A 64,149-nucleotide genomic window follows, 5' to 3' on the forward strand; every position below is an offset into this window, starting at 1 on the left:
TTGATCTTCTCATAAGGTGTAAGCCTCTTAAAGGATAACCTGCTCTAATACCAATTGATGTTTAGTACTTCAATACCACATAAGAGAGAGTGATTTGTGTGGTATCCAATTTTTCGCGTGCATATTTTATAGAAGGACCTGGTTCTTCTATGTGTTCCTTATACTACTGTTGTAGAATATTAAATGCGGAAAGTAAAGAACACAAGTATTTTTACGTGAAAACACATGGCTCAAAAGGTGAAAAAACTACAACCTACTACCTAGTAGGTTTTTTCCCAACACTTCACTAAATCACTAAGCCAAAAATAGCATTTACAAAACTCTTTGTAAATATAAGAATTACCTCTAACCCTTTGTGGCAACCAGCCTCTAGCTGTTGCGACAACTTGAAGTTAACTCTCACTTGAATACAACACTAAGATTACCTAATACAATTGCTGTTAGATAAAGCCAAAAGGTACAATTTGAAACACCTGCTACAATGAAACTAGAGTAAATGACAGACACTTGGAACTGGTTCTTCTCTCTGGTTCATGTAGCTTCAGGTTAGCACACTTGAATCACACAAGAATTGCTTGCAAAATGCCTTGCTATTTTTCTCTCAACTCACGTTTAACTTCAGCATTTGTGTGTTACTCTAAAATTAGAATATCCTGCAATATATACAGTTAGTAGAATAGGAAATAACTAGAGTTCTAATGCTATACTCTTCCATGGTAGAAGAGTTCAAGTTATCTTCAACTTCTAACTCCTCCCTTATCTAGGATAGAGTTCTCTCGAGTAAGGAGTCCCTCTCATTATCACTTATGCAACATTTATGTTCAGGAGATATCAGATATGACTACTTAAGCTTATCTCCTTCATGTGCACGCCTTGCGCTTGAATCTTGATGTGTCTGTATACACTGTGTATGGACCTGGTTCATGCTTGAGTTCCTTTGTCAATCATCAAAACAAACTTCACTTGGGCCAACACTTCCAAATAAAATTAGTTGGGGTCGGTAGTATGATTCATTTTTTACTATTCAGGTCATATCTGAATCCATTACATTTTAATATTAAGTACTCATAATTTGTTTCCTGTTAAGTGATCAATATACCAGGTACTCCCTCTATTTCAATTTAGATAATGATAATAGCTATCTAAGAAGCATTACCAAACAATTAGAGCATCAAAATAGTTGTTTAACATTGATACTAGTCATCCACAAAGCATAGAGAAAAATAAAGATACTGGATCATGAGCAAAAAGAAACTAAATGAAACCCTATCCAGGTCACTAGTTTGTCTAACTAGGCTAGGAAGGTTTCAAGGCTGGGAAGGACCAGGTTATTGGTTTCTGGCCTAAAGTAGCTTTAACATATCATGAAAAATGCCTTCATTCTTCTTCTTCTCCTTTGCAAGCTCAACCCTGAGATCATCCCTCTCAGTTTCTACTTCTGCCAGCCTCTTCTTCAACCTCTCAACCTCATCATCCTTAGCCCCACTCTCTTGTACTAAAGCTCGCACTTCATAGTCACATGCAGTCAAAGTGTCCTTCTTGGATGAACCAGGTTCTTTGTGAGTAGTGTGGACTTCATAGTCACATGCAGTCAAAGTGTTTTCCCCAAAGTGATCCTTGTTATTACCAACTTCCCATTTCTTGAGAGGTACCTTGAAATGAGCAAGTACAGCCGTGAAAATGAAACCATAGAGTATGTCATGAGTTTTGGTGCCAGTTAGAATATAATCTTGTCCAAGACACACCTCTATTTAGGGTTGTGAAACGGTCGGAGCAATAATAGTACCCAACAAAGAGTCAGTGTCGATTTTCCAGTGGGAGCTATGAATGGGGCTTAGGAGTATATATTCGAAAGAATGAGCTTGAACTATCTCGAATTACACTTCCGCAAAAGTTGGTTTGTTTTTAAATCTATTTTAAACTAAGAATTAAAACTAAAAAATTATAGTTGTTTGTTTTTCAAATGGTAAAAAGGCCTAGGGATATGACCTTCACCTAGGTGTTCGCTTAATGGGTTGTAAGCCTTAAATCTTGTTTTCTTGGTCGGGGTGTATTATAGATATTAACACTCAAGTACCTACTCAATACCTCTTGTTCAGAGAGTGACTTTGCCCAATTTGGCTTTCTCAAGTCCAAATGGGTATTGAATAAAGCAGTTGATAATAAGCTCAAGTCGGGTTGTACTATCTCTAGGTTCAACCCTTTAATTAGGTTTATCAATCTCTCGATTAACCTAATTTCTTGCTAGCCAAGTTTTCCTAGACTAAGTATCTCTTTCTCAAGTAGAGACCAAGTCAATTAGGCATGAGATAATGTTTGCAACCATTAAATCTTCAAATAAAAGCAAGAACTAGGCTAGATAATCAACACCCAACCATAAACAAGTAATAAATCAAATACCCATTAAGTTCACACCCTAGGGTTGGATCACAATCCTAGTGAAAATCTAGCTACTCATGCTTAAATTAGGAGATGAAGAAGAAGAAGTGATAATTAAACCCATATTAAAGATTGAAATGATAAAACTAATATTCAAAAAGCTCAAAATGGCAAAAATAACTAAAAGAAGCAAAGTAAACGGTTGCTGATGTCAAAGGGTACATAAATTAACCTAAAAATGAAATAATTCTATTTATACAGTGCTGGAATTTTCGGACAATTAAACGTTTTCAGACTAAAACGAAAGTAAAGGTGCTAATAAGTAGTCAAAATCTAGCTACTCATGCTTAAATTAGGAGATGAAGAAGAAAAAGTGATAATTAAACCCATATTAAAGATTGAAATGATAAAACTAATATTCAAAAAGCTCAAAATGACAAAAATAACTAAAAGAAGCAAAGTAAATGGCTGCTGATGTCAAAAGGTACATAAGTTAACCTAAAAAAATGAAACTATTCTATTTATATAGTGATGGAATTTTTGGACAAAATTGCCCTTCTCGGAGGTTCTGCGGATGCACAATTTCATGTGCGGTATGTGCTCTGCTTCAGTCTTGACAGGATTTAAATCTGCGGCCACACAATTCTGAATCGTGGTCGCATCTCTCATATTCTGTGGTCCGCACTTTTCTGGGTGCGGCCGTACAGGGTTCTTCTGCGGACCGCACATTTCTGAGTACGATCGCGTAGCTGACTTCTGCGGCCGCACAATAATTGTGCGGTCTGCACTTCCTTTGAGATTGGAATGAGAACTCTATGAACTTCTGATCTTGCTTAACTTCTGCGACCGCACATTTCATGTGTGGATCACACTTTGCAGTTGGACTCTGATAAACTTTCCTTCGCAATCTGAGGCCGCAGATGAAAATCTGCGGTCCGCACTTTGAGCTTTTGTGCCTGCTTTTATCCTTGAGTTTAGATCACTCCTTCTTGAGTTGGATTTCATCTTAGTGGCTCATTTTTCAATTACTCCTGCAATTAAGCATATTTCATCAGTTTTTGGGAATACAATTAAACGCTTTCGAATTAAAACGAAAGTAAAAGAGTGCTAATAAGTAGTCAAAATTCCCACTCATCAACTCTCCCAAATACTTGGTGACAAAGAAGAGATCGATGAATTTTGAAACTATCAAAGTCACTCACCAAGTGAGTGCAATTGTGCATTCAATGGCTCCAAAGTTGGAATATCCCGGTGCTTTCACAATTCCTTGTACCATTGGAAGTGCCGAATTTGCAAAAGCTCCCTGTGACCTTGGGTCGAGTATCAACTTGATGCCCCATTCAGTTTTCAAAATATTGGGAATTAGGCAACCAAGACCTACATCTATGAGATTACAAATGGCCGACCGTATAATGAAGAGACAGTTTGGGGTGATTGAGGATGTATTGATTCAGGTTGACAAGTTCATTCTCCTAGCAGATTTTGTGATTCTCGATTGTGAAGTGGACTATAAGGTGCCGATTATTCTTGGTAGACCTTTCCTTGCTACGGGAAAGGCTCTTGTTGATGTGGAAGTCATTGAACTCACTTTTTGGGTGGGTGATGAAAAGGCGATGTTCCACGTGTGCAAATCTATGAGGCAACCGAGTAGTAATGAAGTGTGTTCGTTCGTGGAGTTGGTGACCGATGTGATTATTGATGATACAAGTGCCACAATTAATGTGGGTGACATGTTGGAGGCCGTTTTGCTAAATTTTGATGATAATGAAATGGATGGCTTCATGGAATGTGTAAATTCTTTGCAAGGGATGGGGTCATACAATTATGCACCTCGAAAATATTCCTTGGATCTCGAAAATAGGAAAACTCCTCCTACAAAGCCTTCAATTGAAGAGCCTACTATCTTGGAGTTGAAGCCATTGCCTCTACATCTTAGGTATGAATTCCTTGGCCCTTGTTCTACTTTACCGGTTATTCTTTCCTCTTGTTTGACTAACGTTCAGGTTGACTCTACATTGGCGGTGCTCCACAAGAGGAAGAAAGATATTGGGTGGATTTTGGCGGATATTCGGGGAATAAGCCCCGCATTTTGCATGCATAAGATTAATTTGGAGAAAGATGTCAAACCCTCCATTGAACATCAAAGAAGACTCAATGAAGCAATGCAATAGGTGGTCAAAAAGGAGATCATAAAGTGGTTGGATGTCGGGGTTGTCTAGCCCATTTATCAATGCGTTCCAAAGAATGGGGGCATAACTGTGGTCACCAATTATAAGAATGAGTTGATTCTAACAAGAACGGTGACCGGGTGGAGAGTGTGTATGGACTATCGGAAGCTAAACAAAGTCATAAGGAAAGACCATTTCCCATTACCCTTTCTTGACCAAATGCTTGATAGATTGGCCGGTCGGGCATTCTATTGCTTTCTAGATGGATATTCAGGCTACAATCAAATCCTTATTTCCCCGGAAGATCAAGAGAAAATAACCTTCACTTGTCCCTATGGCACTTTCACTTTCAAGCAGATGCCATTTGGCTTATGCAATGCAGCGGCAACTTTTCAACGGTGTATGATGGCGATCTTTACGGATATGGTATAGGACTACTTTGAAGTCTTCATGGATGACTTTTAAGTAGTCGGGGATTCCTTTGATGATTTCTTAGCAAATTTGGATAAGGTTTTGGCAAGGTGTGAAGAAATGAACTTGGTGTTGAATTGGGAGAAATGCCATTTCATGGTCAAGGAGGGTCCTTGGCCACAAAATTTCAAATAAGGGAATAGAGGTCTACAAGGAGAAAATAGAGGTAATTTCTAAACTTCCACCTCCAACATCCGTGAAGGGCGTGAGAAGTTTCTTCGGTCACGCTGGGTTCTACCGGTGTTTCATAAAGGATTTTTCCAAGGCGGTGAACCCCTTGTGCTAGCTTTTGGAGAAAGATGCTAAATTTCACTTCAATGATGATTGCATGAGAGCATTCGAATTGCTCAAGTTCAAGTTGACAACTACTCCCATTATCATCACCCCGAATTGGATCATTCCTTTAGAGCTCATGTGTGATGTTAGTGATATGGCGGTTGGAGAAACTTTGGGGCAACGTATCAACAAGATCTTTCATCCGGTCTACTATGCTAGTAAGACCATGAATGATGCCCAAGTCAACTACACTGTAACCGAAACATGGCTCCTTGCTATTGTGTTTGTTATTGAGAAGTTCCGCCCGTACTTGATGGGTGCAAAAGTGATTGTCCACACGGATCATGCGACACTTCATTACCTTATGAGCAAGAACGATTCCAAAGCCCGATTGATGAGATGGGTGCTTTTGTTGCAAGAGTTTGACATAGACATCCAAGACCGAAAAGAAAGTAAAAACCAAGTGGCGAACCACTTGTCTCTTTTGGAGGAGGAGGGGAGGACGCATGATGGCATTGAAATCAATAACTCCTTCCACTATAAGTAACTCTTATCCATTTTAATGAAAGAGGTGCAATGGTTCGCGGATCTAGCAAATTTTCTTGTGAGTGATATTATCCCGGATGAGTTCTCTTCAAACCAAAGGAAGAATCTCAAACGGGATTGTCAAGACTATTATTGGGATGAACCGTACCGTTTTCGGATTTGTACGGATGGAGTGATTAGAAGATGTGTACCGGAGGAGGAACAATGTGAAATTCTTGGGGCTTGTCATTCTTCGCCATATGGTGGTCACCATGGTGGAGCAAGAACGACGGCCAAAGTGTTAAGTTTCGGTTTCTATTGGCCCACTCTTTATAAGGATGCAAGTGATCTCGTCAAGCGTTATGATGAATGTCAAAGGGCCGGTGGAATCTCAAAGAAAAATGAAATGCCCCTCACCACAATTTTGGAGATTGATATTTTCAATGTGTGGGGTATTGACTTCATGGATCCCTTTGTGAGTTCTTGTGGAAACACCTACATCTTGGTAGCTATTTATTATGTGTCAAAATAGGTTGAGGCCGTTGCTCTACCCAACAATAAATCAAGAAGTGTGGTGGCATTTTTGAAGAAGAACATTTTCTTAAGGTTTGGTACTCCACGGGCTATCATAAGCGATGAAGGGTCGTATTTTTGTAACAAAGCTTTTGACACCTTGCTTAGAAAATATGGTGTCACTCAAAAAGTTACGACTCCCTATCACCCTCAAGAAAGTGGTCAAGTGGAAGTCTCCAACCGTAGATAAAGAATAATTTGTCCAAAACAGTGAATGCTAATCGGACGGATTGGTCAAAGAAGCTTAATGATGCACTATGGGCTTATTAGACTGCTTTTAAAACTACTATTGGGATGTCTCCATACCGGTTGGTGTTTGGCAAAGCTTGTCATCCTCTGGTGGAACTTGAGCACAAGTCTATGTGGGTTTTAAAGAAATTAAATCTTGATTGGCATGCAGCTGCCACCTTGCGGGTTGCACATTTGAATGAATTAGATGAATTCCGGTACCATGCATATGCAAGTTCGTCCTTGTACAAAGAAAGAATGAAGTACCTTCATGACAAATACATCCGAAATAGGGAATTCAAGGTGGGTGATCTTGTTTTGCTGTTCAACTCACGATTGAAGATGTTTCCCGGAAAGCTGAAATCCAAATGGAGTGGTCCCTTTGAAATTGTGGGTGTGACACCTTTTGGTGCATTGGACTTGAAGAACAAAAGTGATGAGGTATTCCGAGTCAATGGTCACCGGGTGAAGCATTATCTAGAAAAAGTTGGTGATGGCCACGTTGTGGCGGTAATTCATTTCAAATGATAGTAATCAGGGTCGTGTCGCGACGTTAAATCAGGCGCTTTCTTAGGAGGCAACCCTTGTTTCTTTTTCTTGTTCTTTTTCTTCTTCTTTAGATAGGTCTTCTTTTGTGCTAACTGGTTTTGCAGTATGTTGCAGGAATGATTGTGCTTCACAGGGACTGTGCTCAGAAAAATTGACTAAGCATAGAAAAAGTGTGAACCGCACAATTTTGAACGTTATAGCAAAAAAGGGATCTGCGGCCGCAAAAGTCTTGTGCGGACCGCACAACTTGAGATGAAAAATTGCACACTCTCTAAAGTTTGTTTGCCAAAGAAATGGCCATTGTGCGTCCGCACAAGGAAATCTGCGGTCCGCACCAGAATCTGCGGTCGCACAAGGAATTCTGCGGACCGCAGATCAATAAAGGGTAAATGCATATCAGGTAAACACTTGTCCCTTGAACTTTTGGCCAACCCGTTAAGTATAAATAGTAGCCTTTACTTTACTGTTACAACTTTACACTCTCGGAGAATTAAAACAAAGGCACAAATATTGCACTCAACTGAAGCACTCATTCGCCTCCTAAATCATCATCTTTGATCACTCCTTAACACCACTTCATCACTGGTATGTTCAAATCATCCTTAGAATTTTTCAATTTTCTTAATTTAGTTGATAATTTGTTTAGTTATTTCCAATTGTCAAATTCATAACCATGTGGACTGTAATTTGTGTTGGGTAAACTCCTAGTTGCTATATGCGGAATGGGTATTTGGTTGATATAGTTTAATTGCTACTACCATGTCCAAATTGTGCGTAAGAGTAAAAACCCGAGAATCTGCCCGATAAACTTTTGAATTGTGCGGCTACACAAGGAATTATGCGGTCCGCAGATCAGTAGGCTAGGGCATTTGGTGTAGAATGATTGTGCAGACCGCACTTGAAATTGTGCCGTCCACAGAAATTCAACCGCGGCCGCAAAATATTGTGTATGGCCACAGATCAAGCAATTCTCTATCTTCAGAGAGTTATTACTTTTGAAGTTTCAATGTGTGGTCGCACCCAAAATTGTGCGGAGCGCACTTCAGATGTGCGGCCACACTTATAATTATGCGAACTCACTCTTACTACTATTTTGTACAGAATATGGTTAGACCACGTGGTAGTGGTGATACATCAAAGGGGAGGGGTGAACCTTCCAGAGGCAGAGTCAAAAATACCTTACCCTCGCCCTCCAAAAAGCGACCAGTAAGAAGGCAACAGCAGGCCGAGATAGACAACCGGAGCCCTCCGAATCAAGTTCATATTCCCCGTATAGGGAAGCATCGAAGGGCGACTCAGTGCAAAGGTAGTCTATTATGCAATCATAGCCACAACTACCCCATGACAGATACCGACTGAGAAATGAGCCTACCTCTTCTGAGAGTACTTCTGAGGGTTCGGAAGGGAATAGTCAGGCTTCGGTGCCTTCATCTACACATGCTCCCGACACACCAACTACTACAGTGGAGGTATTTTGAGATCCCAGATGATGTCCGAGGAAGGGGGGTGATACCAGAGTTGCAGGCCTGGAGAGGTCAAATAAGAAGGAAGTTCGGGAAGATAGGTTTCTGAGCCTGACTGCATTCAACAGGTTTCGAGAGTGGTGGCCGCAGAGATCGCTCACTCTTGAGCGGCAATTTGTGTTGAAAGATCTTGATAGATACAACCCAAATGTGTTAAGACAATTTCGGGAAAGAAAAAGGGTGGACATGGTTCACTCAAAGTGTAGTGGATGCCAAAGAGCACTTGATCCAGGAATTTTATGCCAATGTGGCACACATCAAGAAGGGGACCAAAGTGACGAAAGTGAGGAACTTAAAAGTGAGGTTTGACCAAACCACCCTGAACACATACCTAAGGTTGGAGGATGTGGAGCCAGTGCAATACTTGGAAAAGCTGGCTATGGGCGATGCATCTCACACATGGCTAGCTGAGCTTCTGGCAGCTCCGGGACCACCACCACCATGGATCACAACAGGGATTCCAATTCAACGGAACACCCTGAATTTTGAGGTAAAGGGATGGCAGACGTTTGTGTGTAGAAGAATAGACCCATGCCGAAATGAAACAAATCTACCAATCCCTTGAGCAGTGCTAGTCACCTCGATCATGGCCGGGTACCTAATCAATATGGGTGACGTGATGTCAGTCAACATATCCTTGGTTCCCAGGCAAGGTGACACCACCTACCCATATCCAAACACTATCACTGAGTACCTCATATATGCAGGGGTGGAACCAAGGGATTTTGACACCAAAGTGAGGGTGAATAAGCTTTTCTCGTGGTATTCGTTGATGGATGGTGGAAACCCAAAGAAGAAGGGTCAGCCCTCTACTACTGCAGGCCAGTCTGATGAGCCTGCCGAGGTAGCTGCTAGGATAGTTGACTTGCCATCTACTTCAGCAGATCCTTTTGATAGTGAAACAACTTTGCCTCCACCTCTTTCTTGAGGTCATTCAGCATTAGTGCCTTTCACATCGGTTTTGAAGCCGGTGCCCATGCCCGTTCATCCACTTTATGTGCTGTGAGTCTCCCAAACACTGGCGAGCCTCAACAACTGGATGTAAACATCCACTATAAAACTGACTGACATATCCAGTGTTATTGCAGCATATTCATCCATCTCGACACCTCAGATTCCTTCTACAGTGGAGGACACATTAAAGAAGATCTTGGAGAACTAGACCACCATCATGAACACCCTGGTAGCACATGGCACAGTGATTGAGGAGCTTGGGAAGTAGGTAAAGAAAATGAAGAAATCACAGGCGTCCAAGAAATCAATTGATAGACTGATGATAGAGGTGACTAAGATAGCAGCAGTTGGTGACCTTCCATTTGATAAGCTGATGGGGACAGACCCAGCATCACCAGTAGATCCAACCACACCATCAGCACCAGTTGGCCAGTTTGAGGCGGTGCGCCAGATGTTCACCAACCCAGTTACTCCTAGAGTCATGGATGATGAGATCCAGTTAGAGGAGACTGAGGGCGGTGACGCTTCTATGGACACAGAGATGTCCAAGGCCACATAGGGAGTCCTTTTAACTCTTACCTTTCCTTATTCTTATTTTGTTAAACATTAGGGACAATGCTTATTTTTATTCAGAGGGGTGGAGTTTATTTGATAAGTGGATATTTGACATTTGTTTTGTAATATCTAATAACATTTTCCTCTTTCCTTTAATTTATGTATATATTCTTCCCTCTTTCTCTATTGATGTATATATTCTATCTTTACCCCTCTTATTATGTACATTCATTTATGTCTTTAGTAGCTTTCGTTGTAGCTTCTTTATTTTGTTTTCTTACTAGTCTATGTTTAATTTTGTAGTTTTTTTTATGTTTTAAGTAGTCAATAAGCCTTTGGTTTTCTTAATTCCATGGTTATTTCCAAAGGTAGTTTTTGTGTGAACCGGGTGATTCTTCCCAACGATGGATGGCGTGACAACCTTCTTAAGGGATTGAGTCTGTTTTTGATGTTCAGGTAAGAATAGTAGTAGTAATGAATAAAAAAGTCAAACATGCTTCACTTGATACCAACACACTTAACTACGTGCTTATAGTTAAAAAAATATTTTTTGGGAAAGAAGTAGCTCTAATTAGCAACCTTGTGACTCTTGCGTTGACTTAGGCAATCATCGAGTAATTTAGTCGAGCCATAGTGATTTTCAATCTTGAATATGGTCGTTGTGGGCCCTCGACTCTAGCCTTTTTAACATTCTAGTTGCGTGAGAGCTGAGATGATTTTGTTGTAAGTCCAAGTACCCATGCAAATGGTCTAGAACTTGACCCGAATGTGTTTCTAGGCAAAATTTTAAGTTTTGCTTGGCTTGAGAAGTGATTGTAGGCTCTCCTTGACTCGTTTGAAATTTTCCATGACCCAACAATGTTGTTATCCCTAGTCAACCCATTTGAGCCTAAAACCTTTCTCATTTGATAACTATATTACAAGCCTTTACCCGTTTTTGAAGTGACCCTCTCTTGGCACCCAAGCTTCCCTTAACACTCTGGAGAAACTATTGGCTAAAACGTAAGTTTGGGAGAGAGATGAGGAGTTTGAAAAAGGTATCAAAGAACAGAAAAAAAGAGAAAAGAAATGATGAAAAGGAAAGGCAAGAAAAAAAAAAGAAAGAGAGAGAGAAAAAATGCAAAAAGAAAGTGAATAAGTTGAAGAGTCGAAGGGATTCAAAGAAATAGTAATGATGCAAAGCATGGAGAAAGCAAAGAAGGAGAAAATGAATATCATGGCCAAGAAAGAGTGATGCTAACTCTCTCTAGTCCCCTAAAAAAAAGAAAATGCCTTAAAGAGTAGGCAAAGCATGAGCTGAAAAGAGAAAATAAGTGCTTAAGGAAAGATGAACCCGTTCTAAGGAAAGATGAGTCCAAAAGCTTTAATTACATTTCGAAAAAGTCCTACATGATTTCTAGCCGAGTGAACTCACATTAGTGGTGATCTACATGAGGGGAAAGCCTATGGTACTTAGAGTCGTACTTGCGACATTCTTTTGAGAGAGATGAGCAAGCTTTTCACAAATATTTGAATTGAGTGCTACATTCTTAAGTGAGATAGGCTAACTGAGAGTAGAGGAGGAGGAGTTTGGGATCTACAATGACCTACATAAAAGAGTGAGCTTCCTTGATGAATTAAGTTAACTCTTGATGCTCAAGTGTTACATTAGAACTATTTGTGCTTAAAACTTCAATCCATTGCCTTGTTAATAATTCATGATTGTGTGGGTAATTGTTGGTCCCAATTCAGGTGTGATTGATACATTTTTAATTGGATGGAACGGCTCTTAACTTGGGGAGGTGGGAATTACTTTATTTGCTTGAGGACAAGTAAAAGCTTTCATAACTATAACATATCCGGGCATTTGCTCTAAAGCTTCAACTAATGGCACATTTATAGAGAGACTCTTCATCATATCAATGAACTTCTTGAATTGATTCTCGCCATTTTTCTTGGCAATCCTTTGATGATAGGGAGGAGGTGGCTTAGGCAATGGTGCCTTAGTTTTTTCCACTACCATTTCCGGTATGTCAATCACATGATCCCTAGATGGGTTCACATCCTCTTAAGCCTCTTCCACCGTGTCATCAATATCAATCCGCGCTTCATCATTTGCACCATATTATTCGGGATCTCTTCTTCTTCTACCACTTGCTCATCATCCACAAGTTGCCTTTGGCTTGAGGTAGGTACATTCCTACCTTTTCCACTTCTTGTAGTAACGGCCATGGCATACCCCGTAGTGTTCCCACCCTTCGGGTTCACTACCGTATCAGTTGGTAGTGCCTCTTTAAGGACGAGAATTTAAAGCTTGAGAGATTTGACCCATTTGCACTTCTAAGTTACGGATTGATGTGTTGTGTGAAGAAAGTTGGGCATCAGAATCGGCATTCTTCTCCATCATTTGGTTGAACATGTTCTCAATACGACCCATTTCATTGTTGGAAGAACTAGGACCATGAGAAGAATAAGAAGGTGGGCTGCTTGGTTGTTGGTACATCTGGGGCCTTTGAAAACCCGACCCCTGATTTCTTTGGTTGTAGTTCCACCCGCCTTGGTTATTGCCTCCCTAACTTCCCTGATTATTATTGGTTTTCTAATTCCCTTGGTTATTGTTTTCACTCCAATTGCCTTGTTTATTTCCACTATTCCAATTGCCTTGATTGCTAGAATTCCAATTGCCTTGATTATTTGAAGGTATCCATTATTGTTGACTAGGGCCTTGGTTGTTGTTTCTTTGCCCTTGAAAGTTGCTCACATATTAGACCTCTTCATCTTGATCATTGTAAGAATCGCCTTGATCAAACCCATTATCATCTTGCACAAAATTGTCCATTATTTGTTGCACTTGTGGACTTCTTGGTCTTCTTTTGTTTACCATAATATTGACTCCCTCCATAGCATTGACTTGCCTCAGGTTTTGCACTTGTTGAAGTTGAGCCTTTTCCAATTGGTTCATGGTGGTTGTCAACTCGGCTATTGCTTTCCCATGGTCATGTAACTCTTTATGAGGAAGAATCACATTTGGATCACCTTGTGGGACATTGGCTCTAGATTGCCACGCCGATGAAGTATCCGCCATTTCATCCAAAACCTCACACACCTCCGCATAAGGCGTAGTCATGAAGTTCCCACCGGCAAGTTGATTCACTACACATTGGTTGGTGGTATTGATCCCCCGATATAAAATTTGTTGAATCATGTTTTCCGTCATATCATTGTTGGGGAACTCTTTTACCATTGTCCTATATCTTTCCCATATATCGTGTAGTGGTTCATTAGGCTCTTGCTTGAAAGCTAGAATTTTATCCCGAAGAATAGCCATGTGCCTAGGAGAAAAGTACATTGAAATAAATTTCTCCGCAAGTTCATCCCACGTACGAATGGAATGATTTGGCAAACATTCTAACCAATCTAAAACTTTCCCCCGTAGAGAGAAGGTAAAAGCCTTAGCCTTAAAGCATCTTCGGAGATATTTGTTTCTTTGCTTCCCCAACACGTATCAATGAACCCCTTCAAATGTTTATATGCATTTTGACCTGGTGCACCGATGAAGAACCCTCGTTGCTCGAGCAAAGTGAGAATCACATTGGTTATTTGAAAGTTGCCCTCCCTAATATGGGGTGGGACTATAGTACTTGCATACCCTTCATTCGGCAACACCCGGTGTGAAGCCGCTCGTGGTGGAGTTGGGGGTGGAACGGGCACATTTTCTTGAGGCAGTCGGCCTCGTCTATTGGCCTGAGGTTCAAGAGGGACCTCATCCATTGCATCATCATCAACGTCCACATCCCCCACGGCTATGTTTTCAAACTCGTTGTTTGCCATCAATGCACCTACAATACTCACACGTTAGTAACAAGGAAGAAAAATAAGACAATTCATACGCAAAACCAAATATATAGCTAAATCCGTTATTAGCTCCCCGACAATGGGGCCAAAAATTGATCTCGTCCAAGCCACACCTCTATAATAGTACCCAACAAGGAGTCGGGGTCGATTTTCCACAGGGAGCTATGAATGGGGCTTAGGAGTATATATTCGAATGAATGAGATTGAATTATCTCAGATTACACTTCCATAAAAGTTTGTTTGTTTTTAAATCTATTTTAAACTAAGAATTAAAACTAGCAAATTATAGTTGTTTGTTTTTCAAAAGGTAAAAAGGCCTAGGGCTATGACCTTCACCTAGGTTTTCGCTTAATGGGTTATAAGCCTTAAAGCTTGTTTACTTGGTCAGGGTGTATTATAGCTATCAACACTCAAATACCCACTCAATACCTCTCGGTCAGAGAGTGATTTTGCCCAATTTGACTTTCTCAAGTCCAAATGGGTATTGAACAAAGCAGTTGATAATAAGCTCAAGTAGGGTTGTACTATCTCTAGGTTCAACCCTTTAATTGTGTTTATCAATCTCTCAATTGACCCAATTTCTTGCTAGCTAAGTTTTCCTAGACTAAGTCTCTCTTTCTCAAGTAGAGACCAAGTCAATTAGGCATGAGATAATGTTTGCAATCATTAAATCTTCAAATAAAAGCAAGAACTAGGCTATATAATCAACATCCAATCATAAACAAGCAATAAATCAAACACCCATTAAGTTCACACCCTAGGGTTGGATCACAATCCTAGTAAAAATCTAGCTACTCATGCTTAAATTAGGAGATGAAGAAGAAGTAGAAGTGATAATTAAACCCATATTAAAGATTGAAATGATAAAACTAATATTCAAAAAGCTCAAAATGACAAAAATAACTAAAAGAAGCAAAGTAAACGGTTGCTGATGTCAAAGGGTACATAAATTAACCTAAAAATGAAACAATTCTATTTATATAGTGCTGGAAGTTTTGGACAATTAAACGTTTTCGGACTAAAACGAAAGAAAAAAGGTGCTAATAAGTAGTCAAAATTCCCACTCATCAAAACCCTATCAAGAAGCTGGATGATAAACCTGGGCTAATTTATTTTCCTCCCACTGTCTAAACATTCCATAAGGACCAGGTCCATGAATGTGGCAATGTGCCTTCTTTCCTTCCCGGGCAGCACAACCTTGTTAACAAATTTAAACAACACTTTATGGGGTGGCTTCATCTCGCTTTTGTATACAGCCTTGGCCTCTAGCTCTAACTCATTGTTAGCAAACTTCCTTGTAATGGGAAGGGAAGTAGGGAGGTTCTCTAGGCTTGTCAATTTGAGCCTTTTGTAATCATTATACCCTTGAGCAGGTACACCCAGAATCTCTCCCAATTCTTTGTCGTCAAAGCGCACAGTCACTCCCTTCACCACACTAGTGATTGCCATTTTTTATCTCACAATTTTCCATGAACTCTAAAATGTCAGCCCTGGAAAGGCTTCCATCCATCTGAAGGACCATGTCCTTCCAACCCTGTATTTGGAGTTTTTGCAGCAGCATGACCATGCCTTCCTCCTCCAAATCCCTAAGGAGTCTACCCTTCAAGATAGTTCTTTTTCCAAACTTCTCCTTCTTGTCTTGTTCTTCATCGGTTTCTTCTTCTACTTCTTCTTTTTCTTCTTCTTCTTCACTCTCTTCTTCCTCCACTACTTCCACTTTTCTAGATTTCACGTCAGACCTGGTTCTTTTTGCCAAGGTAGAAGGTTCTGCAGACTTTGTCTTTGAAGGGGACTTCTTTTTAAAAGTCTTTCTTTTCTTTGTTTTTGGAGTCGCAACCTCTTCCTCCTCTGCCTTGTTTTCATCACGAAGAACCAGGTCCATCTCTTCAATTTCAAATGCCTCAATAGGCTCAACCACTTTCTTTTTTCCCTTTGTAACAACTTTTCTTTTACTCTCTTCTAGGGCTTTTTCCAGTTCTGCCTCACTCTGCTTCTTCTGACTCCTTGTAGCTCTTCCTCTTGCAGGAGGAGTCTTTACAAGGATAAAAGAGGCAGCCTTTCTTTTCTTGTTTGCCCTAGCAATTCCAGGGATAACTCCTGAACTCTTCTTCCATTTAGGATTGTAACTATTAGACACTCATTTCAATAGGTTTTCGAGAGGTTCCTGTACTGATGGAACAGGTTCTTGAACATTCTTTCCCAATCTAACCAATCCCTCAGCAGCTTCTCCAGACCCACTTCCCACTTTTTCTCTCAAACTTTCTGATTCTCCAGCAGATTCCTAACTCCATACTACCATAGCTCCTATTTCTTCAGTCAAACCAACACGAGTGGGTGAAGATTCAGCCATTCCTTTTCTCATTCCCCTCACATCGCCTTGAGCACCCTCACTTTCTTTTTCTTTTCTTTTTTATTTTTACCACCCAATTTCCTAGACTCAGTTGTTTCAACCCCAACCATAGTTCATACCAAAACAAACATATTTTCCAGATTTTCAGCAACCTTAGAGATAGTCTCAGATGTAATTTTTGGATCAGATGTTACCTGCTCTGTTTTAGATGAAATAATTTCTTCCCCCACAGTTACATATTTGAAAGAATCTTCAGATTTTTGGGGTTCATCTGCCTGACTTTCCTTCAGTTGCTAATTGTTTATTTTTTATTTGTTCTCCTTCAGCGACTATTTTGCGTGCAAGCATCTTGAATCTTCCTTTCATAGAGATAGGTATGGTTGAGGGTGTGGTTGAAGGAGTGGGTGTGGATTCTTTGGGTGGTGATGAGGGAGTTTTAGAGGTGTTAGCCATTGATGGTTAGAGGATGAGAGAAGATTATTATGTATGTTTAGAAGATGAGAGAAGATAAAGAGAATTGTTTGGCGATTATAAATTAAAAGTGAAGAAACGACTAAGGCCAAATCAATTTAAAGAGGGATAATTTGATTGGGTAATAGTAGCTTTTTCAGAAGCTCAGGAGTCTAATCAAACTGGGAGTCAGTTTGAAAAGACGTTGAGGACTCTCCGTAGAATCTAGGCATTTATTGCATTTTGGGTGGGTGAAACTGGTTCATTTCATAACGGATAAGCTAAAGGAGATTATGATTAAATGGGACTCTCCTTTTTATCATGATCAAAATATAATTATTCCAAAATATGTAAAGTGGAGAGTACGTACCATGTAATCTTGATGAACCGGGTTCTTTACTGAGAAATATCTTATGTAATTCTAAATTTTCCAAGAAAATAAAGATAATATCATTAGAGATTAATGAGACATTTTAGCACATGGCACAAGAGTATATTGATGAAAGTATGAGAGTGAGCAAAATCTAATCTAATTATGTACAAAATTCACAGATTTTCTAACCATTTTTTGAGTTAGAACTGGTTCTTTTAGGTGCTCTTAATCATCCCTAATTCTAACTTGTTCCTTTCAAAGTGATCTCCACTTAGAGTTTTTGTGAAGATGTCAGCTATTTTCTTGTCAGTGGCACAAAATTCCACAGTAATCAAACCCTTTTCATAGTTGTCCCTAAAAAAGTGATGCCTAACATCTATATGCTTAGTTCTTTTATAATGAACCGGGTTCTTGGGAATACTAATTGCACTAGTGTTATCACAAAAGATAGGGACACAACCTACATCAATTCCAAAGTCCATTAATTGATATTTGATCCACAACAATTAAGCACAACTTGAGGCAGCAACAACATACTCAGCTTCAGCAGTAGATAAGGCCACAAAATTTTGCTTTTGGTGGCCCAAGACACAAGACATGATCCAAGAAAGTGTGCCATACCTGAGGTGCTCTTTCTATCCATAAGAAAACCCGCATAATCAGCATATCCCACTAAGTTGAAATTACTACCTTTTGGATACCATAGATAAAGGTTAGTGGTGCCTTTTAGGTATCTCAAGATCCTCTTGGCAACAGTCAAGTGAGACTCCTTTAGATTTGCCTGAAATCTTGCACAAAGTCCTATACTGAAAAAAATGTCAGGTCTGCTAGCAGTAAGATATAACAAAGAGCCAATCATTTCCCTATACAACTTCTAATCAATAGATGAACCAGTTTCATCTACATCCAATTTTGTGGTTGTTGCTATAGGAGTGTCAATTTCTTTGGAATCTTCCATTTAAAACCTTTTAAGCAACTCTTTTACATACTTCTGTTGATGGATCATAGTTCCATTTTAATTTTGTTTAATCTATAAGCCAAAAAGGAAATTAAGCTCACCCATCATACTCATTTCAAATTCACTCCCCATTAGTTTAGCAAATTCATTACTTAGCTTATCAATAGTTGTTCCAAAGATTATATTATCAACATATATCTTAACTACCAAGAGATCTTTACCTTTTTCTTTCAAGAATAAAGTATTGTCAATTTTACCTCTCTTGTAGCCATGCTCAAGTAAGAATTTTGATAATCTTTCATACCATGCTCTTGGAGCCTAGCCTGCTTGATCCCATAAAGTGTCTTGTCAACCTTGTACACATGATCAGGATATTCCCTGCTGTCAAATCCCGGAGGTTGCTTGAAAAATACTTCCTACTTTAGATAGCCATTGAGGAAGGCACTCTTGACATCCATCTGATGGTGAGTGAATTCCATGTAAGCAGCAAAGGCTATAAGGAGTCTAATTGCTTCCAATCTTGCAACTGGGGTAAAAGTTTCATCATAGTCTATGCCCTCCTCTTGACTATATCCTTGAACCACCAATCTTGCCTTGTTTCTTGTAACTGTTTTATCTTCGTCAAGTTTGTTTCTGAATACCCATTTTGTGCCAATTATTGATATGTCCTTGGGTCTTGGTACCATATGCCAAACTTGACTTCTTTTAAATTGGTTGAATTCATCTTGCATTGCAGTCACCCAGTCTGCATCCTACAAAGCCTCAGCAATATTTTTAGGTTAAATAAGAGATAAAAAAAAGCATTAAAAGCATAAAGATTCTTCAAGGAACATCTGGTTTTGATTCCATTGGTTGGATCAGTAATTATGTTCTTAATGGGATGAGAACTTTGATACTTATAAGGTTTCACAACCAGCTGGTTTCCCCTAGATGTTCCTTCAATATTTTGTTGTGGAGGAATAATTTCATGGACAGGTTCCCTCGAGGTTTAAGGATCAGTTCCTCTTTATTCAATTCCACCTATCAAGTTGCCTTGGGTGAAAGGACATGTTCCATAATATGTTCCTTCCTCTGGTGCAGCTTCAATCTGGGTTGTGGTTTCATTTAAGTTTCTTACCAGCCAAATTGTTTCATCATCATGTTCCTGCCTCTCAGAAAGAATGTTAGTTTCGTCAAACTTACCTAGGGAGTCTTTACCATTATTGTACACAAAGCACTTGCATCCAAATGCCCTAAGATGGGATATATTTGGCTTTCTCCCTTTAAGTAACTCATAGGGAGTCTTCTCAATAAGAGGTCTAGTCATGCACCTATTTATCATGTAACATGCAGAGTTCACAGCTTTTGCCCAGAAAGTATAGGGTAGTTTACTAGAAAGAAGCATAGTCCTAGCCATTTCTTCCAATGTCCTATTCTTTCTTTCAACTACTCCATTTTGTTGTGGGGTCCTAGGATCAGAAAAATTATGATTTATGTCATGCTCATCACAAAATTCAACAAATTTAGCATTCTCATATTCAGTACCATGATCGGACCTAATTGACGCAAGTTGATTACCTAGTTGTTTCTGAGTTTTTCTAACAAAAGAAGTGAACATGTCAAATGCTTCATCTTTAGATATTAAAAATAATGTCCAAGTAAGCCTAGAGTAATCATCAACAAGCACCATAACATATCTCTTACCACATCTGCTCAATGTTCTCATTGGTCCACAAAGATCCATATGGACCAGTTTTATCGTCCTGGTGGTGCTTACCACTTTCTTGCTTTTGAAAGAGGATCTTACGTGCTTCCCCCTTACACAAGCCTCACTAACTTTATCTTCATTGAACTTAATGTTAGGTAGTCCTATCACCAAGTCCTTGGGGACTAGTTTGTTGAGTTGACTTAGACTGGCATGTCCAAGTCTCTTGTGCCAAATGAGGGGATCATTATCCAACACACTTAAGCAAGTGAGTTCATTATTTGAAAGTGTGGACAGATTCACAACATATATGTTGTTCACTTTTTTTCCTAGCAAAACTATCTTGTCAGTGGTAAGATTAATCACAAAGCATTTTGTAGAGGTGAATGCTACCATGTTACCTCTATCACACAATTGTGATACACTTATTAGACTGTACTTCAGTATCAAGTAGACATTCTTAGTAGAGTGAAAATCAATCTTACCTGCCTTTTCAACCCCAATGATCTCACCTTTCTTCCCATTCCCAAAGGAGACATTACCCCATTTAAGGTCCTCAAGTGAAAGGAACTAGTTCTTGCTTCCTGTCATGTGATTTGAGCAGCCAATATCCATGTACCATATTTGGTGCCCCCTCTTCACTTGGACCTGCAAAAGGAAATCAGGGGTTAGTCTTAGGAACCCAAACTAGTTTGGGTCCCTTTTTATAGGCAAAAGGATGAATCAGATTCTTATTAGCCCAACTTGGTAGCCTATTCATCCCTTGAACAAATTCTTTGTTCTTTTGACTTACCTTTTCTTTTGCAGTGCATTCACTTTTCTAGTGACCTATTTTACCATAGTGTGTGCAAATCTTATTCTCAGGAAGTGTGAGGTACTTGCTTTTGGGATCCCACTTAGGTGTCGGGCTCCCAAAGCCAAGTTCTCTTCTGTTGCTATTATGGTGTTCTTGTAGCCATGAAAGTGCATCGGAGGATATGTTCCATTTACAGGTTCTGTCTAGGTCATGCTTGACCTTGCTTAGATCCTCCTTTAGAATTCTTATATGTTCATCTCTCTTGTACAACTCATCCTTCATTTTTCTTACATTTTCTTCTACAGTGAGTTGTGTGTGATCAACTGTAGTTTTGCCTATTCCTAGTTTCAATTTCAGATTTTCAGATCTAAGTTTTAGGACAGTTGAGTCAAGTGCATGAACCTAGTTCTTCAACACAGTATTTTTACTTACAGTTTCACTAACCCTAAGTTACAAGTTTTTGCACTTGGTCTTCAAAATCACACATTCTGTAGACAACTATTCCTTTTCATCATTTACATCCTCGGATTCATCAATTAGCTCCAGTAGTAACTCAGATAACCTTTCTTTAGACAAAAATTTAATCTTGTCTTTGAGATGAAGGACACTTACCTCAGATTCTCCAATGGCCACAAGTGCTCGTTCATCATCATCTGAGCTTTATCTAAGCTTTATCCCCAAGCAGCGACCATAGCCTTGGTTGATCCTTTGTTGTTGCTTTTCTTGGGTTGAACTTGTTCCTTATTCCTGTTTCTTCGTTCAGCTCTTTCCTTCTTCCATTCAATTTCCCATAAAGGAAAGTTCTTGATGTGGTGATCAGTCTTTCCACACTTGTAGCAGCCATAATTGGTTTGCTTCTCAGGAGCTTTTGACTTGCTATAGCTTCCACCTTTTGAAGAACCCTTTCCTCTCCTCAGGTACTTCTTGAAGTCCTTGGTGATCATAGCCATTTCATCATCTTCCAGATCAAAACATTCAGTGATTCTGAGTGCCAAGATCATTTCCTTCTTAGTTACATCCATTTTCATGGTTTGTCTCCAAAGTTCATAGGCAGTGAGATTTTCAATTAATTCATCCAGTGGGAGAGTAGAAATATTCTTTGATTCCTGGATGGCAGTGATTTTGCTCTCCCCAAGTGATAGGCAAAACCCTAGTCATTATCTTCTCGACTTTATCTTCTTCATAATCCTTCCAAGATATTTTAGCTCATTTGTCAGTGTACTGAACCTTGTGTACATTTCTTGAATGAGTTATCCTTCCTTCATAGAAAAGTTCTCATACTGAGAGTACAGTAGAATTCCTCTAGATCTCCTCACCTGAGGTGTTCCTTCGTGAGCCACTTGCAGTGTGTCCCAAATTTTCTTAGTAGTGGCACAACTTTGGATTTTATTGTACTTATCTGGACCAAGTCCACAAACAAGCCATTTCTTGGCTTTAGCATTCTTCTCACACGTCTTTAAGTCCTCAGCAGTGCAATACGCTCTTGTCTTTGGCACATCTACTCCTTCAGCTTTTTTCTTCAAGGTAGCCAGTGGACCATCAGTGACAATGTCCCATAGCTCATAGTCATCTCCTATAATGTGATCTCTCATCCTGTTTTTCCACCAAGAGTAGTACTGGCCGTTAAAGAGTGGTAGCCTAGCAGTGGATTGTCCTTCCCAGTTTTTAGGTGGTGCACTCATGTTGATCTTCTCCTAAGGTGTAAGCTTCTTTAAGGAGAACGCGCTCTGATACCAATTGATATTTTATACTTTAATGCCACATAAGAGGGGGGGTTGATTTGTGTGGTGTCCAACTTTTCGTGTGCACATATTATAGAAGGACCTGGTTCTTCTATGTGTTCCTTATACTACTGTAGCGGAATAATAAATGTATAAAGTAAAGAACACAAGTATTTTTACGTGGAAAATACCTGGATCAAAAGGTGAAAAATCCACGACCTACTACCTAGTAGGATTTTTCCCAACACTTCACTAAATCACTGATCCAAAAATAACATTTACAAAAATCTTTGTAAGGATTACCCCTAACCCTTTGTGGAAACCAGCCTCTAGCTGTTGCGACAACTTCAAGTTAATTCTAACTTGAATACAACACTCAGAGTACCTAGTACAATTGCTTCTAGATAAAGCTGAAAGGTATAATTTGAAATACCTACTACAATGAAACTAGAGTAAAAGACAGACACTTGGAACTGGTTCTTCTCTCTGGTTCATGTAGCTTCAGGTTCGCACACTTGAATCACACAAGAATTGCTTGCAAAATGCCTTGCTATTTTGCTCTCAACTCACGTTTAACTTCAGTGTTTATGCGTACCTATAAAATGAGAACATCCTGCAATATATAGAGTTAGTAGAATAAGAATTAACTAGAGTTCTAATGTTATACTCTTTCATGGTGGAAGAGTTCAAGTTATCTTCAACTTATAACTCCTCCCTTATCTAGGATAGAGTTCTCTCGAGTAAGGAGTCCTTCTCATTGTCACTTATGCAACATTTTCGTTAAGGAGATATCAGATATAACCACTTAAGCTTATCTCATTCACATGCATGCCTTGTACTTGAATCTGCTTGTGTCTGTGTATACTGTGTATGGACCTGGTTCATGCTTGAGTTCCTTTGTCAATCATCAAAACAAACTTCGCTTGGGCCAACACTTCCAAATAAAATTAGTTGGGGTCGGCAGTATGATTTGTTTTTAACTATTCGGTCCTATCTGGATCCATTTTATTTCAATATTAAGTACTCCTAATTTTTTTTTCTTGTTAAGTGATCAAGATACCATGTGCTCCCTTTGTATCAATTTAGATGACACGCTTTCCTTATCAGTCTGTTTCAAAAAGAATGACACATTTTTACAAATGGAAATAATTCAATTTAAACTCTTTATTTTACTCATTTTATCATTAATGAGAAGTTTTTATAACCACATAAATGTCATGACCCCACAAAGCTTTTATCCCTTAAGCTTTTAAGATCACAAGTTTCAAAAGTCATTTTTTTCTTTAAACTTATTGCCGAGTCAAATTACCTCATCTAAATTAAAACGGAGAGTATAAGATTTCACAAATATGAGCTCTTTATGCTCCATCCTAATGGAGACCTAGGCCTAATCGATAATTGTCTCATTATGTTGTATGACTATTTAGCCCATCATAGCACACCTTTTAAAAAAAGAAAATACAAACTAGAAAGCAACTAGTATTAAAATGGAGCTATTCGAGTTATATATGAATACAAAAGTAATAATTATCTACTTATATTTGTGTCTACGAAAGTGATTATTGGTTGCAATATACTTTTTTTTTTACTTCAATAATCAGTCATGGAATCAGCCACTGATACTAACATCAGGGTAAGCTGCCTACATCACATATCTTGGGGCGCGGCCTATCCGAATCCTGCATAAATACAAAATATTTTGTGCATCAAATTACTTTCTTTTTTTTAATTATTATATTGTCAAGATTTACTCATCCGACAAATTTGAATTTTTGTAGTAAAAAGCTCACCATGTGAGATATTCAGGGTCCTATCCAAGAGTACTTTATTCCAAGCATAATATTTCGTATTCAATAGATGATATTGATGAACTTTATCTCTAGGAACTAGGGGTAGGAGGTTTTCGAGGATAAGACACCACTAAATTGACCAGATAAAAGACAAAAGAATGAAGTAACCGTTGTTTGATATGCCACAAAATACAGAAGTTGAAAATGTAGCACAAAGTTGGAAAAAATTGCAGCACACTACCACTTTTGGCACATGCAAGTTATTAATATGATCCTATCCACAGGCTTTTACCATACATGAGAAGCCAACTGAGTCCATATACATATAAATAGTACCAATCCATCCATATTCATCAAATTTTGTATTGACATATTAAAAGGGAAGTTATCTTTTAATCATCGGGGAATGCGATAGGATGATTGAGATCTTAAAAACTTTTCAATAAATAGCAAGGTTAGTGGAGTTTAGATACGGGATAATTAAACCCAACGACGAGGAGATTGCCTACGATAAAAGAAATTAAAATATCATAATAGTGTGGTGGAATGAATGGAATTACTCTATCTTTAACTATAAGTCTTTTATTTGTATCCTTTTTATTTGACTGAAAAAACTTCTGATCCTAAGGAACGTTTTCGTCTTTAATAACTTTATGATATTCGAATTTGAATTAATTGAAATTTTAAATTTCGAATATCATAGGATTATTAAAAAATTTAAAGCTTCAAAATATCACCTAGGAAATTGGTAAAGAGTAAGCAAACCTGAAAGGCCAGCTATACTTTACTAAGGGCACTTCTACTTACTACTATAGCCCTAACCCTACGAGAAAAGGTCACCCAAATTATAGCCAACTACTCCTCTCAAAGGACAAATAGCATAGCCTTATCAAATCTCTTTGACAGATTAAATACATTATCCAATTATCTCAAGAATTGAAAAATCTCTAATAGAATGGTGAAGTGTAATCTCATCTCGAAAGGCCACCTATTTTTTTAGTTAGAGAAGAATTCGGAGTTTAAATTTTATCGGTTCATATCTTTAAAAGATTAGTATTTGATATATTATATTTTTATAATTATAAATTTTTAAACATACTATTTGTTACAATTCTAAAAAAAATTACATATAAATTTATTTACTATATTGAAAATAGTAGATTGAGTGGCAATTTGAGTCTAAACTCATCCAACCCGTTTAGAAATTAATGGGTTTGGCTATAATATTTTAGCTCATAAGTCTATTTGGGCTGAGCTCAAGTTAACCCATTAGTTTTTATAGCCTATTCTGACTCATGAAGTAGCACAAATACAACCCATGAAGTTCACCCTAAAACAAAGGGATCTCAACCCAACTTATCTAAAAAATTACTTAGTTACCACCCACCCCACCCCACCCACCCGCAAAAAAAATTTACTTTTTTGTTTTTGTATTTTCAATTTTCTGTTTTTTCGTTTTCTTGCACCCCACCACCACCACACACACACACCCAACCCCCACCTTCCCCGCAATTTTTTTTTTCTTTTTTTTTGTATTTTTAATTTTCTATTTTTTCGTTTTCCTACACCACTCACCCCACCCTACCCGTAAAATATTTTACAACTTATATATTTTAAATACTAATTTGTTATTTAAGAAAGTATATTTTGATTCTCAAAATACTAATAGTATTTATTTATCTTTTATGCATAGGTGTATAAAAGGTAAAAGACTTTATTTAAACAAAATGAGCATGGTTCTAAAATATGGGTTAAGTTGGGCGGGTTGGGTTAATGACTCATTGTTTAGCCCATCTTGACTCAGTCCATCTTAGCCCAAGTAAACTTTGGGTGGGTTGGGCAATGACTCATTTATTGACCTAACACATCTTGATCCGCCCAAATTCAGCCCAACTCGTCCATTTGTCACCTCTAGCCTTTACTAAGGGCACTTCGACTAAGGGCTCGTTTGGCCATAAAAAGATTTTTTTTTTCGAATTTTTTTTTTTTTTTCGAAATCAGCGTTTGTCCATGAAATTTTCGATTTTTCACTTAAAGATGAATTTTAAAATTTTTTGAAATTCTGAAAAGTTCAAAAAAGTTATTTTTCAAAATTCACTTAAGATCCCTCACAAAAATTCAAAAACAATCTTAAATTATATTTATGTCCAAACGCAATTCTAATTTTTAAATATCATTTTCACTTTAAAAAAAAAATCATTTTTCTTTTTGAATTTTACAATTCTTACGTCAAACGCCCATTTACTATGATAGCCCCAACCGAGAACGTCAGTTAAATAATACACCTCTCAAAGGACATATGGCATAGCCTTATCATATCTCTTGAAACATTAAATACATTATCCAAAAATGTTGATTACTACTCTGTTGGCTTTCTTTATTTTGACAATTCTGAAAATATCAGATACTGTTTCATTTCTACAAAAGTTTCATAATATCTGAAATTTTGTTTAATTTTTGATGTGACAGTTTTCTATCATATACTCCAGTTATTACTTTAAAATATTATTCGAAAATTAAATTAATTTTATCTATTAAGTACCGTCATGTTAAAATACGACAACAAAAGGGCATGAATGTACGATTGAAAACAAAGAGTAGGAGTACATTTGAATTGACTTATTTTAAGTGTTTTTAAGTTAAAATAATTTTTAAATCATTTTGTAGTATTTGGATAGATTAAAAATATGCTTTTAAGCACTTGTTTTTAAGCTAAAATGATAAAAACAAGCCAAAAATCAAAAACTAAAATTCCTAACTTATGACTTAAAAACTATTTTGACTTAAAAATCACTTAAAACAAATTTATCCAAACGGGCTCTACATCTTGTTTTCACAGTGCTACGTTGCATTTGCCTGGATTGTCGTATTCTACTGTCTAAATTTAGAAAACCACTCGTCCAATATGTCCTTACTTATTTGGCAAAAGAGCATAAGAGAAAACTATACGGAGTAATCGTTTTTCAAATTAATAGTCGGAATATATATATATATATATATATATATATTTATATATTAATATATAATATGCTTATACAAATAAAAACAAAAACAAACATATTTTTTTCAGACAATTTAAAAAAGAATGAACCCTTTCTAAAGTTGAAAATAATTTAACTTTAAAATTTTCTTTTATCCTTAATGAGATGATTTATTGTCACACAAATATCTATGGATTATTTAGACCAAACCTCTTTTTGTTTTTTTTAAACTATGTGCCCAGTCAAATAACTTCAAACAAATTGCGGAGGGATGTACATATTATGGGTGTACATATATATGTATATTTTACAAGCAGATGTAGTTATATTGGCTGAGGGCCAAATGTACGGGGAACGATCGGACAGTTCGGATTGGATATGAAAATTCAGTTTGGATTTTCGATTTCGGATGGAAGAATAGACAATCCAAATAAGTTCATATAGGATCGAATTTTTTAAGTTCGATTTCGGATTAATTGGTTTGGGTATTTTGAATTTTCGATTTTGAGCTTATAAGTTGAGATGTTTCTTTTTCTAACAAAAATGAACATCCAAATGAAGTATTCATGTTAACTTGCCTAAATAGTTTCTCATTTTCATCACAATCATCCAAATAAAGCTTTCAAATATTGAAATCAGCATCAAAGAAATGCAACAGAGACATTGATAAAGGCCGATAAGAAATAGCAATAGTAAAATCATATCCAAATAGAAAGTATAATAGACAGTAACTTCGTAATTAATTATACATATATGAGATAATATATAATTGGTAGGGTATTTGACTTATTAGTATTGGCTTATGGATAATTGATTAAATATAAAATATTAAAAAAATAAATTTTCGGATATCCAAAAATCCGAAGCACCAAATCCAACATCCAATCCGAAATTCATAAATTTCAAAAATTAATTCCGAATTCCAAACCAAAAATTCAAAAATTTGGATTTCGGGTTTGTCCAAATTATGCCCACCCCTAACCCAAATTATGCCCGCCCCTAACCGAATGTGTAACTTGCATAAAATAATCTGTCTTAATTTTGAATTTTTGAAAAACAAGAATCACATTTAAAATTCGTGTATTAAGGAACAAAGGTGCTCAAAATAATACTGCCACGTTAACCTCATCAATATCTTCTTTAAGTAGGGTATATCTAACCCCCTAGATAATATAATTTATCCATTTACCCATCAATCCATTAGATAATCCAATATATTTCACCATCAAAGTTACTACAACAAAAAATGACCATTGGATCTATTCACCATCTAACGGCCTAAGATCGTTTATTTATCACATCAATGAAGAGGAGAGGAAAAGGAAATGATATACTACTACTTTCACCTTAATGTAAAAGACACGAGCTGATCAAATAAGCTAGTCTTCAACCCCGATTTAATATGGTAAGTGTTGCATTATTAAAAAAATATAAAAAGATGCTCAAATAATATTGCTACGCCAACCTCATCAATATCTTCTTTAAGTGGGGTATATATAGATAAAATAATTTATCCATTAGTCCATCAATCCATTAGATAATATATTTCACCATCATAGTCGTTACAACAACATAAATGATCATTAGATCTGTCCTACTACACAATCTAACGGTTCTAAGATCGTTTTTATAATTACATGAGAGAGGAGAGGGACGGAGAATAGAAAAAAGAAATATTAGTACGCAATTGATAGGATTTGAAATCTTAACATCAATTATGAAAGACAAAATATTCATCTATCTCTTAACCTCGATTTTAATATCATTAGTCATGCATTAAAAAACTAAAAATATGCTCAAATAATACTGCCACGTCAACCTCATCAAATATCTTCTTTTCTGTGGGGTATATCTAACATCCTTAGATAAATTAATTTATCCTTTGGGACCATCAATCCATTAGATAATATTCCACCATCATAATCATTATAATGGACAAAAGATTTATGACCGTTGATCGATCTTACTTCACCAATCTAACGGTCCTTAGATTCTGAGCTGTTAGCACGTGGAACTTTTGCTAAATAAACAAAACAAGAGCACACAATGGGCATTTGCCGCGTTACACAATGTGGATAATCATTTTATCTGTTTCACATGGTAACAAAACGACAACGTTTTGTTCAACACTAAACGACAACTCTAAAAAGAAATGCTAAACATACTTATTAAATTAATTTTGTTATCATCTAGTCCGGGTTACCGCCGGAAACCAGAGACCGCCGTTGACGGCGGCGGAGTCGAAGCCGACAGATCGGCACTTCACGGAGTACGCCTGCTTCAATGGCGGCAACAACGACGGAGTGTTCGCCGACGGGATTAGATTCGCCGTCCGTTTGTACGGACCGAGCCATTTGTTCTGCATGAAACGGTGTTTTCTCCACGGCGGAAGATGTAATCCTCTGATCTTCAACGATCGTCTAGCGGCGTCGCTCATCGTCCTCAGTATATGCTTCAATTCCTCGCTTTTTCCGACGAAAACCTTCGGCAACGACTGAGATAACCGCTCGTAGAAGAGCGTCGGCCTCGCGATCTCGAACTCCGCCGCGAAATCCAAATCGACGAAGTAACGAGTTTGCCGGTTACTGGAATCCGATCGGAGAACGTCGATGTACTCGTAGCTTCCGGCAGTAAGTCCGCCGGAGCTCTCCCATTTAGCTTTACATATAGCAGCATTATAACCTAAATCTCTCAAATACATCATCACATTCCTCCGAAATAGCAAAATATTCGACTTCGAACACGAAAAAACTTCCACCGCCTTGTAAACGTGAGAGCACAGCATGTTCCTAAACAAATCCGTATCGCTTTGAAAAATAACCGGCGGCATGTTTTCATCAAAATCAACTGATTCGCGTACTGACTCGTCTGATTCGGAGTCATTTTCCGGCCTCTGATTTAGAGCCACATCATCGGGGAAGCCAAAAACGAGATCGGAAAAGCTAGGGGAAACTGAAGCGGAGTCGAAATCGGCGTCGGCGCTGTGTTCGCTGCCGCTGCTGAGGTAACCGAGTTCCCGGAGATCGCAGCCGCCGACGATTCGGGCCTTTACTTTGTCGTCTAACGGGTCAGTGACTCTCTTCATTTTGTTAGTTCTAGACATTTTGTTCTTCAAATTTTGGTAAGAAAATAAATTAATGTTGTTTTAATTTTAGAAAAAAGATGATCGTGCTTCGTGTTGTTATATATAGGGGAGAAGTTGAGGGGTGGTTGTTTAGGGGGTTAAGACTTAAGACATAAAGATAGGAACTCAATAGCGAATATTCGAAAGAAGCTGCTCCCTCCGAAAAAGTATGATTTACTATTTTTATCTATGGAGCCAAATAGTTTTTTGCTTTATTTATAGATTTTTTCGATAAATTTTGAAATATTTTAGATATATCAATGTGATTTATAGTAGTTACTTATTTTATACAAAAAAAATGTCTCTTTGTAAGTATAATTTGACTATCTTTATGTTGGTACAAGTACCAATTTATCTCTTTCTTTTTAAATATCTATTAGAGCTTGAAAGGCATATGCTTTTATATAAAAGTGGGAAAACAAGAATAGGTAACCTGTTGTCTTATAATAATTCATATATAATATATATCATTTTATAACAATTGTATATTATGATTTTTGCATAGATGATTGAAAAGCCAAACCATCCTCAGCACCTAGGTCCTAGAATAGGAAAAGTCTGGTTTTATAAACTATTTATATATTATTATCTACTGTATAATAAAGGTTGCATTATAATTTTTGCACAAATAATTCAAAATCGACCAGCCTCAGCACCTAGAATATCAAAAGGTGTTGTTTTGATAATAACTTTTGTATTAGTTTTTGCATAGTTGAAAAATCAAACCAGCCTTAGCACCTAGAATAATAGAAAGTGTGGCTTTATGTTACCAATAAAGAAGTAATGATTTCCTTTATCATTATCGAGTGGATGTGATTTTTTTTTTATCTTGGTTAAAAATAATAAATTTGAACCCCTGTAGTAATTTCTGAGAGAAGATTTTTTAGAAAAGAAATTATATATACTCTTTAACTTTAAGGTTTAAATCACTGTCTCGACTACATCTTTGCACTCTTAACCTTTTCAGATAATATCTAATATAAAATAATTATTAATACTAAATTTGAAATTAAAAGGCTGTTGAAGAGATAAAAAGGGTAGCTGAACTGACACCTGAAAAAGGATATACTGGGTTGTATACCAGTAAAGGTGGGGCATATGGTGGTAATATTGAAGGGGCATATCCAAGCGAGCCACAGAATTATTCTTGTCGTAGATGACCTGGTGATATGGACTGCTGTGATTGGTCCACGTATATTATTAAATCATGTGAATCGTTGTTGAACACGTGAATGGCACGTGTAGACAAAAGTCATTAGAAGTGGTTTATTGTACGTTGGTTAGGTTCATGTACTGGACGATGGTTAATAGGTTAAGTTTTGGACGAGGGGTTGCAGTGCCTCTTTGGAAAGTGGAAAGTGGAAAGGTAAAGGGTATAGAGGAGGAATTGAAATTTAAAATTTATGTGATCCTCATTTAAGTTAATATTTTATATATATTTAATGAGTTTTTTAATACGTATATAAATTTCGGATCAAACTCAATGAGTTTAACCAAACTGATAAATTATATTCTAGTTTTGCTCCTTAAGAGTTATGTGCAAAACAAGATAGTAATATATTTGATGTAGATGTGTATAAATACAACAATAATAACTATTCTCTCTGAACATTTCATTTTATATCTTAACTTGTCTGAAAACGAAATTAAGAATTAAAAAATAAGTTTAAATCTTGCAGGTTTAGAGTAAAGTGCTTATAGCATATAAAAATATTCTTTTGCACTTATGGTCTTAAATATATCATATATTCTTACAGGGAGTATCATTAAAAGTAAATGTGTGAACTTTTAAATTTAAAACTTATTAAATATAGAAACTAACATTCTTTTTAAAACAGTAAAAACAAGATACATAATTTGAAATAGATGAAGTATATTTCTATCTGAAAGAGTTTATAATCATTTGCAACCAATCTTTAAGTCTAAAACTAGTTGAAATTAATTATATAAAATCATTACTAACCAACGTCTCAATCTGAAAATAGTTGAAAATAATTGTATAAGTCATTACTAGCCTAGTCACTCCATTTATATTCCAATTAATTCAATACGAGTGTCAAACTGATATCAATTATAATTGTTATGGAGTTTTGGTACCAACATCAACTGCTATTACATTTCATATCGAGGATAGTTAGTGAAGATTATAGGGAAAATATATAATTATCCCCTAACCTATACCCAAATTTTCAACTACACACTTTTTCTTTGCAGGATTCCTAGTACCCCTAAACTTTTTTTTACCTTAATTATTTGAACCTTTTGTGCTAAGCTGGACTGGTACCCCAGTTAAAATACAAGTGATGTAGACACGCGCATCATTTATTAAAAAAACGATGCCCCCCATCCCATTCCCCTTTTTATCTTTTTATTACCTCTTATTTTTAGTTTCAAACAACGGAAAAGGTCCAAATATGCCCTTATACTATACGAAATTGAGCACATTTATCATTCGTTAATATTTTAGCTCAAATATGCCCTTATCGTCATATAGTTGGTCCATATATGCCCTTAAAGTTACACAGTTGGCCCATATATGCCCTTTTCAAAACGGAATCCACCCAAATTAATTGGCTCTTTCGTTAATTGTATTAAAGTATATTACAAACACTATTTCCTTTTTTATTAGTACTTTTTTTTCTTTACCTTTCTCTTTTCTTTCTTCTTTTTTCTTTTCTTCTCTTTTTATTTTCCTTTTTCTTTCAACCTTATCTGATTTCCTCCTTACTGATGTCTTCTCCATTTTCATCACCAATTTCACTTGACAAAACTCATAAATTCCAATTATTAAGAAAATTCTCCCATAAAAATATTTTTATAGATCATATGTTTTTCAATTTTTTAATTTTTACTGAACATATATTTAGTTCTAAAAAATTTAACAAAGTAAGATTGAAATAATATTTATATAACAAAAAATTCGAAAATCCAACAAAACCGAACAATCCAAACCGATATAATTGGTTTGGTTTGATTTTGATAAAAAATCAAAATCAAACCAACCCGTTCCATGTACACCCCTAAACTACATAGTTAATAAAAAAAATAAAAAATGTCCAGCTGAAAAAAGACTAACAACTCAAATTTATAACACTACAACTTGAACTCTAGGCTTTTAATCATTAAATTATCTTTCTGGAAACAATTTAAATATTTTGGTCTTTTGAGTATTGTTAAAGGTTGAGATGTTTTTATTATTTTAAAGTTTAAACCATAATTTTTGGAATAATTTAATTTCATTTATTTAGAGGGCCAGTGAAATTGGAACTTGATTACCTTATGAGAGAATTTTCTTAGTAATTGGAATTCATGAGTTTTGTCAAATGAAATTGGTGACAAAAATGGAGAAGACATTAGTAATGGAGGAAATGGATAAGGGAGAAAGAAAAAGAAAAAAAAAAAGAAGAAAGGAAAAAAGAAGAAAGAAAAGAGAAAGGTAAAGAAAAAAAAGTACTAATAAAAAAGAAATAGTGTTCGTAATACACTTTAATACAATTAAAGAAAGAGCTAATTAGTTTGGGAGAATTCTGTTTCGAAAGGGGCATATATGGGCCAACTATGTAACTCTAAGGTCATATATGGACCAACTATGTGACGGTAAGGGTATATTTGAGCTAAAGTATTAACGAAGGACAAATGTGCTCAATTTCATATAGTATAAGGGCATATTTGGACCTTTGCCATTAAAACAAAACAGATCAGACCTAAAAAAATTCCCAATTCTTCACACTCATCTTCCCTATTCGATCCTTAACAAAATCAGCAAGAGTTAAAAAAAATTCTTTGTTCTCTTGCAATTGGATACTAATAGATCGAAAACAAGTATAAAGTCCATATTTAATGGTTCAATTCAAGGAAGGGGAGGTCATATTGGAAGGCTAAACAAGAATAATGTTCTAGGGTTTTTCGTGTGTCGATTTTGAAGGCTAAGCTTTTTATTCGTCACAATCTAAGAGCAAAGGTTAGTTCTTTACTGCTTTTAATTACTTGTATTAGTTTAGGGATTTTAAATACTTTTAGCCATGGCGATTTTGCGATTGGCAGAATAAATTTGAGGTTTCTTGTCTGCAGGTTAACCTCGGAGATTTGTGTCACGATCCAAAATCCCACCACACGCGTCGTAATGACACCTAGTCTCTAAGACTAGGTAAGCCTATTTCTATTACATTTTGAAGCCATTTTTTTTTTTGAATTAAAATCTAACAGCGAAAATAATTACAATACACAACCTCCCAAGACTGGTAGTACTGAGTCACGAACTCTAACTGAATACAGGGAATGATCACGAGGACCGAATATACAATACTGTTTGATTACAAATTAACAGTACAATGAAATGAAAAGACTCCAAGGGACTACGACGGCCAAGCAGCTCTACCTTGAATCCTTATGATTGCGCTTTAACTCTGCTCAAGTCCGATATCTTCAATACCTGGCTCTGCAAAAAAATGTGCAGAAGTGTAATATGAGTACGCCACGGTCGGTACCCAGTAAGTATCAAGACTAATCTCAATGGAGTAGAGACGAGGTACAGTCAAGACACTCACTAGTCTAATAACCTGTGCAATATGATATACAAAATAACACGAAACAAATAACAATAGGACAACATGGAACAATCAGTGATATGCACAGCAGACAACAGGAATATCATTAGTATCACTCAACAATTAATAAACATAAATACACCCAATTAAACCAAGTCCTTCAAATAAATGTCTTTCACATATAATTCTTCCAGATAACTCTCTTTCAAATATAATTTTCTCAAATAATTATTTTTCAAATATAATTCTTTCAATAAATCTTTTCAAATATAATTTCTCAAATAAATATCTTTCAAATAAAATTATTTCATATAATACTTTCTAAGTAAAAATCCTTCCAAATAAATATTTTGAATATATTTTTTTCAATTAAAAAAAAGTCACCATGTGACACTTCATTTCATAATCATAAAAATACGGGTCTCAACCCATTTTCATATTTTTTTGTAAACACGGGTCTCAGCCCATTTTCATATTTCCACGGCACCTCGTGCCCATAATTAAATTATCATATTTTCCCGGCACCTCATGCCCTCATTACATATCACAATTGCACGGACAATTCACGCACCAATTATCATTATCATTTCATCACAGCATCTCGTGCCAACATTTCATATCACAACTGCACGGACAATTCATGTGCCAAATATTCTTATTATTTACACACGGCACCTCGTGACCACATTTTATTTTATAATCCGCCTTGCAATAGCCACAGACTCTCAATTTCAACATAAATCAGATTATTATTAATTTGCCAACAACAAGACAAGTTGCATAAGGTATAGAAATAAACACAAGAAAATCACAACATCACATGAAAATTATCAACACCACAACCCCACATCATCACATATCGTCCCTCACAATAGCCACCCTTATCGCTCCTAATTGTCACCCTTATCACTCCTATAGCCATCCTTATCGCTCCGCCCACACAATATCAATAGCCACCCTTATCGCTTCGCCCAGACAATATTCCAACAAACACAACAACAGTGAAATGCCACCCTTGTACCCACATAACATCAACGGTGAAATGCTACACTTATCTCCCCCAAAATAGTAACTCACACAACACAATAATTTACACGGAAAATTAACACGACTATATAATAAAATCAATTCATATCACAATTTGCCCAATGGCCACAACCAAATTCCAAAGATATAAGATAAATCAATTAATTTCACAACAAATAGCCCAAAGCTCCACACAATGTATATAACACCCAAAAACAATCAATTAAGATAGAAATTACTCAGCATAAAGAAAAACCTTCATTTAATATAAATTTAGATAATTATATTAACATTTATTCTTAAGCTCACTTAAATTAATTATTTGCATAAGAAGATTCATATTGTAATTAATTTCCAAAAAATATTAAACCAACAATACTCACGAAATTTCACAAATATTTCAAGTAACACTCACATCAAATTATCATATAAAAATAAATTCAACAATAAGGATTTAGGCATGGCAAACATATGATTTAATAATTTTTCACAATTTTCCCATTAACTACGCAATAATGCTTAAGACTTTATTTCAATGAATTTTGCACGTATAAGCTCGAGTACGTACTCGTCACCTCGCGTACACGGCTTTTCACATTTCACAAATGGCACATAAGACTCAATGCCTAAGGGGTAATTCCCTCACTCGAGGTTAAGCAAGACACTTACCTTTTTGAAGTTAGGCAGATATTCCAAAATAGCCTTCTTGCTTGAATTGGCCTCCGGACAGCTCAAATCTATCCAAGTTAATTGTATAACTTTATTAAAATTCATCGGAAATAATTCTGGATAATAATACGTCGACTTAAAACTTTATTCTAAAAAGTCAACAAAAGTCAACGCGAGATCCGTCTCTCGGAACCCGATATAATTTTCATGAAATCCGAACACACATTCCGATACGAGTTCAACCATACCAATTTTATTGAATTCCAATAACAACTCGACCTCCAAATCTTAAATTTTCGTTTTTTGGAAGATTTTTTTAAAATCTTGATTTTTTCATTTAAATCTGAACTAAACGATGAATATAATTATAGATTCATGAAATATAATCACTTTAGGATATAAAGCACTTACCCAAGTCGAAGTCTTGAAGAACTCCTCCAAAATCGCCCAAAATCGAGCTCCAAAATATAAATCAAAAAATGGCGAAATGACCATTTTTGGTCCTTAACATTCTGCCCAGTTTTGCACCTGCGGACTAATTTTCGCACCTGCGTGCTCACTTTTGCGAGCGAAATCTCGCTTATGCGAAGGCCACTGCCCCAGTCGACCATCATATTTGCGGAAGTTTTTCCGCTTCTGCGATGCCTCACGCGTACCTGCGATGCCCCTCCGTTTCTGTGCATTCTTTGCCCGCTTCTGCGCTTCCGCAGGTGCGGGATTTTCTTCGCACCTGCGACCACTGCCCATGCCTTTCCCTTTCGCTTCTGCGGCCTAAATCTCGCATTTGCGATGTCGCATCTGCGATCAATTTCATCGCAGATGCGATGAAACCAGTGGCAGATTTCCAAGAGACCTTCAAGTCCAATTTTGGTCCGTTTAACCGTCCGAAACTCGCCCGAGGCCCCCGAGACCTCAACCAATCATACCAACATGTCCCAAAATACAATACGAACTTAGTCGAGGCTTCAAACCACGTCAAACAACGCCGGAATAACGAATCGCGCATCGAATCGAATTATAAGTTTTCAAATCTTTCAACTTCTATATTTTGCGTCGAAACGTATTAAATCAATTCGGAATGATTTCTAATTTTGCATACAAGTCATAATTGACGTAAGGGAGCTATTCCTATTTGCGGAATCGAAATCCGACCTCGTTATCAAAAATTCACCCTTCGATTAGACTTTGTCAAAATTTTATATTTTTCAACTTTCTCCAAAATATGTTGAATTGTCCTACGGACTTCCAAATCCAAATCCGAACATACGCCTAAGTCCGAAATCATCATATGAAGCTATTTCCATCATTGAAATTCCATTCCGGGGTCGTTTGCTCAAAAGTCAACTCCCCGGTCAACTCTTTCCATTTAAGCTTCAAAATGAGAATTTTTCTTTAAATTAAATTCCGAATCTTACGAAAATCAAACTCGACCACACATGTGGGTCGTAATACATATTGTGAAATTTCGCGAGACCTTAAGTCACTAGACGAGGCGTAATTTCTTAAAACGAATAGTCGGGTCGTTACATTCTCCACCTCTTAAACAAACGTTCGTCCTCGAACGTTCTAAGAATTATTCTGAGATACCAAATTGATGATTTTACTTTTACACATATACTCACGGTTGATTCCACGCTACCGCATTTGAGATAAGCGTGACAACATCATCTCATTTGAGTTTATTTCTTTTATCCATATTTGTAAGCTTTAAGATCAAATTTCATACACTCAAAACATTTAAAAGGTCTAATTTTTATTTAAACCAACACATGGTATTAGTCTCAACTGGCTATAGCAACTCGTGCCTACGCACACATCAATTTTCTTGATAGTGTTGAAGTACTTCAAAAAGAATTCTGGGGTGTTACATTCTTCCCCCGCTTAGGATCATTCGCCCTCAAACGCATAACATATTTATCTCTTCCTTAGCAATTCCTAGTCCTTCAAATTTTACTAACTCCCAAATTGTTTTCAGAAATTTCGGCAAATTCTTCCCTGTAATTGGGTCTATCCACCTGCCAGAGTAACACCAAAATAACTCCTAACAACACATCCACAACCCAACACAATACCACAAGGTATATATCAATAACACCAATTTCAGCATTACAAGCACTGCATTATCATAATGATATCAGGACATGAAGCACATCATATGTATGCTCATCACCATATCTCTGGTCTTAAAAGTTGTTCATAATTAATTCCAGCATCATCAATTAATCTCATATTAACCATCACCTTATTTCGAATTTTCACAACACTTACAACAGAATGTGAGACCTCATGATTGCTTGCTCGGATTAATGAGTCACATTTAACGCCACATGGACACTCATCTCATAGGTTAAAACTCAATATTTACAGTACCAAAATGGCTGAATATGCACAGAAAAAAAAATATACAAGAATTTATCAAATAAGCCTAACATGCATGACTCTCTATTAATACTATTGTACAATTAAATTTCACAAAGGGAAAATTTTAAACTCATAAATATTTCACCACAAGGACCTCGTCCTTACATAACTTCCATCGCGGCTTGCAGCCCGGTTTAAATATTTCACATCATGTAAAAATGCGAGTATCTCGTCCTCAACTCCGAATCACAAGTATTTTGCACATTGTGCCAACTTAAATTTTCAATTTCGTTTCTTTCTTCTTTTCAATATATTTCATAAACAATTTTCACAACATATAATGAACTCTCCTACCGGTAGGGCATATAATTCATAAAAATTGGAATCAATTATTCCGAAACACATTAAACCCACTGTAATGAATAATAAAAATTACTTTTGGGCTTATAGCCCTCAATGGTGTACCAAAAATAAAATGACAGACACGGGCTCACACCTTCAAATCTCCCAATAGGGATAACATATAGGTGGGTTACAAATTTACGAATCTCACCCATAAGTGGAGCATAATATGAGGACTCACCTCAATATTCAGAACCGAATCAAATTAAGGAAAATATTCTTTTATAATAAAAATCAAGATCGTACCTGTAACGACACCATCTGGTGTATTGGCCTCAGCCAAATCATAGTGATTAAATCAACGAATCGGGCCTCCACCTCTTAGGCGCCCACTACCCGCCTGTCCTCCACCTCTAGCTGACTATGCACGTGGAGTATCGACTGGTATAAAGCTTGTAGCTGGAGTGTTCTGATGAAATCTACTCCTCCTAAGTCTGGGACAATATCTCATGATATGCCTAGTATCACCACACTCACAACAACCCCTTTGAGGTCGTGGCTGCTCGTACTGAGTCTGTGCCGGATAATTGGAATAACCACTGTAAGAATCTCATGTCGGTGGTGTACTGTAAACTGGAGCACTCCGAGTAATCTAATGTGCGGACTGAGCTGACCGACTGCTCGAGCCTCCGCTATAATGGGTTCTAGCTGAAGAGTAAAACCCACTGAACCCTCCAGATCTTCGAGACCTTTTGGCCTATGTAGACTCCCTTTCCTCGCCTAAAACACCCTCAATCTTTCTTGCAATCTCCACTACTTGTTGAAATGGAGTATCAGTTTGCAATTCTCGAGCCATACATATTTTAATATCATAATCGAGCCCCTCAATAAATCTGCGGACCAGTTCTCTGATTGTCGGAACTAAGATAGGTGCATGACGGGCTAACTCACTGAACCTGATAGTATATTCTGACACTTGTCATGGTGTCCTGACGCAACCGTTCAAACTCGGTGCGCCACACATCTCTGAGAGTCTGGGAACAAACTCTTTCAAGAACATTCCCGAAAATTGAGCCCAAGTTGGTGGTGTGACATCGACTGTTCTACCTTCTTCATAGATTTGCCACCACCGATACGCTGCGCCTGACAGTTGAAATATATTAAAGGAAACTTCGCTCACTTCCACAATACCCATGGTGAGGAGAATACGGTGACAACTTTCCAGAAATCCTTGGGCATCATCTGTAGCTGTGCCACTGAAAGTTGGTGGATCATATTTCTTAAATCTTTCAAGTCTCTTTTGTTCTTCTTCTGATGCCTCGGGCCTGACCTCAGGCCAAACCGGAATAACAGGTTGTACTGGTACTACACCTGGAACTTGACCAACGTGAACCTGCTGCTCTGGAGTTGTGATAGGAGTCTGAGCTACTCCCCCAATCTGTGGAATGTTTGGTGCAACAGAGATCAATCCCGCCTGAGTTAATGTACCAAACATACTCAGGAACTGTGCTAAAGTCTCCTAAAGTACTGGGGTAACAACAGGTGCTTCTGATACCTGTCCCCCAACTGGAGCTACTAGTGGCTCCTCAATTGTTGTTCTGACAGGTGCTCTAGTCGCAGCACGTGCCCTTCCTCAACCTCTATCTCGGCCCCGGGCTCTTGCAGCCCTAACAGTATGTGCGGATGCCTGCTCAGCTAACCCACTAGCACGTGTCCTCACCATCTGTGAGAGAATGGAGATACAAAGGTTCAAATTCCAAATTCAACAAATTCCGCACCACGTGAATGAAAGAAATGGAAATTTTCTAACAGTTATGTAGCCTCTCAAAAATAAATACAGACGTCTCTGTACCGATCCGCAAGACTCTACTAGACTCGTTCGTGACTCGTAGAACCTATGAACCTAGAGGTCTGATACCAACTTGTCACGACACAAAATCCCACCACATGCGTCGTGATGGCACCTAGTCTCTAAGACTAGGTAAGCCGATTTCTATTACATTTTGAAGCCATTATTTTTGAATTAAAATCTAACAGCGGAAATAATTACAATACACAACCTCCCAAGACTGGTAGTACTGAGTCACGAACTCTAACTGAATACAGGGAATAATCACGAGGACCGAATATACAATACTGTTTGATTACAAATTAACAGTACAATGAAATGAAAAGACTCCAAGGGACTGCGACGGCCAAGCAGCTCTATCTTGAATCCTTATGATCGCGCTTTAACTCTGCTCAAGTCCGATATCTTCAATAACTGGCTCTGCACAAAATGTGCAGAAGTGTAGTATGAGTACGCCACGGCCGGTACCCAGTAAGTATCAAGACTAACCTCAATGGAGTAGAGACGAGGTATAGTCAAGACACTCAATAGTCTAATAACCTGTGCAATATAATATACAAAATAACAGAAAACAAATAACAATAGGACAACATGGAACAACCAGTAATATGCACAGCAGACAACAAGAATACTATTAATATCACTCAAAAATTAATAAACACAAGTACACCCAATTAAATCAAGTCCTTCAAATAAATGTCTTTCACATATAATTCTTCCAGTTTACTCTCTTTCAAATATAATTTTCTCAAATAATTATTTTTCAAATATAATTCTTTCAATAAATCTTTTCAAATATAATTTCCTCAAATAAATATCTTTCATATAATACTTTCTAAGTAAAAATCCTTCCAAATAAATATTTTGAATATAATTCTTTCAATAAAAAAAAAGTCACCATGTGACACCTCATTTCATAATCATAAAAATACGGGTCTCAGCCCATTTTCATATTTTTCGTAAATACGGGTCTCAACCCATTTTCATATTTCCATGGCACCTCGTGCCCATAATTAAAGCATCATATTTTTTCGACACCTCATGCCCTCATTTTATATCACAACTGCACGGACAATTCATGTGCCAAATATTCTCATTATTTACTCACGGCACCTCGTGCCCACATTTCATTTTATAATCCGCCTGGCAATAGCCACAGGCTTTCAATTTCAATATAAATCAGATTATTATCAATTTACCAACAATAAGACAAGTTGCACAAGGTATAGAAATAAACACAAGAAAATCACAACATCACATGAAAATTATCAACACCACAACCCCACATCATCACATATCGTCCCTCACAATAGCCACCTTTATCGCTCCTATTGTGATCTTTATCACTCTTATAGCCACCCTTATCGCTCCGCCCAGACAATATCAATAGCCACCCTTATCGCTCCTGTTGCCACCTTTATCGCTTCTATATCCACCCTTATCGCTCCGCTCAGACAATATTCCAACAAACACAACAACAAGGAAATGCCACCCTTATACCCACATAACATCAACGGTGAAATGCTACCCTTATCTCCCCCAAAATAGTAACTCACACAACACAACAATTTACACGGAAAATTAACACGACGATATAATAAAATCAATTCATATCACAATTTGTCCAATGACCACAATTAATTGAGATAACACCCAAAAATAATCAATTGAGATAGGAATTACTCAGCATAAAGCAAAACCTTCATTTAATGAAAATTTAGATAATTATATTAACACTTATTCTTAAGCTCACTTAAATTAATTATTTTCATAAGAAGATTCGTATTGGAATTAATTTTCAAGAAATATTAAACCAACAATACTCACGAAATTTCACAAATATTTAAAGTAACAATCACATCAAATTATCATATAAAAATAAATTCAACAATAAGGATTTAGGCATGGCAAACTTATGATTTAATAATTTTCCATAATTTCTTCATTTACTACGCAATAATGCCTAAGACTTTATTTCAATGAATTTTGCACGTATAAGCCCGAGTACGTACTCGTCACCTCGCGTACACGGCTTTTCACATTTCACAAATGGCACATAAGACTCAATGCCTAAGGGGTAATTCCCCCACTTGAGGTTAAGCAAGACACTTACCTTTTTGAAGTTAAGCAGATATTCCAAAATAGCCTTCTTGCTTGAATTGGCCTCCGGACAGCTCAAATCTATCCAAGTTAATTGTATAACTTCATAAAAATTCATCGGAAACAATTTCGTATAATAATACGTCGACTTAAAATTTTGTTCCAAAAAGTCAACGCAGGACCCGTCTCTCGGAACCCAACATAATTTTCATAAAATCCGAACACCCATTCCGATACGAGTTCAACCATACCAATTTTATTGAATTCCAATAACAACTCAACCTCCAAATCTTAAATTTTCGTTTTTTGGAAGATTTTTTTAAAATATTGATTTTTCCATTTAAATCCGAACTAAACAATGAATATAATTATAGATTCATGAAATATAATCACTTTAGGATATAAAGCACTTACCCAAGTCGAAGTCTTGAAGAACTACTCCAAAATCGCCCAAAAATCGAAATGATCATTTTTGGTCCTTAATATTCTGCCCAGTTTCGCACCTGCGGACTAATTTTCGCACCTGCGTGCTCGCTTTTGCGAGCGAAATCTCGTTTATGCGAAGGCCACTGCCCAATCGATCATCACATTTGCGGAAGTTTTTCCGCTTCTGCGGGAATCGCTTCTGCGATGCCTCATGCGCACCTGCGATGCCCCTCCGCTTCTGCGCCTTCTCTGCCCGCTTCTGCGCTTCGGCAGGTGCGGGATTTTCTTCACACCTGCGACCACTGCACAGGCCTTTCCCTTTCACTTCTGCGGCCTAAATCTCGCACTTGCGATGTCGCATCTGCAATCAATTTCATCGTAGATGCGATGAAACCAGTGGCAGATTTCCAACAGACCTTCAAGTCCGATTTTGGTCCGTTTAACCATCCGAAACTCGCCCGAGGCCCCCGGGACCTCAACCAATTATACCAACATGTCCCAAAATACAATACGAACTTAGTCGAGGCTTCAAACCACATCAAACAACGCCGAAATTACGAATCGCGCATCGAATCGGATTATAAGTTTTCAAATCTTTCAACTTCTATATTTTGCGCCGAAACGTATCAAATCAATCCGGAATGACTTCAAATTTTGCACACAAGTCATAATTATTGTAAGGGAGCTATTCCCATTTCCGGAATCCAAATCCGACCTCGTTATCAAAAATTCACCCTTCGGTCGGACTTTTTCAAAAATCTTATATTTTCCAACTTTCGCCAAAATATGTCGAATTGTCCTACGGACTTCCAAATCTCAATTCGAACATACACCTAAGTCTAGAATCATCATGCGAAGCTATTGCCATCATCGAAATTCCATTCCGGGGTCGTTTGCTCAAAAGTCAACTCCCCGGTCAACTCTTTTCATTTAAGCTTCAAAATGAGAATTTTTCTTTAAATTAAATTCTGAATCTTCCGAAAACCAAACTCGACCACACACGTGGGTCATAATACATATTGTGAAGTTTCTCGAGACCTTAAGTCACTGGACGAGGCGTAATTTCTTAAAACGACAAGTCAGGTTGTTACAATTTGATTGTGCATGGGTTCAAAGTGAAAAGTTTTGGTTTTTAGCAAATAAGTATTTTTACGGTACTAGTATCTATAGTTTGTGGAATTCTGCTGAATTTGGTTTTATCGACAATTATTTTGCTTTGTTTGCATATAGGAATGAGTGAGTTTGCTTTAATTACTTTAAGATTATATCATGGTGAGGTCTTAGAGTTTTGAAATGGGAAACCGAAATATGTTGGTGGGGTAATGAGTGAATATTTGAATGTTGATGTGGATACCCTATCATATTTTGAGTTGAAGGATTATATTAAAGAATTAGGGTACAACTCAAGTTGTAAATTTAGTATCCAGCCACATAATTGTGGCATTTTAGTAGATATTGAAAATGACAAGGCTCTTTTAGCAATTGGCAAGTCTTTACAACACAGGGCTGTTTTGGAAGTATATGTGCACATGCCTGAAAAGGAATCTTGTTCACCTTTTAATAAAGGGTCTACTTTTAATTGTTCTGTTGCTCATTCAAACACTGTTGCTCCTTCAAACACTGTTGTTGCTCCTTCAATCACTGCTGCTACTCCTCCAAACACTGCTGCTCCTCCACACACTGCTCATGCAGATCCAATTGTTGATCCAGCATACACAACTGCTCTTTCAAATCCAGAATCTTCTCAAACTGAAGATTACTCAAATGAAGATGGGTCTGATGAATCAACTGAAGATAGTGATTATTCTGAAGACAGTGACTTTTTTGGGGGGATGATTATGGCAGTGATGTACATGAGGAGTACATAGAGATTAGGAAGGAAAGTACGTCATTTCAAAGGAGAAAAAGAAAGGAGAAAGTTGTTGTTGATACTAAAGATGTACCATGTGGTGATGCTGGGCTAGATCTTGTTTTTGATGAGACTGAAACATGTAAAACATGTGTAGAAGGAGGGCTAGGTGGTGATGAACCATATTATCCAAGTTCCGATGCTTGTAGCTTTGAAACTGATGAAAATGAATGTTGGGATGAAGATGGGGACAGGAAGGTAAAGCTACCAAAAAGGAGATCTACATCTACAAAGAGTGTGAAGTTTGATAAAACATGTAAAAAGATTGTATGGCAGTTGGGTATGAGCTTTGAGAGTGTTGATGACTTTAGAGATGCAGTAACTAGGTATGCACTACAAAAAAGAGTTCTGATTGAAAAGCATGTAAATGAGCCAACTAGATTCAGGGTGAGGTGCACCAAGGATAACTGCAATTGGCTTTTGTTTGTAAGCTTGGATAGTGTAAGTAATAATTTTGTTATAAGGACTTACAATCCAGTTCACAAGTGTGAGAGGGCCTCCAGAAATTATTTGTGCAATTCTAAACTCTTGGCCAAGGCCTTTAAAGATAGAATAACTGAACAACCAAACATAAGAGTATTCACGTTGCAAGAATTAATTAAGAAGAAATTCAAAGTTCATGTTGGTAAAACCATAGCCACGAGAGCAAGAGCTAAAGTACTGCAGCAAATAATGGGTGATCATAATGTGAAGTTTGGTAGAATTCTTGTTTACAGGGATGAGTTGTTAAGGACCAACCTTGGGAGCACTTGTGTTGTGAAGCTTGGTGAACCTGATAAACTTGGGAGGCCAGTGTTTGTAAGCTTTTACATCTGTTTTAAGGCACTGAAAAATGCATTCTTGTGGTGTAAAAAATGCAAAGGCTTCGATGGTTGTTTCCTGAAGGGTGTAAGCAGGGGGCAACTACTAGTTGTTGTGGCTAAGAATGGTAATAATCAAATGCTTTCACTTGCTTGGGCAGTAGTTGAATATGAGAAGAAAACTACATGGTCATGGTTCTTAACTTTGCTGAAGGAAGACTTGGGATTAGGTGATGGCACATGCTTCATTTGATCACTGACATGCAAAAGGTATATTTCAGCAACTGTAACTTTGTGTTTCATTAGCTTCACTTTCTTTCTTTAAAACTGACTTATCATTCATGTAACAGTAATTTACAAGGATTGGATTCAGCAATTAAGGAATTCTTTCCAGCTTGTGAACAAAGGGTGTGTGTTAGACACATCTTAGCTAATTGGTCAAAGAAATGGAGAGGGCTTCAAAGGAGGAACTTATTCTGGAAATGTGCTAGAAGCACTTATGAAGCAGAATTTAAACAATTATCTGAAAACACTGTCAATGCTTGGTAAGAACATAGTGGATGATCTATTGTACTATGACAAGGGGTATTGGTGCAAGGTGTATTTTAACTGTGAAGTCAAGTATGATGTAGTGGATAATAATATGTCAGAGAGTTTTAATACCTGGATCTTGGCAGCAAGGCACAAGACTATTATTAGCATGCTTGAAGAGATTATAATCAAGATGATGACCAGAATAGGCAAGTTAAGGGCATTTGCAAATACATGGAGCAGCACCATCTCTCCAATGGCCTTAAAGATATTGGAGGACAATATTGAAAAATCAATGAGATGTACCATTGAGTTTAATGGACAAACATGATATGAAGTAACGAATGATGGTAAACAACATACCGTGTGCCTTAGTAAGAAGGTTTGTAGTTGCAGATCTTGGATGCTAAAGGGGATACCATATCCACACGCCATATGTGCAATGTATTATGACAATGTTGAACCAACTGATTTCATTGATAGCTGCTACAACAAGGAGACATACTTGTTAACTTATTCTAATTTCATTCAACCATTGAGTAATATGGCAATGTGGCCTGAATCTACCAACCCTTCTGTTGCACCACCAGTTGTCAAAAGTATGCCTGGCAGACCAAAAAAGGTTAGAAGGAAAGAGGCAAATGAAACTAAGAAGTCGGGTAAATTGCTTAAAATGGTCTTGCAATGACATGTAGCCTCTGTCATGAGAGGGGTCACAACAAAAGAGGGTGTCCAAAGAGTGATAGACTTGGTGCTGGTTCATCAACAGCTGCTGCAAAACCATCAGTTTCCGGAAAGGGAAGAAGCAGACCAAAGGTAATGTTCTATTTTGTATCAATTTCTTTTAAATTTAGTTCACTATCTAACATGTTTTTTTTTTCAGAAATCAAGTACTAATGAAGATGAACCTACTGTAAAAAGAGGAAGAGGTAGACTAAGGAAAACAACTAATGCATCTGCTGCTAATGCACCTGATACTGCACTAAGTGCATCTGTTGGTGTTGAATTTCCATCAACTTCTTCACTTGGCAGTTGGTTTACCTATTCTGCTCCTAGTTCTGCACCTCCTGATACAGTAGTTAATACTTCTGCTGCTGCTGGAATTTTATCAACAACTGGAGGCAGGGGAAGAGGAAGAGGAAGGGGAGGAAGGTCCACAACACATCATTCACTTGAAAGTTGGTTTTCATATTCAGCTCCAATTGCATCTGATATTGTATATGCTGCACCTAGTTCATCACCATATAAAATGCCAAGACTGATGGGAATGAGTGTGTTTCAGGCTAAGAATGGCTTCACAGCTATTAATGTAAGTGTTGATGCAATCAGTTCTGCTATTATCTTTATGTACCTTAAACTAATTAAACTATTTTTTGTATAGCCTGGGCTGCCAAGTAGCAGAATAGTATCCACTAGATCATCAATAAAGATTACAAGATCAGCTGTTGTTACTGGTGGTATTGGTTTCAAACCAACAAGTGGACTGAAGTGGAAAGGAAAACAAGCAATTACAACAAAAAGGCTTCAAGAAATTAGAGACAAATCAAGGAATGCTGATTCACAGCCAAAAGAACCATGGAAATTATAGTGTTGATAGGGCCCTATTGTTTTTAGTTCTATCTAGAATGGTGTTTTTGTTGTTATGAAGCTGCTGAAATTTTTGAAGTGTTGTTAGAATTATGGAACATTGGTATTCAAATGTACTATTGTTTGTGTTGTTGAAAACAAATGTGTTGTGTATGAAATAGTACTGAAAGTGTCATGTTGGAAACTAATGTTTTGTTATTAGATTATTGGTATTCAAATGTACCGTTGAAGTAATTTGTTGGAAATTATAGTAGTTTTCTTCATATGCAATTGGTTTAGATGTTCTGAAGTCGTGAGCAGTGTGCTAACCAACTGCTGCCAAGAGGCTTCTTTTTTTCTTTTGCCAAAATTTGCTCAAACAGCAACAAGAGCAGATTTGTCAATAGAAAATGATACCATGATACCAAAATGATGTTTCATTCTAATACAATACCAAAATGATGTTTCATTAAAATACCAAAATGAAGTAGACAACCAAACCACATCTAACTTACCCTATCTGACATCAATACCAAAATGATCTTTTATTACGACAACAACCAAAATGCTCTTATATTACGACAACAACCAAAATGCTCTTATATTACGACAACAACCAGCTACTATGGCAACTCCATTTGATTTTTCTTCAAGTTGCCAACTTGGATTAAGCTGCTAACATACACAATTTGTGGCCTAGACGGTCGTAATTTTCTTCTAACTCTTTGATTTTGTTACCAATGTTGAAAGAATAAAGTTTGATCTTTTATCAACTTTTTCCTTGTCTCTCCATCTGAAAAACTTGCAATTTGTGACCTGAAATTTAAAGAATACAATAACGACCCAATCAACATTAATTTTCAAATTAGTCGATAGGCTTAGAACATGAACACATACCTCATAGTGAGGACAAGACCAAAATCGTCTTCCGGGATTCCGATATGACCAAGAAGTTTGCATTTGCAGCAAAATACTATGTTTGCATCGCACTTTGGCATTGAGGATTGGATCATCTTCGTCCATGCACAATTTATTCAACTTGGTATTTGCCATTCCTAACCCTAAGATTTCATAGACAGAAATTGGGGAAGAAATTAAAAAATCCTTAACAGAAAAACGAGTCAAAGGGAGGAATTTACACAAAAAAATCACTTACCTCTTCAAACCAAAGAAAATTGGAAGTCAAAACCCAGTTTCAAAAGTCTTGAAAATGGTTGGTATAATGGGGAAGAAGAATGTTTTATGTTTAGAAGAAGAGCTCTTCCAAATCAGCTTTGAGAATGACACGTGGCCATTTCGTATAGGCTAAAGCCTTTTTCTTTAATTTACTACTCGCTTGGGGGCGGTGTGTTCACGTTCCAGTCCAGCTCAACACAAAAGGTCTAAATAATTAAGGTAAACAAAGTTTTGGGGGTATAAAAATTTCGCAAAGAAAAAGTGTGTAGTTGGAACTTTGGGTACATGTGAGGGGAGTAATTATGCATTTTCCCGAAGATTATATGAATTCTGTTCATTTCATATTCTTATTTAGATATGTTTCATCTTGATTTTCGATTATTTGCCTTAAAAAAGAAAGTAAACAATTTTTTCAGAGTAGAGGTACATATCATAATGATATACAAACTTTTAAACAAAGTAAAAGAGAACTTCTATAAACCCCAAACTTTTTTTATAATCATTTGATACCTGATATTAAACTAGCTTTTGGATATAGATTTGGTTAAAATTTGAAATAAATAAATAAATTTTGAAGATGAGATGAAAAATAGTATTTGGAAGTTGTAATTATATTTGGACATGCATTTTTACTTAAAGAGAAATTGATGTTTTGTGAGTAGAAAACTTCAAAACTTGAAAAATTAGTTTAAATCACTTTTTAAAACATGAAAAATTCATCTTCAAAAATTGCCCAAAAACTGATTACTTTTTATAACCTAACAATGCTTTCAAAAAATTTAGAAAAAAAATTAAAAAATATTATAGCCAAACGGAAGCTAAGATTTTTGGTACTTGACCGCCGAAAAATTTGTATTTGAACGTGTAGAACCTATTAAAGAGAGAAGTATTTTATACCAATTTTTATTTTCAAGATCTAAACCCGAACTTTTTGAATAACAGACAAATCTAATATATCTCAAACCCTCAAGGATAAGCGCAAGGGCAATGTAGCCTTATAGTTAGGTTTCATCTGAATTCATAACTTTTGACATAAAATATAGATATTTATATAAATTTTTTTTATTAAAATCTCAACAAATAATAGATCTGAACCCATAATTTAATCGTATAATAAGTTCAATCATGAGAATCTTACACATTAAAGGGCAGTCTGGTGTACTAAGCTCCCGCTATGTGTGGAATCCGGGAAAGGGGCGGACCATAAGGGTCTATTGTACGCAACTTTATCCTGCATTTTTACAAGAGATTATTTTCACGGTTCGAACTCGTGATCTCGTGGTCATATGACAACATCTTAAACATTGAATTCATTAAATTTAAATCCTTGATTTGCCTACGGATAAGCGTGTTATATTTAGAAAGTTGACGGATGAGATGATGTAGAATCTTGGACTGATCTGTAAAAAACTGACAGATGAGATGATGTTGAATTTTTGGATGTATTTTAATGGAAAGTCATTGTCTATATGCCTTGCGTTAGAAGAAACTGCGAATAACTATGTATTTTGGTGGGTTCAGATAGATTTGGCCACGTTTCTGCAATTTAGAATTTTTTAGCTAATAAGAAAACCTTGTATAAAAGCAGATATTTCCAAACTTTAATCTCTTGGATTTAAGGTACATTGGCATGTAAAAGATATCCATACTGTAATCTCCCGTTTGATCATAATTGTTTTTTCTTTTTTTTCAAAAATATTTTTAAAACATGGTCTGGTGATAAAAGGTGAGTTATTGAGCAGTTTTTGAAGATTAATATTTCATGTTTGAAAAAAAATGGTTTAGACAAGTTTTTTTAAGTTTTTGATGTTTTGTACTCACAAAACTTCAACTTCTTCTCAAGTAAAATGTATGTTTAAATACAATTTTAACTTCTAAAAATTATTTTTCATCTCATCTTAAAAAAATAATAATTCAAGTTTCAACTAAATCTACGTGCAAACACCAACTAAATTTGTTCGTACAATTTAACTTCAAGTGAGATGTGACAGATTACTTTCTTATAATTAGTAATTGATTTTTTAAACCTGATAGAGTAAAATAAATTTTACGCTTTTCATTTACGCAGGCGTGTAAAAATTAAACTTTAATTTCTTTACACATTTGATCCAGTTTTAGAATTTGGTCCAGTGGATGACGTTTGCAGTGATACCTAAACTGACAAACTTTTTTTATGATATTATCGACGAACAGTGTGCACAATTAGATTTTCTTATCGTGGTGGTATGCACAATTAGATTTTCTTATCGTGGTGGTATCGGGATAAATTTGCACGCGCTTCAATTATTCTACCGAATATCTCTCGTGAGCACACGTATCTATACTTTGCTTAAATAGAATCAGAAAATCGCATCAAATCGAAAAATCAAATCAAACATATTAAAAAACCCGACTAAGTTTGGTTTGATTTGATTTGATATTGAATAAAAAATTCGAACCAAACTGATATATAAATATATAATTTTAAGACTTTATATAGAATTTTATTTAAAAGATGTCTAGAAATATTTGAGATCCTCTAATGGGATATAATATTTAATAGAACTATAAAGTGCATTCATTTTTATTTACTTTAAATAATATATTATATCACTTTCTTATTATGTGTTATTGAAACGTGTCAATCATCTCTTTGTTCTTTCATATTCATATGTCAAGATTTATTATATGTTTTTCGAATTTGAAGTGGTATTTTGATAATCTAAAATTACATAGAACATATTATTATTTAGGTATCATATTGATTTTTATGTTTAATTATTAAATTTAGTTAACTCTCAAAGCGTACATCAACAAAAAATTATTGGTAGACGACTAAGAAAATAAACTATTATGTGTTACTAAAAAAACAATTCTCCCATAAGATCACTTTAATAGATCATTTTTTTGTTATATGTTTTTTAATTTTTAGTAAACATATATTCACTTATCAAAATTTTATCTATAACTTTAATAATGCAAGATTGAAATAATATTCATGTAACAAAAAAACCCGAAAAATTCGACAAAATCGAACCAATCCAAACAGATATAATTGGTTTGATTTGGTTTTGATAAAATCTGAACCAACCCAGTCCAAGTACACCCCTACTTTGTGCACTCAGGCTTAAGCAATAAAAAAAACCACTCAGCATTTTTTTGTTTGTTGTGGTTAGAGGTGGCTAGTGGGCCGGTTAGGACCGGGACCGGCCCAGGACCGCAAGCCCATATGGGCGGTGGGCCTAAACGGTCCTAACCGGATAGGACCGGGAACGTAGGGTGGTGGGCCGGTCTCATAGGGGAGGCCCGCGAGACCGGGACCCGCTCAGAAGTGGACCGGTTCAAGCGGTCCTAAACGGGCCCAACGGATAATTTTTTTAAAAAAATAAAAATTGACCGTTTGGCCATTTAAAAACTAGCCGTTTGGTCTGCCAAAATAGCCGTTTAACCCCCCAAATTTTGTTTTAACCCCAAACTTTTTATAATTACACTTTTTCCCTATTTTCAACTATAAATACCCCCTCATTCTTTCATTTTTCTCACGAAATCATCAATTTCTCTCTAATATTCTTCTATAATTGCTTACTTAATTGTTACAATTTGTGCAAAATTGTGAAGTTGGTGAATTGAAGTCTTCAAGTCTTCAACGATAATTATTTTTCAACAAGTTGTTTGTCAATTCGGTAAACTCGTTCCAACTCTTAAGTTTTAATATTATAATTTTGTTTGTTTTATTTACTTTACTTGATTAATTAAGACGGCTTATTCCCTAAAAATATGTTTAGTAAAAATAAGTAAAAATTCAATTATGTTTAGTATAGTATATATATATATATATATATATATATATATATATATATCTTAAGCCATATTCGATAGTATATAAATATATATATCGAATATAGCTTATATATATACTATACTATATATAATATAGTATAGTATATATATAAGCTATATTCGATATATATATTTATATACTATCGAATATGGCTTAAGATATATATATATATATATATATATATATATACATCTTACTATATACATAGTATATAAGCCATATTCGATAGTATACATCTTACGATATACTATATATACATCTTAATATAGTAAGATGTATATTTAGTATATATATATATATATATATATATATATAGAGAGAGAGAGAGAGAGATAGATAGATATATATCTTAAGCCATATTCGATAGTATATAAATATCTCTCTCTATATATATATATATATATATATATACTATACTATACTATATATACATCTTAAGATATATATATATATATATTTATATACTATCGAATATGGCTTAAGATATATATATATATATATATATATATGTATATATAGTATAGTATATATATATATATAGAGAGAGAGAGATATATATCTTAAGCCATATTCGATAGTATATAAATATATATATATATATCTTAAGATGTATATATAGTATATAAATCGAATATTAATGTATAAATCTTAAGATGTATATAAAGTAAATCGAATATAGCTTATATATCTTAAGATGTATATATAGTATAGTATAGTATAGTATATATATTATAACGCATTGCTTTGAATATCTCTTTACAATATTTTTGTCTTTAAATTTGAATTAAAAAATTTAGGTGACAATTCTATAATATAATTTACTAGGAATTGCCTTAGATATTTTTATTACCATTTTTTTTCTCTAACTTGTATAAAAATAATTTAAAAAATAAAAAATTTTCGTTGGGCCCACCTAGGACCGTTTGGGCCCGCTTAGGCCCGAGACCGGCCCACTTAACATTGGACCGCTAGTTCGTGGTTCCGGTCCCGGATCATTTCCAACGAAAAGCCCGCGAAGCCCAGGACCGCTTAGGACCGACCCGCCTAGGACCAGCCCACTTAGGACCGGACCACTTAGGACTGGACCCGCGAAGCCCACTTAGGATCAGGCCCGACCCACATACCACCCCTAGTTGTGGTCTCAACTTAGATTTGAACGCTAAATTTTTTAAGATTTTCACGCATTTCATTGATATACAATTTGATTTAATGCCGTGAGAAAGTACAATCTTCCAAACTAGCAATACCATTTGCCTATGTCGGAAAAAGAAGTCAGAATTGAAATAAGGAATCACATCTGACTTCCCCTTGAATGGTGGGAGAAAAACAGAAAAAAGAGAAGAAAAAAAGTCCTTGTTATCTTGTTCTTATTATTGTTTCTTGCTACTGCTTTATTTTTATCTTTCCCCATGTCGAGAGTTTATTAGAAACAATCTTTCTACATTAAGATAGAGTAAGGTCTGTGTACTCTTTTCTCCCTAAACTCTATTTTTCCTCGTGTCAAGGATTTGTTGTTGTTGTTATATTTTAAGATCATGTATTTTGTTTGGGTAGATAGAAGAAAGTAAGAAGAGATGCATATTTGGTAAGAATATGAAAGAGGAGGGTGAAGTGAAAGTGGAGCGTAGGTTATCCCCTCTTTTTAACCTTTTCAATTCATCTCAAAATATAACACAAGAAATAAGGAGTACTTATATTTAGATCAACTTATCTTCGTACACATATTTGTCGATTAACCTTGGCTAAATGAATACATATTTTTACTTAAAATTTTAACCTTGGCTAGCAAGTTGGATGGAACCAACTTCACAGGCCAATGCCATTTTGAGGGCCTTAGCAAATGCAACAATTCGATCGGTCGTTTTGAGTTCTAGCGCGTCATTCAACGGTTTGAGGCCATGAGTAGCTTTACTTCGGGTATTAAGACTTGTACGTATGGTCAGAATTAAAATTCGGGAAATTCGGAGTTGATTTGGAGAGAAAATTCTAATTTCGGAAGCTTTAAGTTGGAAGAATTGACTAAGGTTTAACTTTTGAGTAAACTACCTCAGAATCGGGATTTGAAAATTTCAACAGGTTCGTATGATGATTTTGGATTTGGGCGTATATCCGGATCGAGTTTTGAATGACCCAAGAGCGTTTCGGCACCTATTGTGGAAAGTTGGTATTTTGGAAAGATTTCATAAATTTGGGTTAAAGTGTATTTTAATGTTGTCGATATCCGTTTGGGATTTCGAGTCTGAGAATAGCTCCGTATGGTGATTCTGGTATTGGGAGCGTGTTCGGATGTGGATTTGCAGGTCCGTAGATCATTTCAAGGTCATATGGCGAAAGTTAGAAATTTGAAGGGTGTTTGGGAAGTTTGATCGGGAGTGGACCTTTTGATATCGGGGTCGGATTCTGATTCTGAAAGTTGGAGTAGGTCCGTAATGTCGAATGTGACTTGTGTGCAAAATTTAAGATCAATCGAACGTGATTTGATAGGTTTCGGCATCGATTGTAGAAGCTTGAGGTTTCAAAGTTCATTAGGTTTGAATTGGAGGGTGATTCGTAGTTTCGATGTTGTTTGGCGTGATTTGAGGCCTCGACTAAGTTCGTAATGTATTTTGGGACGTGTTGGTTATTTGGTTGAGGTCCCGAAGGCCTCGGGTGGATTTCAGATGGTTAACAGATCGTGTTTGGACTTGGAAAGAAAGCTGAAGCATCTGTCTTCTGTTGTAACCGCACCTGCGAGGTTTTTGGCCGCAGGTGCGGAGCCGCAGAAGCGACCAAGAGGGTCGCATAAGCGGTTATGGCTGGGGAAGGCTGGGACAGCATATGCGATCGAGTTCCGCAGAAGCGGGACCGCACCTGTGCACGTGGAGCCGCAGAAGCGAAGGCGTAGAAGCGCGTATGGGGCCGCAGATGCGGAGTTGAGGGGCCTAAAGGAGGACCGCAGAAGCGGTATTTCAGCTGCACCTGCGGTACCGCAAGTGCGAGACGTCGCTGGGCAGTGTGCTCTTTTAAGAACGGGATTTGGTCCATTTTCTTTCATTCTCTCTTGGTTTGGGCGATTCTTGGAGAGGTTTAAGTGGAGGTTTTTATCATCAATGGCAAGGTAAACTATCCCCACCTATTTTGAGTTAAATACATTATTTTTATATGGATTCAAGTATGAAAATTGGTAAGAATTGTGGGGGTTTTGGTAGAAAATCTAGAATTGGTATTTTTAGATTTTGACCACGAATTTGGGCATGAAATTGGAAATAAATTATATATTTGAGTTCGTGAGGTTATGGGTAATGGTTATCTTCAAAAAAATTTAGAATTCGGGCATGTGGGCCCGAGCGTAATTTTATCGACTTTTCGAGCGGAGTTGGGAATTTGTTTAAATTGATTTGTTATGAGTATTAGAGTATATTCTTATTGGTTTGCACATTTTGACTAGTTTTGGAGCGACGGGCACGGTTTGAGGTATTAGAGCGGCGTTGGAGCCGGTTTGCGGAACTTCAAAGCGAGGTAAGTCTCCTGTCTAACTCTGTGAGGTGGAAACTATCCCTATGTGGTATATTTAAAATGTGTAACTTGTTGTCGGGACTACGTACACACGAGTTGACGAGAGTCCGTACGTAGTTAGATTCATGTTATTGTCCGGGTAGACTTAGGTTTACATCACGTTGTACTTGTACTATAGGGATTATCCTTGCTCGTCTAATTCTTTTATTTCGCATTATGACTTGAGACTAGACATGCGTGGAGTGATGGACTTGCTATTGTAGAGTTTTCGCGAGTTTTATGATTTGCCACGGAATAATGGTGTTTCTCTTACGGATTTCTCACGCGTTATGCGTTGTCGTCGAATAAATTTCCTTAAAAATTATAACTCACATGTTCATTCGTGAGTGGGGGTCAAGGACCCGTTTAAACTTCTTATTCTAATGGGATCGGGCCGTTCGCCTCGGCAGGATTTATGTACCACACTCTCATAGTAGCGGGTCGTTCGCCTCGGCAGTTTAATAGATGCATCTATGGTTCGTACCGTTCGCCCTTCAGCAGTGCACAATTTAATATTTATGTTGGATCGGGTCGTACGCCTCGACATTCCTATAAAAATATCCTCATGGAATCGTGCGTAATATTTGGCAAGAAGCCAGAGTATCTGTGAGTTTTTCCCTGATTCGAATTATAACAACCTATTTGGTGAGGTCCATTATATATATGCTCCGGTTGAGGAGGAATTTGCTAATTAAGAGCTTGAGTTTATTGTAAGGAGGATACTTGTACCATATATTTATACTTGTTTATTTTATTTATTTACTCTGCCTCATATTTGTTCACCTCCTTACTGTACCTGATATTATTGGACCACTAGTGAGTGTCGATGTCGACCCCTCGTCACTACTCCTCCAGGGTTAGGCTAGATACTTACTGGGTACACGTGGATTTACGTACTCATACTACACTTGCTGCACATTTTTGTGCAGGTACTTTTATGTCCGGTGGTCCTTTGGGCACGGAGGCACGGATGATGCGGGGACTTGCTGCGAGCTGCATTTTAGCTTACGATCCGCAGCCAACAGAGTCTCCTCCAGAGTTATTTGTATTTTTCCTGTCTAATTTGTATTACAGACATATGCTGTATTTTAGTTACTTCCTAGTAGAGTCTTATGCATTTGTGACACCGGGTTCTGGGAATGCTTTTGGGTTGTTCTGTATTAAAGTTGAAAAATATTGCTATTTACTTTGTAAATTTTTTCTCTTACTATTTAATTGAAGAAAATTTATGATTTCAAAAATACTAAAATGAGTAGTTAAGTTAAACTTTTATTCTTGGCTTGTTTGACAGTGGTTTTAGGCGCCATCACGACCTTTAATGGATTTTGGATCGTGATAGTAAATATTATGGCCTTCAATAAGAATGGCAGGCGGTGCGGGTGCGGGCGATTGTTGTCTTAACCCGCAAAATTTTAAGCCATCCCGCGTAACAGCTAAAATCGCATCCACCCGCCCCACACCCACGTCCACCCGCCCCGCAGTTTCATTTTTTTATAAATTTGTTTCTTTTCTTCGTCTTTACTCATTTTACTTAAAACACATTGGATGGTTTTTGAACCTTAGTTAACTAATTTAAAATACTACAACTTCATTTCTTATAAAAGTGATTTGACTGGTTGCCCATCATATCCTTTTATTCTATTTTACAAATATGTTTTATTGGAATGATAGAAAAGGAATTTTGTTGAACATTAAGCTTTCAATTCTGCACCAGTAATTAAGTTTGCAGAATCACATATTATAGGAAGCAACTCGTCTAAAATGATATTTAAAATGTTGTAAGCATGTCATTAGGAATACCAACCATAACTTCAATGCCAGAATTAACCAAAGCCTTAAGTGTGTCATAATCAGCATAAAAAAGCTTAACTTTTTGGAATCCATTGTCTTTTAGCATTTTTACTACTATCATAGGAGGCAAATTGTGTGTTGATTGAGTTCCCCAAATGGCACCTATCCCACTAACTAAATGTCACGAACCAAAATTTCCACCGTCGGAATCGTGATGGCGCCTAACATTTCACTTGCTAGGCAAGCCAACGTTAGAATACTTTACTCTTTTTAACAATTTAAATTTAATTAATGAAGAAGAACTAATTTAATTGCAATAATCCAAATATAAACGGGGAAGCTAAAACCATAAAAATAACTGCTACGAATACCTGAACCCAGTGTCACAAGTGCACGAGCTTCTAGAGTAATACATACAAGGGTCTGAAATAAATACAAATTTGTCTGAATGAAAATATACAGCTAAATAAAAATAAAGACGGGGACTTCAGGAGCTGTGGGCGCTGAGCAGCTGTACCTAAAGTCTCCGTAGGCTATCCAATCCGAGCTCTATATTAGTCGTCGTTAGGACCATCTCCAAAATATGCACAGTGTGTAAAGTGTAGTATTAGTACAACCGACCACATGTACTGGTAAGTGTCGAGCCTAACCTTGACGAAGTAGTGACGAAACTAAGGCGGGTCACCTACACTACAACCTGAACGCAATATATAATAATGACAGAAAATGGGAATACTGAACAGTATTAAACAGCCAACTGAAAGTAATAACCACAACCTAAAAAATAAACCAATGTCGTCCAGAATCACCAATCTTTCATAATTCAGATACAAATACCAAAAGAAAACCAACACAGCTCAAGAAATGGAAACATATAGGTTGTTGCGGCGCTCAACCCGATTCCACCAGACAACACAAATTCCTCCCTTATTTCACTGTAACGATATCAATAACAGTATATATATATATATATATATATATATATATATTGCGGCGTGCAACCCGATCCCACCATATGTCAATATCACAGTCATAATTCACTCTTATTTCACCGTGTCAATCCACCCTTATTCCACCTGTTGCGGCGTGCAACCCGATCCCACTGTATAGTATAAATTCACCATTATTTCACCTCAACATATCACCCTTATTTCACCTGTTACGGCGTGCAACCCGATCCCACCATATCAATATCAAGTACTCAATAAGCACAGGAAAACTCACAATTCAAATCATAGAAAAACCCTTTACAATTCCAAGACACCAAACTGAACAAATAGGAAATCGTGTACAATATGATACTCTGAATAAGTAATACTACCCAGCGAGACCAATCCAGAATTTACAACTACAAGGTACAGATAAACCAACTTGAGCAAATAGTAGGAGATTATGAAACTATGGAAACAACTAATATCATAAACAGGAAGAAATAATGACTACAAGTGGCAATTAGGCATGGAAACACATTTAGAGCATATAACAACTAAGACAGGGAAAGAGATAATATAAGAAGAACGGGAAAACAGGAAAAAACAGATAATTCGGCAGCGCATAAGCACTCGTCACCTCACATATACGCCTCTCACATGAAATTCACATAAAAAATAATCTGAGGGTTCCTAATTCCGTCAAGTCAAGGTTAGACACAATACTTACCTCGCTCCAAAGACCACTCAAAGCTCAACCACATCTTTGCCTTTCAAACCAGCCTCCGAACCAACAATATCTAACAAATTATCAACCAAATAATTCAAAATAAGCCTTAGGGATCACCCACGATTGTAAAAGATTCAATTTAGGTTATTATTGAAAAAGTCAACTCCCGGGCCCACTTGGTCCAAACCCGATTACCCAATCACCCCCGAGCCCGGTTATGTAATTTATTTTGGAATTCGACCTCAATTTGAGGTCTAAATCTCAATTTCTCAAAAATCCCTAACTCTACCCAAATCCCAAATTTCAATCATGAAAACACTAGATTTTAGGTTTAAAACTTGTGAAATGTAATGAAAGATTGAAATAAACTAGTTTAGAATCACTTACCAATGATTTGGGGAAGAAGAAGTCTTGGAAAAATCGCCTCTAATGTTTTAGGTTTTGAAAATTTGAGAACTGAACCAAAAATCTCGTCTGTCTTATTTGTTCAGCTGCAGATGTCGCATTTGCGACCTAGGCTTCGCAATTGTAAATCTCGCAAATGCGAGAAATATCATACCTCTACAATCTTCGCAATTGAGAAAAATAGTTCTATGACTACCCAAAAGGTCATCTTATATTTTAGAACTCGAATATGCGCTCTTAAGCCTTAAAAATCTCATTTTTACCCTCCTTGATTTGCGTATGCAGTCTAGATATTGGCCCGGAAGGCTTATATATTAAAAACTGATGAAAATAAGAATTTTTACCATAAAAGTTGATTTTAGTTGATTTCGGTCAACATATTTTAGTAAACGGGCCCATATCCGTATTTTGATGGTCCCGGTAGGTCCGTATCAAATTATGGGACCTAGGCGTATGCCCGAAATCGAATTCGGAAGTCCTTAGCTCGAGTTATGAATTTTTGAGAAAAATTAAAAGCTTGAAAATTAATTATTTTTAAGAATTGATTGATGTTTGGCATTGTGAGTACCGGGTCTGTATTTTGGTTCCGGATCCCGGTACAGGTACATTATGATATTTAAGACTTGTCTGTGAAATTTGGTGAGAAACAGAGTTGATTTGACGTGATTCGGACGTCCAGTTGACAAGATAGGAATTTTAAAATGTTCTTGAGAATTTTATTTGATTTGGTGCTAAATTCGTAGTTCTAGGTATTATTTTGGCGATTTGATCACGCGAGCAAGTTCGTATGATATTTTTAGACTTGTGTGCATGTTTGGTTTGGAGCCCCGAGGGCTTGGGTGAGTTTCGGGTAGGCCACGGGATGTTTTGAACTTTGAAAATCTGGTATTTTGTTGCAGCACGTGTTCTGGCATGTCCTTCGCGTTCGCGGAGGTACTCTCACGAACGCGAAGAGTAAACTGGGCAACTGGGATTTTGATGGGGGCATTACCCTTCGCGAATGCGACCAGCTCCTCGCGAACGCGTAGTGTTAAGCACACCTGGGGAAGAGTCGATCGTTCCTTCATCGCAAACGCGAGCAATGTCTCTCGAACGTGAAGGCCGGGGGGGTAGCCTACACGAACAAGGTCTCGCGAACGCGAAGGCTTCGAAGCCTATACTCTTCGCGAACGCGACAGTGCTCTCGCGGATGCGATGAACACTGTCGCCCACCACTTAACAGAATACAAACACGAGATTTAGCCAAAAATTCATTTTTCTCAAAAACCAAACGGTTAGAGGCGATTTTCATAGTCATCTTCTTCCCCAAAGTGTTGGTAAGTGATTCTAAACCATTTTCTTTCAATTACCCATTATATTTTATGTATTATCAACCTAAAAGCTAGAGTTTTCATGGTAGAGTTAGGGGTTAGGGTAGAAACTAGGGATTTCGGGAATTTGAGGATTTAGACCTCAATTTGAGGTCGGATTCCAAAACCAATTACATATTCGGGCTCGGGGGTAAATGGGTAAATGAATTTTGGTCCGAACCTCGGGTTTTGACCAAGCGGGCCCGGGGTCAATTTTTTTATTTTTTGGAGAAAATTTTGGTAAGTATTGTGTCTAACTTTGAGTCGAGGGAATTAGGAACCTCAGACTATTTATTATGTGAAATTCATGTGAGTGGCGTATATGTGAGGTGACGAGTACTTATGCACCGCCAAATTACCTGCTTTTCCATGTTCCTTCCGTTTTTCTTGCATTGTCTCTTCCTATACCTAATTGTTACGTGTTTATACTAGTGTTTTTAAATTGATCATTCTTATCATGTTTACGGATTTTCTGGTGATAATTGAGTATTTATTTCAAAGTTGAGATTGATATTGTGGAACCAAATATTGAAGTAAGGTTTGTACTTGTTATTCTATCTCCCTGTTGTTATTTGTTCATTGCATTATGGTAAGGGAGAGTGTTAATGCACGAAGGGTGATGCCGTGCCATATTGTGAGTGTAAAAGCACGAAGGGTGATGTCGTGCTATATTGTGAGTGTTAATGCACGAAGGGTGATGATGTGCCATGATATGAGAGTTAATGCACGAAGGGTGATGTCATGCCATTTCTATTGATTTTATGGTGAGATTGAGTGTAAAAGCACGAAGGGTGATGCCGTGCATTTTTCCTTTATTGTATTCGTTATTTCTGTTGATTCATAGTATATTGGTTGTACCAGTTATTATTCTGCTGAATTTTCTTGTCTCGTATTTCCCTCAGCATGTTTCCCCCTTCCGATAATTCTTGTATAGCTCTTCATTACTGTTATTTGCATATACACTGTTAAATTGTTCAGGTTGATTTGTAGGCGCCTTGCTTTAGCCTCGTCACTACTTCGTCGAGGTTAGGCTTGACACTTACCAATATATGAGGTCGGTTGTACTGATATTGCACTCTGCACTTTCTGTGCACATTTTGGTACCAGCTCGGGTTGATCGAGATTTTAGCTGCGAACGCGAAGCACTTGACTCAAGGTAGATCTGTCGGCGTTCACAGACCTTGAAGTCCAGTCTATCTTTTCTGTTTTACTGTTTCTTTCATCCAAACAGTTGTATTTCTTTCAGACTATTACTTGTAGTAAATTCTAGAATGCTCGTGAATTGTGACTCCAGATCCGGGTGGTAGTAATTAATGCAGTCTTTATATTAATCTGCACTCATTATATTTCACCTTAGCTAATTTGCTGTTATTTACTGAATGGGATAAGAATTGGTTTGATGATTCTCTAATGTTGGCTTGCCTAGCAAGTGAAATGTTAGGCGTCATCACGGTCCCGACGGTGGGAATTTCGGGTCGTGACAAGTTCGCAAATGCGAACTCCGGCTTGATCGCAAATGTGACCCAGTGATCGCAAATGTGAAGAATGGCTATGTCTGATTCCTTCGCAAATGCGAACTAGTGTTCGCAAATGCGGACTGCCAAGATCGCAAATGCGATCAAAACTTCGCAATTGCGAAGGTCTTCCCCCAGCTCACCGCTCGCAAATGCGATGGTCTTTTCGCAAATGCGAGGCTCGCATTTGCGAGCCAGACCTCGCAAATGCGAAGTCTGCAAATCAGTTGCAGCAGCTGCTATGTTTTCTAAGTTCAAAACACTGCTTAGCCTATCCGAAACTCACCTGAGCCCTCGGGGCTCCAAACCAAACATGCACACAAGTCCTAAAATATCATACAAACTTGCTCGCGCGATCAAATCGCTAAAATAACACCTAGAACTACGAATTGAACACCAAATCAAAGGAAATTTTCAAGAAGACTTTAAAACTTCTATTTTCACAACCGAACGTCTGAATCACGTCAAACCAACTCCGTTTTATACCAAATATCACAGACAAGTCATAAATAT

The 64,149-nt window shown here is 36.8% G+C and overlaps 2 protein-coding genes and 1 long non-coding RNA gene across 3 annotated transcripts; 1 reads left to right on the forward strand and 2 right to left on the reverse strand.

Moving 5' to 3' along the window:
- Window positions 1-29,137: 29,137 nt before the first annotated feature.
- Window positions 29,138-30,344, reverse strand: LOC107794915 (uncharacterized). The gene has a single exon (XM_016617475.2). It carries the CDS (start codon window positions 30,239-30,241, stop codon window positions 29,324-29,326), a length of 918 nt encoding a protein of 305 aa, XP_016472961.2. The 5' UTR covers window positions 30,242-30,344; the 3' UTR covers window positions 29,138-29,323.
- A 14,824-nt stretch (window positions 30,345-45,168) lies between these two features.
- LOC107794914 (uncharacterized) lies at window positions 45,169-48,567 on the forward strand. Its single transcript, XM_016617474.2, has 4 exons — window positions 45,169-46,561; window positions 46,642-47,638; window positions 47,706-48,131; window positions 48,204-48,567. Exons 2-4 carry the CDS (start codon window positions 47,507-47,509, stop codon window positions 48,408-48,410), a joined length of 765 nt encoding a protein of 254 aa, XP_016472960.2. The 5' UTR covers window positions 45,169-46,561; window positions 46,642-47,506; the 3' UTR covers window positions 48,411-48,567.
- Window positions 48,568-48,797: 230 nt separating this feature from the next.
- LOC142171380 (uncharacterized) lies at window positions 48,798-49,647 on the reverse strand. Its single transcript, XR_012700941.1, has 3 exons — window positions 49,545-49,647; window positions 49,286-49,449; window positions 48,798-49,204 (listed from the first exon to the last, which is right to left on the reverse strand). It is a non-coding gene; the product is annotated as an uncharacterized LOC142171380 (long non-coding RNA).
- Window positions 49,648-64,149: the final 14,502 nt, after the last annotated feature.

This window comes from Nicotiana tabacum, chromosome 17, assembly GCF_000715075.1.
Source record: "Nicotiana tabacum cultivar K326 chromosome 17, ASM71507v2, whole genome shotgun sequence".
In the NCBI taxonomy this organism is placed as follows: domain Eukaryota; kingdom Viridiplantae; phylum Streptophyta; class Magnoliopsida; order Solanales; family Solanaceae; genus Nicotiana; species Nicotiana tabacum.

What these genes read in the sequence shown, in the direction of transcription:
- LOC107794915 (XM_016617475.2), bottom strand. Translation starts at nt 30,241, where the DNA reads ATGTCTAGAACTAACAAAATGAAGAGAGTCACTGACCCGTTAGACGAC.
- LOC107794914 (XM_016617474.2), top strand. Translation starts at nt 47,507, where the DNA reads ATGACATGTAGCCTCTGTCATGAGAGGGGTCACAACAAAAGAGGGTGT. An exon ending in AGGGAAGAAGCAGACCAAAG is followed by an intron (nt 47,639 to 47,705) that starts GTAATGTTCTAT and finishes TTTTTTTTTCAG; the next exon opens with AAATCAAGTACTAATGAAGA. An exon ending in ATGGCTTCACAGCTATTAAT is followed by an intron (nt 48,132 to 48,203) that starts GTAAGTGTTGAT and finishes TTTTTTGTATAG; the next exon opens with CCTGGGCTGCCAAGTAGCAG.